The 72089-nt window shown below is 34.6% G+C and overlaps 4 protein-coding genes across 4 annotated transcripts; 3 read left to right on the top strand and 1 right to left on the bottom strand.

The window, feature by feature from the left end:
• Positions 1-19186: 19186 nt before the first annotated feature.
• LOC143560865 (putative inactive histone-lysine N-methyltransferase SUVR2) lies at positions 19187-27055 on the top strand. Its single transcript, XM_077049062.1, has 10 exons — positions 19187-19397; positions 19460-19492; positions 21363-21398; positions 21494-22025; positions 23188-24275; positions 24942-25207; positions 25269-25335; positions 25433-25483; positions 26600-26693; positions 26776-27055. Exons 1-10 carry the CDS (start codon positions 19215-19217, stop codon positions 26799-26801), a joined length of 2376 nt encoding a protein of 791 aa, XP_076905177.1. The 5' UTR covers positions 19187-19214; the 3' UTR covers positions 26802-27055.
• A 1325-nt stretch (positions 27056-28380) lies between these two features.
• Positions 28381-29078, bottom strand: LOC143560871 (uncharacterized). Its single transcript, XM_077049067.1, has 2 exons — positions 28973-29078; positions 28381-28877 (listed from the first exon to the last, which is right to left on the bottom strand). Exons 1-2 carry the CDS (start codon positions 29076-29078, stop codon positions 28381-28383), a joined length of 603 nt encoding a protein of 200 aa, XP_076905182.1.
• A 13032-nt stretch (positions 29079-42110) lies between these two features.
• Positions 42111-44605, top strand: LOC143560870 (protein PHOSPHATE STARVATION RESPONSE 1-like). The gene is made up of 7 exons (XM_077049066.1): positions 42111-42543; positions 42688-42886; positions 43063-43139; positions 43231-43273; positions 43376-43433; positions 44232-44301; positions 44375-44605. The coding sequence occupies exons 1-7, from the start codon at positions 42187-42189 to the stop codon at positions 44603-44605; spliced, it is 1035 nt and encodes a 344-aa protein (XP_076905181.1). The 5' UTR covers positions 42111-42186.
• A 1962-nt stretch (positions 44606-46567) lies between these two features.
• Positions 46568-53088, top strand: LOC143560864 (cellulose synthase A catalytic subunit 4 [UDP-forming]-like). Its single transcript, XM_077049061.1, has 11 exons — positions 46568-46806; positions 46889-47007; positions 47517-47586; positions 47682-47823; positions 47916-48528; positions 48686-48823; positions 49261-49386; positions 49494-49706; positions 50337-50840; positions 51411-51761; positions 52398-53088. The coding sequence occupies exons 1-11, from the start codon at positions 46593-46595 to the stop codon at positions 52977-52979; spliced, it is 3072 nt and encodes a 1023-aa protein (XP_076905176.1). The 5' UTR covers positions 46568-46592; the 3' UTR covers positions 52980-53088.
• Positions 53089-72089: the final 19001 nt, after the last annotated feature.

The following is a 72089-nucleotide window of genomic DNA, read 5'->3' as shown; positions in this document are numbered from 1 at the left end:
ATCAGCTGATTCTTAAATCTCATCACAAAACCTTTTAGTAGAGGTGGTAAATGGGTTGGGTTGGGTCGAACGAGTCATGGGTCAAAATGGATCTACTAAAAAAAGGTTGTTTTGGTTTGGGTCATAATAGGTTAGGGTCGGAACGAGTCAGAACGGTGTCTTTTTTTTTCTTTTTTTTTTTACGAGAATAGCAGCGGAAACATTTTAGTATTTTTAGATTTTTTGTTTTTTATTTATATTTTGAGTTATGATTTTTTATTATTTTTTTTGAATTTTTTTCTTAAGGGTTTCCTATTAAGAACAAAAATCCCTCAAAAAAATATTCAAAAATAATAAAAAAAAAAATCATAACTCAAATTATAAATCAAAAACAAAAAAAGTAAAAAAATTAAAATGTTTCTTCCGTTGTCCTCGTTCAATTAAAAAAAACTAAGAAATCGAACCGAAACCGAAAAGTTGACGGAAATGAAACAAAAAGCCAAAACCGAACCAAATAAATCGAAATCAAAAAATCGATAAAAACGAAACTAAAAAACTGAAACCGAACAAAAACGAAACTAAAAAAAGGAACACAAACGAAACAAAAAAACCAAAAACGAGTCCGGAATCGACCAAAAAGAAACCAGAACCCAACCCATCCTGTGTGAAAACTCGTGTTGGCTTGAATCCTGAACCGAACCCGTTCCAATCTCAAACTCGTTTCGTGCCTAAACCTATCTCGTGCCGAAACCCATTCTGATCCAAAACCTGCCACATTTCCTTAGCACATTAACCCACATCAACCCATTTCTTTGAATATGGTGACCCAATTTGACCCAAAAATTAAAAGATGAAATTTCAAATGACCCATTTAGTTAAAATCCATGACCCAAATCAACTCATTTAATTTTTAAAACAACCCATATTGACCCATTTGAAATGGTTTTGGTCAAGATTGCCACCCCTACCTTTTAGGCATTTCATCATCACTATCGATTGATTCCCGAATCACATTTCTAAACATGACCTTTTGACTTAAAGAACCCATTTCATGTTCATTTTCTTTTAAATCCTCATTATTATGCAAATCTTGATTAATGGATCCTTGAAACTGAATTTCAACCCTATTAGGCATTTCATCAAACACTTGGTGGGCAGATTCCACTTTTGTGATTTGAGACAAATATGGAGATTCAAGGACTTGTTCATTATCACTATAGATGTCAATTGAAGCCTCACAACTGGATTCAAGACTACTTGTTTGGTGTGAATCGAATATACTTACCTCGCAATTTGACGATTCTTCTTGAATTAACACATGAACTAAAATCCCATTTAAAAACCTTTCTTGATATCTAGCCAAAGAAAATGCTTGTTCCATGATGTGCTAAAAATAGTGTAATAATTATTAACTAAATTACGTTAATCTAGATACTAAGTAATACTCTAGACTCTCTAAAACTCGACTAAACTACTAACCGGCAAGTGAACCGATCGAATCTAGTAAAGCTAAGTAAGTCCGGATATCGAACCCACGAGACTCTTTAAACTACGTTTATTAGCTAATTAGACTCAACTACAGACACGACTTATTTATTTATATTTGTTTAAAGGGAGTTTTTTTTATTAAAAACTAATTTAACAAAACAAGTAATTTAAATGAAAACACAAGTTTGTTGATTAAATCAGATGATGATGAGGAAACTACCTAGGCTAGAATCCCCTAAATTTCAGTTGTTAATTAACCGGGAAAATATTTAGTTATTGACTGGGATCGTAAAATAGACACTTAAGAGAAAATCTGAACAGGACCCCTGACCCTTCTCAAGAAGACACCTATGGGTTTCTAATAAGTTTTAACGCACACCATTATTAAAAATCAAGTTTCCTTACGGTCACCTAATTAATTATGATTTAGTTCCTTTATACGAAATCCTACCTTACAACGCGGAAATCAAAGGCAATCTAATATATTTAATTGACTCAATAGACAATACTAAATAATCAAACCTAGATGGACTCCTTACGAAGAACTAAATATAACAAGATTAAATAACAAAGACTTATCAATAACCTATCACCTTACAGTTATTTAGGTTAGTAGCATACTTAGGTTTACTTGATTAAATATTATTATTCCTATGATCTTAATGCATATCACTCATAAAATAGTCAAAGACACAAAGTAGATGACCTAACAGCAACCTATCATAATGACAAACAATAATCAAGACAACTATGGAATAATAAAACTCAACAAACAACCCTAAGTATCCATATGCATCAATTTAATATAATTAAATCTTTTACTAAATCATAAAACCATAACGATAAATAAATCCCAAGTCCAAAATAAAACATCAACAATGGTTCATCACAAACCTAGGCAATGATAAAGGAAATCATGGTGAAAATAAATGTAAACGAAAGAAAATAGGTGATAAAACCCGTAGTCTTCGTTCTTGATCGAGGAGCACTTCACCGGCTGATTCCTTGCCTTCAAACCCGCCAAAATATGCAATCCTAAGCTCCAGGAAACTCCAAATTTGGCTCTGGTTCGCAGGGTATGCTTAGGGTTAATTTTAGGGGTCTTTATATAAGCATTCTGGGCCCAAAAACCTATTTTCGGTAGAAGTTTCTGGAATCTGATGCCCATAACACCGCGTGGCGAGGAAAGGGTGTTACGGCCGCGCAGCGCTCCAGCAAAAATAGGGGAGTCCGGTCTGACTGATCCGGTTCAATTCTGATGCGGTCCGGTTCATTTCCTTATCCTCCGACTCACCGGTTTGGCTTGTTTTAACTTGTTTTTCGCCCTCTTTCGCTACGATTAAGTCCCGAGACCTACAATATTCAAATAAGTTAGTAATATACAAATTATAATAAAAACCAAACAAAAACTAATAAAATATACACGGGAATTATATATAAGCATTATATCATTCCAACTTTAAACCATCGCCTATATTGTGAAACCTCATAAGACCATAACAAATTCTGGCTTAAGGCCATTAATGAAGAGATATGTTGCATAATCTTCATTAATTTCTTTAGAATTTTTTAGCTTATCAAACAAACTTTGAAATTCGCCACAATACTCATTAACAGTACCTTGTTGCCATATTAATATCATTTTTTCCAAAGAGATTTCCATGATTAACTTGTTGATGATGTGGTGAATCTTGATTGTTGTTGCCTCAAGTCTTGAATTTGACACCCAGGTATGAACAACTCTGATGTTATTGCTCTTGCCTTCGATTTTTTTCTTTATACTGAGCTCCTTTTGTTAATTGATCAAACATTGATCATTTCAGAAACTGAAATGAAATCATACGGAAATTGATTGCAGTTGAGATAAAATTGATCGAAACAATGATCAATTTCAGAGAATCCAAACGAATTTGGGGCAAACGGAGTGAATTAGGGTTCTAGATTAAGAGCTTCCGAGGACCGGAGAGCTCTAATACCACTTGTTACGTATCAAAATGGGTAAACGAGCTAAAGATGATGAAGAAGAAGAAGAAGAATCACAGAAGAAGGAGGAGTTAAACTCTCAAATCAATAGCTACCTTCATTCATTCACGACTCCTGTATATGTATACTAGCCTATTACAATTATAACCCTGAACTATTGAGTATTTACACTTTAGTCCTACTATTTACTACCCAACATTATGCCACCCTTGTAACGAGGATCTTCGGAGGTCAGTAACAATGCAAGTGTTAGTTTAGATGTAGCATGTGTTATAAATCCCACCAGTTTATTTAAATTCGCTAAACTGAAAACTTGTTAGGGTTTGACTTTAATGTTATCAGTCAGTTATTTTGTGAACGAAGAGCATAAATAGGGCAAGTAATGGATGTGAGGTTTTGTCATTCATTTTTCATTTTCGTTCCTTCTATAAGCAATACGTGAGAGTTAAATAAGAGAGAAATCATTCAAGGGTTCAATATTATTCTTTATCTACACTTCTTTGATGATTTTATTGAAGTTTTCGTTCTCATGTTTTCTCTTAATTATTTTATACTAGAAGGTGTGCCCGCGCATTGCGGCAGGGACACACCACGTATTACTCTGGTTTGGGGTGGAGATGCTATAGAAATTCGATGACACTGGTACGGTTCATGACTGCATCATAGTTCGCTATAGGTCAATGCAAGAGATTTTAGTTGAGGTTTAGTAAAAACAAGACAAATGAGACAAAGAGAGTGAGAAGTGTTTAAGGTCAACAGAAGACAATTTGCAAGACGTTATTCGTTTATGTCAATCATATTGCGAATACTGTAGAGTAATCTTTTAATTTCCTTATTTATTTATTTATTTTATAGTTTTATTTAAATTAAATTGTTCGAGTTAATAGCATTAGTGTGTCATAAGTGTGACATACTTAATCAAATAACAATAATAATAATATTTAAAATAGTTATATTAATAATACTAATACTATTGATTACAATGAAAACAATAATAGAAATATCATAAGTTGTAAATAATCAAAATACTATTAATAATAATTTTAACCAATAACAACAACATACACTTAACTAAGTTTTAATTACTAGCAAATATTATAAATAAATTCTAATGAAAACAACAACAGAAATCTAAATATTTATAAATATGAACTAAATTAATTAATATTCAAAATGATGCATTCCCTGATATTTATGTTATTCTGAAACTTTTTACCACTACTGATTATTTAACATGTTTTAACCATCAAAAGATCAGCAATTACAACCAATTCCACTATACTAAAGAAGTGAAAGTTGAAAAAAAAAGTAAACTATGATAGGTTGTTTATAAGATAAATATATCAACCAATGCTTAGAATTATAAGAAAATATAACGGTCTATTATGGTACTTTAAAAAACAACCCATTTCAACCAACAATATTGGCTATAACATGTTTTGACCCTGAGTTAAATTGATACCTTTTTAAGACGATCGCGTGTTGCAGCGGGGATATAATGGGAATTTGGTTTGTGGCACGTCGATCTGAGTTTTATTTAAAATGGCAAGAGATTAGATGACTAAAAAATCCTTGTATAGAGTCTACCTAGCGACGGGTAAACTTGGTTTTGAATAAAATTCATGTAAGATCATAGACATTTAGGGTCGCAACGGGGGTTGTTAGGGGCTTGGTTCGTTATGGTACGCTATTATTGTATATAAAATTGTGGTAGTAAGTAAAAAAATATATTGTGTTATACTTGGTTTAAAAAAGCGCGCCTGAGGAGAGCCGAGGCGAGAGGCGACCTAAGGCGAGGGCCTCTTCGCTTTAGGCTAGTCAAGGCTAGCAATGTTCAAAAGGCGAGCCTGAGGCGAGCTTTTTAGGCAAAAAACGACCTAAAGCGAAGGTGAAGCGCTCGCCTTTCATACGCAAATGGTTTTTAAGCATCTAAATGTTGTACAATATGCTTTTTTAGGTCATATGTGTAGGTAGTTTATATATTAAATCATATATAATGGTTAAATATAGCTACATCATGAGTCAAGATGCTAAATACCCATGATATATACATATATAAAAATTATATAAATGCGTTCGCCTCGAGTACGAAAAGTTCTCGCTTTTACGCCTGGCGCTTCACGCTTCTGTTTTAAACCCTGTCGCTTTTCTTCGCCTCTCGCTTTTTAAAACCAAGGTGTTATATATTAATTCTCAAGCTGAGGTCACAAGTTAAACGTAGAGTTGTGCAAAAAAACCAGAAAAATGCGAAAATTGAACTTGAAAAAACCGAACCACGTGGTAAATTCAGTTATCTAATCGATTTTTAATCGTATCCATATTGTGAATTCAGTTATGTTTGGTGACTGGTTCCAGAAATCTTTGTGCCCGGTTTAATTAAATAACCAAATTATAACCGGTTTAAGCGGAAAATGAACCAAATAAATCTATTCAAATGAAACAAAAAGTGTCGAATAAACCGATATCTTGTTTATAGAAGTCCTTAACTTGCTAACACTTTGTTCCTCATAAAGACATAGTCATCTAGTCTCGGGTATGTGGTGATGACCCTGACAAAAAAACTTAAAAATAATGAACTTACATATACATATAAAGTGAAAGCAAATAATATTTATATTACATTTGTTTCTCCATCCATGGCCTCATTACCGCAATTTGCCAACCTTTACCCGCTTACGCTCTTTAGGCTAAAGCTCCACATCATAATCATAGCAAATGAATACATTCAGTTATCAAGATAGCAATTTACCACCGCTATCCAAATTAAGTCGCTAAAAAAACAAAAAAAAAACATTACAATTAATTGCTAAAATTACGAACCATGAAATCATGTATACAATTGATACAATTTGGTAATTTGGAACGTGAATTTGATGCGAAATTTAATACCTTGATAATGAAGGTTGTAGAATAAAGCGATTAGAGGTCAAATGAAAGACAATTGGGAGGTGAAATAGGGGTTGCGACTTGAAAGGTGTAGGGATTGAAACGGAAGGTAGGCTTATAAAGTGACACTGGTGGTTCGCATTCATCTTGACATGTCTGAAGTACGGAATTGATTACTTGGACCGCCTTATAACATTACGTAACCGAAGTGAAATTGATAGTTGTCGGAGTAAGATCGGTAACATGCATTAGGTCTTTGCCAGAGCATTAATGTACACTTAATTTTACAGTGTCTTAAGGAGAGAGAATGGGGGAGTTGAAAAGATGCCTATATGCATTATAATGTAATGTAGATATAGATATAGATTACATGAATTGTGTTTTGTTGTGGTGAATTGACGCAATTAATAGTGCTTTGGGTAAGTATTATGATTTATACATGTTTGTATTTAAATTTGCTTTGTTTTGGTTGTTGAATTAAGTCTACAATTATTAACTAGCTTTTGAATCCGTGTACTACACGAGATTTGTTAAATGAAAAAAAATAAGGTTTGCTATTTGAAATACATGAATAAAATTAAAGATAAAAAATAAATGAATTATATTGTACAAACAATAAGAAGTCTGGAATCTCAATTTTATAATTTTGATAAAATCTTTGTATATACAACATTTGTTGTTTTATCACAAGTATTCAAATCATCATTCAATATAAAAAATTTTAGACCATTTCTGCTATTACGTTGAATAATGCAACATATAATGTTCATGAGAAAAAACTGGACATCGAAGGAACAAAACAACCTTAGAAAAAAATTGTTCTTTACTATTTTCTACTTGTTTTTCATATTTCTAATTGTTTTATCTTTAATCAATATTTTATGTCTAATTTTGAGACTATTTTATAACCCAATTGCCAAAATTGTTTTAACCCATGACCCATTGAAAGCTCATGTGAATGAAATGAAATATTAGAATATTAAAATGGTAAATTAACTAGGGTTAGGTTCAAATAAGAAGTTTGATTTTCCTAAGAAGGCTAAGAAGGAGGGTATTTTAGTCTAATACTTTAATATTAAAACCAACTTACTTTAATCTCAAAACCCACTTAAATTAATTTAAAACCCCCACTTACATAAAACCCAATTACATCTTCACTTATCTCTTACAACCTCCACCGCCCACCGCCACCACAACCGTCACCCATTGCCACCACTTCGTCGGAAAAGTCCGAAAAAACACAATGAAAAACACTATAAAAAACACAATGAAAAAAACACAATGGAAAAATACACTATGAAAAAAAACACAATGATAAAAACACAATAAAAAACACAATTGTATAACACAATGTAAATAACACAATGGAAAAAACACAATGAAAAAAAAAACACAATGAAAAATACTATTGTATAACACAATTTTGTAAAACACAATTCGGTAAAACATAATTTGTAGAAAACCCACTAATTTTTATTAATGTTTATATTACAATGTGTACTCATATAAAAGATAAAAAGACACTCATTATTATGGTGAATTTGTTTTTCAATAAAAACGTCGTAAAAAAAGTTATGGACGTTTTAAAATGATTAGGGAATTTGACATGTGTCTTGCATGTGGAGAGAGAAAGTCAACAAATGCGTTATTCCTTTTATGTCATTTACCTTGTGTTCACGCTTGATTTCCCCCTAAACTAATCTCAACCCTCCATATTCAAAATCAATGGACAAGATTACTTCTTATCTTTTCTAAAAAAATATACTTCCTATTATAACCTAACTCAAATTAACTATTAACTATTTTATAACCCAATTATCAAAATGATTTTCATTGATAGCATGAATTAAGGAGAATAGAGATTAGAAATTAAGATTTAATGTGGTTATGACACATCATCATAATTATTTATATTTATTAGTAGAGTAAGATAAGATTTTTGGCAATCTTGCAAGACACTATCAGCTTCAAGCAATACGCATAACTTTTTAGATATCCTTAAACCGCATAAGCCACTTAACAAGAGTAGCCAACAAAGGCACATGATTTTGTTCCTATTATATTCGGTTATTCATGTTTGATACTCGTGTATCCACAAAAATACCTTTTTATATATCCTATCATGTATCCATAAAAATACCTTTTTATATATCCTGTAACTAATGACGCATGATTTAAATTAATGCATCTAGCTTTTACACTTGTATAATATCGAAATAAAAAACTTACGTGTGTAACAATATCGTCATTGGAATCTTCATATTAAGTACATCTTTAAGATTGAATAAAAATTTGATGATTTTCGTATATTTATTTTTACCCAATCTCATTCTCTAAAATAGGGATGGGATTTAGAGCATTCTTAGTAGGTTCTTCAAATTATGTGAGGGAGTTCTTCATATTTTAGAGATGGTTAAAAATGATTGTGAGAGGAGGAGAGAAAAAATATTATTGTTCATGATTAAATTTGAAGAAACACACTGTTCGCCTCTATAATTTTATAATGTTTTTAAAGTGGTTGTGAGTGAAGGAGAGAGAAAAGATAATGATAAAAGTATAAAAATATATTATTTAATTGAAACTAAAAAAGAAAATATAGTATTTTTAGTGCAATTATAGAGATGAAGATTGAGAATGGATTGGGAATGCTTAAGTCCAGCAATTGTTGTTCACAAAATACATTTCCTTCTAACTTATTGATTTAACTAGGATACAGCCCATGTGATACACGGGTGGTTAAAAAAATACAACAAAAAAGTTAAACTGAATAATATGTATAATAATATACCTTATGAATTCATAAGATATAAATAATTTTTTAAAATACATAGATTAGTAAGAATAATTTGTATTTGTATTAGAAAATAAAAATGAAAGGTTGTGAATCTTTAACAATTAAGAAAAAGAGAAGGTTACCATCAATTCATTTTAGTTGAGTTGGTAAACCACAAACATGTTAAAAGCAAGGTGATGAGTTCAATTCCCACCAACAACATATTTTTCATTTTATCATTCATAAAGTGAAGAAAAACTTAAAGATCCAAGGACGCATTCCATGAATACCCTTGTAGACTCATCCAATCAATCAAATCCCACAACCCCTTTCCATAATCTTTGCAACACCCACATTTTCATCCAAACACTTGAAATCTGAATCACCAAGTAATTCTCATTAAATTTCCAATAGAAAAAACTTCAAAGTTGAAATCAATTTGATTTTATTTAGTATTAACATCATACATGTGTTTGAACTTGGGGCCGAATATGGTCATTATTTGCAATCATACGAATGGCTTATTATCCTGGTAGCTGATATTTCACCAACAGCTGCAAATATAATTAAAGGGAATGTAGATAATATAGTATAAAGATTGAAAACTTGAAATCATCTATAAAAGAGAAACACTCGCTTGCTTCATTAGACTGGTGAATGCATTATTTGGCAGACCAAATATAGCATTGCTGCCATGTAGGCAACGGTCTTAAGTAAATGTTGTTAACATTAATCTAAAGGGCAGAATAGTCATAAACAAAGACAAAGTCACAAGTGCAGCTGGAAATGTAATGCTTACCTGAACACAAAAATGAAACATTAGAAAAGCCTTTTTATGTGGTAATTTTTAACTTCCAACTTTAAAGATCCATTCCATACATATCCTAGTAAAATATCTTGTTATTGATAATATGATTTTTCAAGTGTCAAACTTTAATTAGATTTTGATATGGTAGATTTTAATTAGATTTTGATGTGGTAGATCAAAGCACAGACCTTTTAGAGACGACCTATATATATTAAATGCATGATAATAGCTTTTTTTACTTGTAGGATCACTAGAATATTCTTATTTGACATAAAAATGCAAACAAATAGTTATACTAAAATACTTTACCAAAATACAGTGCCTAGCCATAATCATAACACCTACTATGAAATTTATAAATATGCAATAATTTGTTAATTGCAGTAAAGATCTACAATAATTAAAACACATAAATAGTACAATATATGTCTTCTAATGCATCATAATCATCACATTTCATTATATGTATCTTCTAATGCATTAATCAATCAATAAATGAATCATACCCAGTAAAATCCCACTAATAGCAAAAATTTGCTATAATGGGATAGACAGGTTGCTTCATAAAACACTTTATTATATGTTCATTTACTAAAGACTGTTGCACAGGTCGAGAGCTAAAGAATGCAAATTTAAACATAAAAATCAAGTGTTAAGCAAGCGAGAGAAAATACAAATATAAAATGTCACCCGAAACATAAGTAATAAACCATAATAATAAATAAATAAACATTCAATCTGCCAGAGATATTGAAACATGTTTGAGAGAATGGATGATGAAAAACCTACTTATTACGGTCTAGATTTAGTGTCAAGAAATGCACCATGTTTGCAAGCAAGTTGTTCCATGCTTTCCTACTAAGGATATAATGAATGGTGAATTTCATAAGTCGAGTTGGAAAGCTTTGCACGATGTTATAGAGCTAGATGATACCAACCCATCCCCACCCAACTACCTTGATTTTTGGAAATTCTCATTCTGCATACGCTGCCATTAAGTTAGACACCTAAAAGATTATATATTTTTATTAGAAAAAATGCAAGGTATATACTATATATAAAAATATGCAAGCTACATATCATAGGAAAATAATGCCTAACTTTTTGAGGAAGTTCGGCTCAGCTCATTTACACTCTTGACCCAAGATTAGCAACCAATCACCAAATTAGGTATCTTAAGACCTAATAGTTCATTAATCTAACTTTGTCATCTTATTTGTGTCATTCAATTTTCAGTCTCTTAGGAGGTGTTTCGCAATACTGAAAATGATTATCAGATTATTGATTTTTTTTCAAGCTGCAATTAGCAATACAATTAGAATTATTTAGAGCCCTAGACCCGATTACCCAAACACCATTTCAGACCAAAGGCTTTCTATCTTTTTTATCTAAAGCATACCCCCTACTTTTCCAGAACACTTTCTTCTACCATTCTAGCAAATTTTCAGTCAAAGCAAACCGTCTATATTCATTCCAAATCAACATCGGATAAAACCTTAATCACACAACAATTCATCTGCAAATCAGATTAATCAATCAAATCAATAAACAATTACATAAATTTATGCATCAAGATCTAAACACAAAGCAAACCAAGATTAGATCCAACTAACTGTATCCATTTTGGACCAAGAAATTAAAAGTATGATGATCACAACTGTTGTCATTTTGAAGTTAGGGTTATACTAAAATGTTTGTAAATCAACCGAATCGCTAAACAGAAACAACGAAAAGTGTGTTATTGAAGAGTTTTACCTTTGAAAATGAGACCATTATATTAAAACGGGTTTTAAAAAATGATTGTGAGGGTAACAAGTGCCACAAAATGGTATCCTTTTATTATATAGGTAGATACACACACCCAGACACACATATAGCAGTTAATTAAATATTTCAAGAACTTCCCATAATATTTACTAATAACACAAGATTAGTATTCAAAATTTAAAACATTTCTTATCCAATACTTTCAACTATTTAAAAATAAGAATCACTACCTTCACTTTATACAACTTTAAATCTTCTAATATTTTGCTGATTCAGGATAGTCACTGTTATTTGATCATGGTTTTAAGATTAGTATGTCTTTGTCATTTTTTTTTGGAAAAAGGCCGAGGCCTTGGCGAACTTTTATTAATGACAAGAAAGAACAACACAAGGCATCTCATCTAGCCGGGACATATCCCCAAACCAGACAAGACCCTAAAAGAAACAAGCAATCCTAACAACATTGCTAGCCCGATATCTATACATGTATCTAAAATCGGGCTTAGCTCCTATATATTTTCTAAAAAATAAGCGATCAAAATACAAGTACACAATTCTATACAAAAAAAAAACCATCTTGGGCCTAAATTTCCTGTGATATGTATAAGCCCATCCATAAGTCCATAACAAAAGCCCACTAAAATTTCCAGCCCAGATCAACATCATTTTGTAGTTCAACATATCAATAAATTTCAAAGCCCAGATCAAAACACCACCATGCCCAAAACACTTTACTGATATTTACCACCATTCTGCACTAGTATAAAGCATCCAGGTTTGATCATTTCTTCCAACAAATCTTCATTTTATAATGCAGGTTAGTTCCAGCTTGGCTCCAGCATCGATTCAACATTTCTTTCCAACAATCAGTCCAAACCAACATAATTGTCCAGTCAACAATGAGCGACATTTTTATAGCAATCTCACAATTGCCCTTGATCAAATTTATGCACCCATTTTTGAATTGATACCGCTTTAACTCCCACATATAATCCAAAATAACCAAAAAGTGCTTAATATATCTATGACTTAACAACTTTAAACCTGCAGCACTTTTATTATTAAAATGCATCCTAACTAACAAATGTTTGCATATAACATTCACTGTACTTTCAAATCTAACTTGAAAAAACACCCCTTCATTATACACTGCTCAAGCTACAGACTTTGACCCATATTTTGACTTCCGTAACAGCAACCCCATTTGAACCTACCAAGCTGACCAGCTTGCCCTTGCATATTCGATTTCCAGAAATACGACAAATACCCTTGCACATGAACCAGCTTATGAACAACCTTCTCATGTCTACAGATTTGCCTCACAAAATGCTTTTGACCTAACAAATGCCTTATACACACATTACTTAATTCAATCAGCATGACTTGATCAAATTGTCCTTGCATAAAAATTCTCAAAATCTTCAAGACGTGTATTTGAAAATTCTTATTATCATTATAATAAATCCACCAATGCCCCTATCCATGTAATAATTTATGCCCACTTATATTCTGCTTATGATTTTGCCTCATCAGTTGACTTTGACATGATAATTGGCTTTTGTAGAAATGACCCAATTCAATCATCCTAAAAGGACCAAACTGTCCCTTTGAGTAGATTTTCCAGAATCGTTGTATAAAAATCATATTTCTAGGCCAAATAAATTACACTTGGGCCTCCTCTAAGCAATGTTGTAAAACTCCCGAGTAGGCGGCCGAGTACTCCCCGCCTAGATCGAGTACTCCCCGCCTCGGCCGAGTACTCCGTAGGTATTTTCCGAGTAATCTCCGACTACTCCCGAGTACTCGCAACTCCCCAGTCGACCGCCTAGGACCGCCTAACGACTTTTCAACCTTGCCTCTAAGATAGAATCAGTACAAAATAAGCTAGAGCAACACTTGCTTATAATCCCAAAGATCCTCACACTTTCAACCTTTCCTATTATTCCCCTAGGCTTCTTACCAGTATTCTCAAACACCCTGGTCTCATCCCTCCACCTCCTTATATCATCAACCCAGGTTCCCCCCTCCCAAGTCCAAATGGACCTCATCAATTCAACCGAATTGGTAGACTCAAAGTATATAAACCAATAAAAAGGCTTGAAAAAATTAAAACTTAACAAAGGGTTAATACTGATGCAGGGAATTAAAAAGATTAAAAATATATTTCTGGTGGAGAAAAATGTCCTAACAACATCAGTATACTCCTTCCTTATAACACCATGGCTAAGCCATACTCCAGGCTTTACAACACCTAAATCCCAAATTTTATAAGCTGAGTTAACATCAGCATTAAAGATAAAAGAGAATGTTAACAGAGTCGACTTAAAACTGGAAAATGAAGAAGAAATAAAAGTGTATAAGTAAGAGGACCCAAAAAGCCAGATGACTACCCAGAAGCATTTTCCAGTTCTCCTTATTCCAGCACTTTCCCATAAATTCCCACCCTCCCAAACCCAAATGGAATTCATCAATTCAAGTGAAGACTCAAAAATAGTAACACAATAAAAAGGCTTGAAAAAGAAACACAACTGTATAGGCTTCTTGCTAATGTACTGTTCTATAAAGATCAAAATATTTTCATTAGTGGAAGTTATAATCCTATTAACACCAGCAAGCATCCATCCAAGTCCACCATATTTAAGCCTATCTCTAGGCTGCAACAAACCTAAATCTCCTTCATATAAAGCACCTATACACACCAGTAAGCTCCCACAAATCATCACCATGGTTCAGCCTACCTCCAGGCATAATATCACCTATTCCCTTATTTACTATAGCAGAATCAATACCAACCTCATGCAAGAATGTTAATATTAATAGAATAGACTCCAAGTATAAAAGCAAATGGAAACTGAGATCAATAATAAGAGGAGGCCCTGCAGACTAGATTACTACCCTTCATTTCATTAGAGTACACCTTATTTTTGCAAAATTTCCCAAAATACCCTTGCCCCCCGATCCAACCTCACATAGCCCAAACCTCAACCTTCCCATACTTCCCATCCTAACCATCAGCCACCCAAACCTATCTTCTAAATCCCTTCTCCACTCTAATTTTAAGACCTAGTGAATTATGAAATTGTGAACCAAGGCACAATGTTTGTGTTCAGCCATATACTTCCCAAAAGACTCCTTTTTCCTTTTAATGTTCTCCCATAGATTAAAAAACAATAAATTGTACCTCATTGTTAACTTTTCAATTTGTTGACCTTTTTGACCGCTTCAAATCCCCATTCTTTGCTCAGCTTAGTTGAACTAGTTGTTTCTTTGATTGTCATGCCAGGTAGCTTAAGTCTGACTGTTTCTTTTATGATGTTACATAGATCAATATCATTCCTGCTTCTTCCTTCAAATAACCTCAAATTTCTTTCTTGCCAAATAAAATAAACTATGGCAGCCACCATAAGTCTTTGAATAATACTTTTAATAGACTTCCCCATGGGTAACTTTGAAAGAAGTTCCATCCCAGTGGCCAAATTTGGAGGAATAGTTTGCAATTAACCAATATTTCCTAGGTTTCCCCAAACTTTCTTTGAGTAAGAACACTCCAAGAATAAATGATTATGGCTATCCCTTTGCTGATTGCAGAAAACACAATACTTGTCTTGAGCAAGAACTTCCCAAGCATATAATCTATCTTGAGTAGGAAGTCTCCCCTTAGCAGCTTGCCATAAGAAAAAAGCATGCCTAGGGATGGCTTGACTAAACCAAATGACCCTAGTCCATGGTTTAAATGGAGCATCATTACTGAAACTTTCATAGGCTTCACTTGTAGTGAAAGGTAGAAGCTTTCCATCTTTGCATTTCCAAAGAATACTATCTTTCTTGTTATTAATGAGGAGAGGAGGGATACTATCATATAGACAAGGAAACTTGACTCTCCACACTTCTGGCCATGCCCACCCACCATTCAAGATAACCTCATTAACATTAGTCTTCAAGGTCAAGCCAGCATTTGAATAATTTTGTTGAAGTAATGAAAGAGCACAACGGACTTAAAGGATGCTAGTTATCATACCAAACAATAGTATCCTTGCCATTACCCAAAGAACTTATACAGTGAGGCCAGATCTTGTCTTTGTCATTTTCCATTCATTTGAAACGAAATTTTAATTTTTGATTTTATATGTTGCTTGATTATACAATTGTTAATTGTAAAATATAAAATCAATTAAAAATTTGTCAAACACAGAATACCAAAGAAAACAATCAAGATAAATAAAGTACAGTTAATTGGTTTTGGGGATAATCATGTTTTTTTGGATAAACATAAACAGACGATTTAAAATGACGTCATATTAATTGATTAAAAGGTATAATATTTCATATGGATGAATATACATATTTGTTAGTTTCATGGATATATTATCATTTATCTAAGGTTGATATGCACTTGAAGAATCTTATTTGTCATTCGAACAACCATACGTGGCTATATCAAGAGTTATAAGCATACCTATATGCTACTTTATCAAGAGTTACAAGCAGACACGGACTAAAGATTTTGATTTTTGATAAACAATGTGTACCGACCAATACAATCACAAATGCAGTGTACAAGGAATATTTTACTTATTTGTAACATATTTGTGTAATTTTAGTTATGTAATTTTTATAATTTTAATGTAAATTGTAATTGTATTTACAATATATGATTATTTTGTTGATTGTATTTTACTCAATGATTAAAGTTTAAAATTTTATCAATTACCCGTGTAATAAACGGGCCTCAAACTAATAACATAATTAAGGGTCATGTTAAGGGGGTGTTTGGGATTTGTTATTTTTGCCTCTTATAATTTATTGAAAAACTAGGATAATAACCCGTATTACACACGGGTGGAAAACATATTAACAAACAATATAAAATATTAGCAACATATTCAATCAACACAAATATTTGGCATTAGTATTTTAGCTTTGAATATTACAAAAGATGTTAAACCATGTCTATAACATAAAAAGAAAATATTTTATAAATAAACAATGCGGTGAATAAGAAATAATATAACATAAATGAACCATTAGACCTGAAAAAAATAAAAAACACATATTAGTAACAAATTTTGTAATATTAATTGAAAACTAAGCTTACAAATACATACCAAGTATAAACTTTATCACATTAAGTTTCCGAAAATCTCCTTGTAAACAACGTTTGTAGTTTTAGTTGTAAGCTGTGATTCTTTGTCGAGTATGACTAACTTAATACCGGCTTTACTCTTCACTCTTGACAAAGCTACATAAAATCTTGTAGCAGCCGATTATATTGTTAATATGCTTAATTATATAATAAAGTCCAAATTAAAAATCTTGTAGCAGCTAATTATATTGTTAATATGCGTTTGGTGAATTGAAAATTTTTAAATATCCAAATACATGAAACATCCCAATTATAGTTAATTATATAATATTTATAGTAAATATATAATTAATTGAATAACTTAAATTGCAGTCAAACAATATGTGCTTTAATAAGTTAAATAGACTAAACGATACGGAACGTCCAATATCATTTGGGCTTTAGGGTTTGTATGCTAAATTTGGGGACTTGATTAGTAGCTTGATATAAAATGGCTTTAAATTATATTTATAGACTAACAATTATAGACAGACAACTGGTTACGAATTATATTAATTTAGAACTTCGTAACTATTTTAAAATATGACGAAGCAATAAATAACTAACGATGCTGTTAATTTGTGATTAACGGTTTCAAATAATTTTGACACTTAAAAGTTACACAACAACAATATTAAGTTATATGAACAGAAAGCAGCTTATAAACGTTTCACTTAATTTAAACGATGATTATAATAATGAGTTTTCTTAAGACCTAAACGAATAATTTAGAATAAAGAAAAAAAATAAACAAATTTTTGAATTTTCAAACAAAACTGGATTTGTAAGTTTATCTAACATTTATTTAGTGATGATAATTGGTTTTATAATAACAATAAAGTGTTATAATAATAATAATAATAATAATGTGTTAAAAGTAAAAAAAAACTAACAAACTGCTTTTTAAGAGACTCGAACCTGAGTCTGGATCGGTTTGGAACTTTGTATGTAACCCGCAAACCAACTGGACTACAAGAAGATTTTTTTTCAAGGATTGGTTCTGATTAATTATAAACACAACTTAAGTTTTATCCCCAAATCTATATAAACCCTAGAACTATAAATCACAAATTGATCAAGTAAATACCTCTGTTAATATAAATTGACAGCGGCTTTGTACCTGCAGATAAAACCAAACATGAATCACAATTAAATTACCCATGTGTTTATTGGATTGAAGGAGATTAGCTTGGTCGGAGTACTGGAGTTAGAAGAGCTTGAGTTCGTCGCAGAACGAAAGCTTAGAAGAAATTGAGAGGATATGCGAGTGCGAAAGGATCACGAGATGGTTCTACGATTTTATACAGAGCTAAAAGCCACGTTACAATCAGTTTGGTCAACCCACATTTTCCGCTCCATTAATTGGAGGCTTGAAACACTGAATTGAATTTCAATCATAGTGGCGAAATGCTTGGTTTCAAGTTACGAGTCAAATGGTCTCATTAATTGGCGTTTTAAGTCTTAATTCGGTGTTAAATACTTGCCGGAAAAGCGCCTATATGTGGTCGGACTTCTTGGTTGAGATGACAACGTAACAGGAGGTTTACTCCAAGTTTATTAAATTTTGCACAAAAATCCTTCAACATTATTAGCATTTAAAGCTATTATTTACAAAATTGGTACTTTAACTTTCATAAAACTAAAATATAATAATAAAATATCAAACCTTTATAACTTTAATAAATTATATAAACTCGGAAATAAAAATCCAAAATGGGTCGGGCTTCGGTTTCAGAATTTGACGATGTCACATTAGGGTTGGGTGGATGATAACAAATGGCTTCAACTGGGTATCGTGTTATAGAAATAAAACGGGTCGTGTGGTTTTAAATTTTGTTTATTAAAATTTATTATGAATATGTTGAAATTAGATTTATAGAAAATTGATAACATGAAAGTCTATATGGACAAGCTGGACGATGGGACATGTGAACAAAATTGTGTTAATATTACTTAGATTAGATTAGATTAGATTAGATTAGATTAGAAAGTAACTTAACTTTGGGAGGTAAAAGTACGAATCCAAACACCCCTAAATGAGGGTTCCGTTGTTATGATCGGTGCCCTAATTCACCAACTCACTCTCACTTTCTATCTCTCTCTCTCAGACGCTACAACGGTAACAATTGCTTTTCAATATCATTTTCAGTCAATCGCTTTCTACATTGTTCAATCGCTATTTATCTTTTGGGGGTTTAGGGTTTTGTTTTTAAAATTAGGCCTTTTTGTTTCTAAATTTGTATTATTATTAACATCTTAACCATTAACAGACCGACCATTAATTGATCTTTTGCATGCTTTTTAAAGTTTGTGTAAGTGTCAAATATATCTGATTTTTACATTTGTGATTTTTATTTTTCAAAGTTTTCAGGTTTAATCTGAGGTTGGTGTAACGGAATCTGCAAATAATGGCTCCGAATCCACGAGTGGCGAAAGCTTTTCGTGCTATGAAGGATATCGGGATCCCTGAAGAGAAAACTAAACCAGTGTTGAAGAATCTTCTGAAAATCTATGAAAAAAACTGGGAGCTTATTGAAGAAGAAAACTATAGAGCACTTGCAGATGCTATTTTCGACAGCGAGGAGGCCGAGGTATTATTATTATTGTTTCTATTTGTTAAGCATCTATATTACTGATTGATATTATTTTTCAGGCATCAGAACAGCAGAAAAAGAGTGATGTAGAAGTAAGTATCCTCTTAGCTAAATGTTTTGATTGGGCTCTTTTGACTTACACCTGTAAATGAATTGAACACACACGTAAATGAGCGGATTTCTTTTCTAATGTTCTTTTTTTAAGAAAATGAGCGTGTTCGTGTTGGTTCGTTTGTTAATATTCTAGATGAATGGTTCACGAACATAAACGGACGTGAATGAGTACAAATGAACATAAAGGAACGCAGATGAACACTAATTAGAAGTAAAAGTGAATTTCCAAACCAAATTAAAATCTGAAATACTGTCATCTTTGCAATTGGACCCAACATTTTAAAACTAAAAAAAGATATCATCAAACTGATATCAAATTAATTTATTGCTTTTATAATATGATAAATCAAATTTATTCCAAGTTAACATGAGTAGCGAATAAATTTGAATGAAAATTAAAACAAACGTAAAGGAACGGGGGCATAAGTGAACAAATATAAACGAATGGAACATGTTCCTTCTTTTAAGTAAATGAACTAAATTGTGTTCACGTTTGCTCTTTTATTAAATAAAATGAACTTCCTGCCCAACGTTTGGTTCGTTTACTGGCCTAACTTGAATCCATTTGAGATAAAACACGAACTAATCGACCTATACGCAATTAAACGAGTCGGAATCACCACCTTTAGTTTGTGGCCTGCAAATGAACCGAAAAAGGCATGTTCATGTTCGTTCATTCGTTTAACTTTAACCAACAAATGTTTGAACACGAACAGTTAAAAGAACAGACTTTTCTTGTTCGTATTTGCGAGTCATTAAAAATGAATTGGTTCATGTTCATTTATGTCATTATAAACGAACGATTCATGAATGTAAATAAACGAACATAACTGAACACAAATAATTGGTCATAAATGAACATAATCGAGTGAACACCAATATGTTGAGCCAAAGAACTTAATAAAACTAGCATAGTTATCAAATAACTAATAAATAAGGATTCCCTGACAAATAGCCAAATTTACGTAAATCAATAACTGAGTACCTAAATAAAGGCATATTTACTTAATTTACTCTTAACATCATCCATAATTCTTGTTTCTGTATCATATTTATTTTATTTATTCTAGTTGAGATAGATTTATATAAATATCATTATTTTAAATGGTTTTAAATTTATGTATTTGTTAGATGTTTTAATTGCTAATCGTATTCATTTTAAGTATATTTAGGGAGTATTTTGTGTTATATTTATTTTATGTATTCTAATTAAGCTACATTTATATAAATATTATTATTTTTAAGGTTTTAATTATTTCTGTTTCTTATTTCTTCTGCATTTTCTGTTTCTTATTTCTTATCTAAGTTTAATATTTTGTTTAGCAAATGGCTTCTCAATCTCAGTTTGATGTTGGAACCTCACAATTCAACAGAAAAGATCTGATCTGGAAGTACATTTTTCTTATTTAGATGTTCTACTTTAGTTAAAATTTTGTTTTTTTAATGTGCGCTTTTTTTGCGCTTATCGTCTGGGTGCTAGACGCACCTTCATTGCTTTAGAGCGCTTCTCGCATTTGATAACCAGGAAAACTAGATTAAATTGTATTGGATGATATTTCATGTATATATAAAATTAGACCAAATTTTAATAGACCTAAAAGATTTATTTGCATTATACGAACAAACTTTAAAAAATGTAAAATAACGAATGTTCACGAACATATATGAACAAACGAGACATCTATTCATATTCTGTCATTTCGCAAACTGTTCGTGTTCGTGTTCATTCTTTTGTTAAATAACGAACTGTCTTTCAAACAGTTCACTAATGTCCGGTTCGTTTACAGTCCTACACATTTAGTTTGTGTTATGCACATCTAAAGTTGCTTTTTTTTTTCTTTCTCTCAGGCAGAAGAACAAAAAAAGATACTCGAGCAAGCTGAAGTATGTAATTTCATTAATTCACAACAGTAATAATCTCATAAACGTTAAATACTGTAATTACTTCTAATTTTTTACCACCATTCTTATATTAACAGAGACTGAAGGCAATTGAAGAAGAAACCCAAATCCCAGAAGAACCTGAACGCCCGTTAAAACGGTTACGGTTAAGACACCAAGACGGTCCATCTGGCAACACATCTAACTCCAACTCACATTTAACACCACTCAAAAAGCCCAAAATAGAAATTGATGATCTACCTTTTGCTATACCCCGTTCTCAATCACGGGCCCAAAATGCAACAACTGAGCCCGTTTCAGTTTCAGTTTCAGTTTCACCGCAACCTAACAAGGGGAAAGAGCCTGTTTTAACTGAACCAGATGGGGCGAATGTAAACGGGTCTGATTTGGGTTTACGGCCAAGGCGTGTGAGAGATAAAGGGAAGGAACCAATGTCGCCTCAAACTGGTTCTCGGGAGTTAAGGTCGGGTTCTGATAGGCCGTTGCATGGTGTGCGGTTTAAAGAGCCGAAGCCCAAACAAACAAGTCTTCCTTTAATAAAGCCCAAAGACGAGCCCGTTGCGGATGATCCACCCCCTCTTCCGCTACCTCTTTCGATTGCTGGACCTGGTACTTATCTTTTCTTTTTGTTGAGTTGTTAGTGGTAGCAAAATGGTTGGCAGGGGTATAAATGAGCCAAGCTGGCTCGGCTCGTGAGTTTTCTTCTAAAGCTCGAGCTTGACTCGTTTATATTTTTATTAATTAATGTATATACATATTTATTTATTTTTTATATATTTACAATTAAAAATTTTATTTTAGCATAGTATATATATTTTAGTTATTTTTATCATATATAATAATTATTATATACATATATATTAAAGGCAAATTATATAAATTGTTAAAGACTCATTTAGGCTTGTGAGCCAGCTCAAGCTTGATAAGTGAAGCTCGGGCTTGGGCTTGTTTATTAAACAAGCTTGTTTTAGGCTCGAGCTCGTTTAAGCTTGCGTTGATTGGAGCTTTTAGTGAGCTGGTCTTGACGAGCTCACAAGCGGCTTGGCTCATTTACTACACCCCTAGCCAAGCCCGAGCCTGAGCCTGGTCGGCTCAGCTTGTGGCTGGCTGAATAACTTGCTCCTTTAAATTAAACCCCGTTTTTTATTATATAGAATAATAGTAATAATGTATAATTATGTTATCTAAAAAAACAAAAATTATACCTATAATATGCCTCGATCTTTAAAGAAATTGAAATAAAACAAAAAAGAAATTATACATATAATATGCCTCGATCTTTAAAGAAAATTGAAATAAAAAAAAATAAAAAAAATTCATGTAATATTATAAGTTCTCTAGTTTATAAATTTTGTATAATATGCATGTTAAAAAAGCTACTCTATCTTTTATATGTCACTGTTTAAAAAAACTAAATATATTAAAAAAAATAATTATCTGGCTTGACAAGCCATGAGCTTTATATGAGCCGAGCTAGAGCTCGACTTTTCAGCTTGTTAAATAAACGAGCCGAGCTGGTTCATATAAGTTCAAGCTCGAGTCCATCCTGGTTCGGCTCATTTACAAATTAGTTTTTCAAGCGAACTTCGAGCGAGCGTGAGCGTTTTGAACAGCCCCAGGTCTAGTAACCTATGTTTTAGTACGTGTTGATTTCTTAATTTGTCTAAGTGATTATCAATTTCAAGAATTATATATAGTTTAGCATGTTCATATACATTTCACAGTTGTCAAAAGTACTTATGTAGGTATTTTTTTTCTTAAAACTTAACAGAGCCAACAACAAACGGAGATTCGTCAGCCGAAAACCCGTCAACAGAATCCAACAAAGATTCCATCACCAGTATTCTCCCTTCATCTACCGAAACTAATGGGCATGAACTTCCACTGGTTCCAGACGAACCAACATCAAAAATTGACATCGCATCCTCATCAAACGGGGAAATCAAGATTTCTTTATCCTGCAATCCGACCCAAAACCCTAATTTATCCGTCACAAACGTAGACACCTTATTAAAACGAATCGAAGATCGGGTTCTTAAATCATACACTACCCTAGACCCGAACTTTTCCGTTAAGAAACTCATGACGTTTATGTGTGATTCCCTTTTGGACACCGAACCTGAACCTGTTTCCACATCACCCACTGACCCGTTAACTGAGACTGCAACCCATACAGTCAATAACTGTCAACCCCTCACGGTCAACGGCTCGGTCGGTAATGAACCTGATGACGCGTGTGAAAACGGATTTCAGGATACCGAGCCACTGCCCACAGTCAACGGATCGGTCTGTAATGAAGTTGATGACACAACTGAAAACGAGCTTCAAGATACCGAACCGCAAAATCAGTTAACTAGCAGACGGTCTCTTCATGACATCAATGATATAGCTAAAGGACATGAACCGGTAATAATATCACTGAACAACGGAGTCAACACTGAGTGTCCTCCAGCATTTCACTACATTTCTGGAAACGCAGTCTTTCAAAACGCGTACGTTAACTTCTCACTTGCTCGAATCGGGGACGACAATAGTTGTTCCGCGTGCTTTGGTGATTGTTTGACATCAGAAACCGCGTGCGCGTGTGCACTGCAATCGGGTGGCGAGTTTGCATATACGAAAGACGGTCTCGTTAAACCGGACCTTATTGACGAGTGTATAAAAATGAACCGGGACCCGCAAAAACATTTGTTTTATTGTAAAGAATGTCCTCTGGAAAGATCTAAAAACATGGAAATTGTTGAGCCATGCAAAGGTCACTCGGTGAGGAGTTTTATTAAAGAGTGTTGGCTGAAATGCGGGTGTAATAAACAATGTGGTAATCGTGTCGTGCAACGCGGTATTCAACGGAAGTTGCAGGTAAAATATTATTTTTCAAGTTTGAAATTATAGTTGATCTTGTATCACTGCATTGATTAATCGGTTCTTGTTTCAGCAAAAAATTGAAAACCGAACCGAAACCAAATTAGCCGACATAATCGAATTGAAATGACTGAGCCATACAAAAAAACCGATGGTTCGGTTTTGGGTTTTCTGGAAACCGTTTTTTACGGTTAGGTTTTATATTTTCTGAAAACTAAATTTTACGGTTTGGTTTTGATTTTGTTTCCTGAAAACTGAAAAACCGAACCGAAAACCAATGGGCATAATCAAACTGAGATAACCGAACCATACAAAAAACCTGCTGTTTAGTTTTGTATTTTCTTAAAAGTTAAAACAAACGGGCTAAAATATTCAAACCCAAATATGTAACAATTAGTTAATCATTAACTAACAAAAACTTTTAAACCCAAATTCTTTATTTTAGGGTTATATTTTTTCCAGCCCATAAACTTTAAGCCTAAATGGAAAAACTGATACCAAACCCATCGTGAACTGATCACCGAAATTGAATGCTCGTTTTTTGGGTCGATTTCAGCCCGATTCGAACAATTCGTTATTAAATGGTTCAAAATGCTTATTGATAATTAAATGCTTTGATTTTTTGGCATAATATTTATCAATTTTTTGATGGTATTATTATAGGTATTCATGACACCTGGAGGAAAAGGGTGGGGCTTGCGTACCCTAGAGGACTTGCCTAAAGGTGCATTTGTTTGTGAATACGTGGGAGAAGTGCTAACAAACGCAGAATTATACGAACGCGTTTCAAAAAGTTCAAACAAAGATGAACACGCGTATCCAGTATTGCTTGATGCTGACTGGGCTGCAGAGAGTGAGTTAAAAGACGAAGAAGCTCTTTGTTTGGATGCCACTTATTATGGAAATGTGGCTCGGTTCATTAATCACAGGTAAATTAGTACGTTTATTTCCAGTTATCATCCAATTTATTTTATCGTATTCTTTTGGTAGGTGCTTTGACTCGACTTTGGTGGAGATTCCAGTGGAAGTGGAGAATCCTGATCATCACTATTATCATGTATGCAGCTTTAACACTTCTTAATGCTTGTTATTTATTATTTGTTTGTTAATTTTAATTGCAAGTTTTAATTTAATGTTTTTTTTATTTTGTTCAGCTTGCCTTTTTTACTACTAGAAAGGTGAAAGCTCTAGAGGAATTAACATGGGTGAGTTAAATGAGATTTTATGCATTGGTTAATTTTGTTTATCGTTTATTGGTTTTTTAATGTGTAAACTAGGATATATCCTATGTAATACACGGGTGGTTAACAAAATACAGCAAAAAAAGTTAAATTTAATAATATACACAATAACATACCTTAAGAATTCATAAGATATAAATAATGATAAATAAAATTTTATAATTCATAAATACTAAAAACCTCATTTAATACAACAATTAAAGTTACATTTGTAACTTTGTTAGTAACTCTATAAATGGTAATAGTATTAGTTGGCATCCTAGTTGGCTACTCTAGTTGAATGACATGTGGAATAATTGTTTTGCTTTAATAGTATAGGTAGAAGGTAGATAAGTTATTTTATTCAAAAGCTAGATATTTTGTGAAATATTTATATAAAGATAGAAGGTTTTTGGATACAAAAAATTAATGGAACGGGGTTTTCTTGTTCATGTTGGTTCGTTAAGAAAATGAGCGTGCTCGTGTTCATTAACAGTGCAATCGAACGGTTCACAAACATAAAAAGACTGAACATAGATAAGTTATTTTATTCAAAAGCTAGATATTTTGTGAAATATTTATATAAAGATAGAAGGTTTTTGGATACAAAAAATTAATGGAACGGGGTTTTCTTGTTCATGTTGGTTCGTTAAGAAAATGAGCGTGCTCGTGTTCATTAACAGTGCAATCGAACGGTTCACAAACATAAAAAGACTGAACATAGATGAACGAACATAACTGAGCAAAAACCACCTAAAAGTAAATGCGAGCACCAATCTGTTGGGTCTATAAAGTTAATAAAACTAGTAAATGAACAAACAAGTTGTTGGGTCTAAGCTGCAATGGACCTAAAACTTTAAATAAATGTATAGAACGAACATAAACGAATTTAACCAACAAGATGTGTTCATTTTCGTGTGTTTAATTTAACAAACAAACAATATTGTTTATGTTTGTTCGTTGAACATAAACAAACTTCCTGTGTGAGTTTAATTTAACAAACAAACAATATTGTTTATGTTTGTTCGTTGAACATAAACAAACTTCCTGTGTGAACGGTTTACGAAACAGTTCATTGAACATTCAGTGAAACCCGTGCAGGACTATGGTATTGATTTTGATGATGAACACCCTGTAAAGGCGTTTAGGTGCCGATGTGGCAGCAGGTTTTGCCGAAACACCAAACGCCCGTATAGTAAGTATTCTGAACATTCGTGTCAGTTTTTATTTTTTAAAAGTTTTGGGGTTAAAATAATTATTAATATGCTTTATTACAGGGTCTAGAAAAAGAAGGTACACATGAAATCAAGATGTGTTTTTAAGGTTAATAAGTTAACCAGCATGTGATGACTCTAATAGTGGGTCCGTTTAAAACCATGCCTGTTTTGTATTTATCTTAGGTTTGTAGTATGGTGACTTGTTATAAGACGGTTGGTTGAATTATGTTTGTAGGCTCGTAGTGTTTTGTGTAACAAAAAGATTGATAAACGAGTCGTGTAGTTGTAGCAGTGTTACTGCTTTTCGTTTAGAAATTTGGACTTCATCTTCTATGTGAAATTTGGTGAAAAGATGCTGAAAATATGGACTATAACTCATTAGAGGCTCTTTAGAATATGGACTTCATCTTCTTGTGGTTTAGATTTTGGGTGTTTCAGGCTGTCCAAAACAAAACTGTCGGTTCAAGTAAGTCTTTTTCTAGTTCAGAGCACCTTTGCGTCTGGTACGCTAAAGGTGGTTTTGATGCACTATGCCTAATGTGGGCGTCTGATTGCTTGCGTTTGGCGCCTTTAATCTGTATTTTATATTTAGTATGCTTATTTTAAGTTTGTAGTATGCTGACATGTTAAAGGACAGGCTGCTGAAGCTATGTTTGTAGGCTTGTCGTGTTTCGTGTGCCAAAAAAGATCGATAAACGAGTCATGAAGTTGTGGCAAGGTTACTGCATTTGTTTTAGGAGTTTGGATTTTATCTGCTATGTGAAAATGTAGGGGTTTAGAAGGTAATATGCACCAAAAGATGCTTAAAATCTGGGCTATAGTGTTCCTTAATAACACCACTCTATTTTCCGACTTCCATTATACTTGACTTCCACAGGTTAGACACCAACAATGGAGCTTTCATCTTCAAAATTTTATTGATTTCTGCTAGACGTGCACAATCGGGTTTTTTTTACTCGGAACTGGGTTTGTTGAAACTGAGTATTAAATGGAACTGGTTATTGTCAGGAAGCGGGTAGTAACTAGACCCGACCCGACCCGATAGAAGAAAATCAAAGCCTAGGGGAACCGGGTAGGGTTGGGACTGGTTTCAAGTTATACCCAAGAACCGGGTACACCTGGTATTTCCATTTTTGAATGTTTTGAACGTTGGAAACCGGTTCCAACGGGTATTTCCATTTTTTAATGTTTTTGAACGTTGGAAACCAGTTCCAATGGCTATATAACTGTTTTTGGACTATTGGAACCGGTTATTGAATATGTAATACATACACACATACTATAAACTAGGTTATAGCCCGTGTTACACGCGGTGAAAAATATATATACTTTGTATACATATTTATATATAATACAATACAAGTTCAACCGTCTTTATAAATTAGCCAGAAAAATAAAACTAACATTCCCAAAGACATTAAAAATGTATTTAATTAATATCATAACATGAAAACGCACAAACAACATACCAGTAAAGTTAATCGCAATAAGCTTCCGAAAACTTCTTTATATACCACATTTGTTTGGTTCGTATGACTACCTCGTTTATCTAATATCACATTTTAATGCTGGCTCTTGTCTCACTCTTGACAAAGCAACATAAAGCTGGCAGAGTGTAAAAATTGGCTCTTTTAAATACAACCCAACTCTTGCTAACGACTGTCCTTAACTTTTATTTATAGTCATTGTAAAACAAAGCGCAACAGGAAACCGTCTTCTCTTTAACTTGAAAGGAAGCTTTTTATTAGATGGAGCAAGAGTACTTCGACCAAGTAACGTATGATATCCAATATTAGTACCAGAAACAACCTTAGCTTTGATAATTCCTTTTCTCAAGCTAACAATCTGTAGGCGAGTTCCATTGCACAATCCTTTTTTCTGGTTAATATTCCGTAGCAACATAATCGGGACACTGACCTTAAGTACCAATCTATGGTTAGGCAAACCAGACATCTTTATACCATTCAGAAAATCAGGAGAGTACAACGTTGGATCAAAGTCTTCAAATACACTTTCAACCTCATCTACACTATCCGAACTTAGATATTCCATCTCTTCATCTGGGAAAAATCCTAACATACGGCCATTAATTTCTTTAATGACCTCGCTTAAAGGACCCAATACTGCACATTCTTGAAAGTAATTCACCTTATTGAACCGTTCTAAAATCGATGGATAAACAAAATTTATTAATCAGATATTGGATCCACTGACTGTTGAATTAAAAGATCATCTGGAATTTGTATAACTGCTTCACCGTCATTTGGGCCACCAAGATTGCCTTCACCAATATCCAATAACCAATCTGCAAACTCTTTGATATCACGAACAGATAACGATTGAGAACCAAGAGTGAGTCTCATGTTTTTTGTTAACTTCAAAACTTTACATTTAGACCATATGCATGAACTTATTGTAGCACTCACACAATCACTTCTTGTTCCATTATGTACAACTGGCAATATTTGTCTGAAATCACCACAAAAAACAACAATCTCGCCTCCAAACAATTCGTCCGTTGTATTTCCACGGTCCCTAAGCCCGACAAGAGGAGACACTCCTGTAAGATCCACACAAGCATGTTTCCCCCCTGCCCACCCAAACACAAGACAATAAGCTGGTCGTAACGTGGACCTCCCTTCGAGCGGACCTGTAAGAAAGTTAGCAGGGGCCTCCTTTTTAGCAGAAATCCTTGCCCGTTTAAGAACATCGCATAGAACATCCCTAACCAAATCATGTCTGTATTTAAAACCAATTAATTCTTTGCAATGCATCGCATGGTCTCCAAAGGGATCCAAACAGACCTTGCGGCAAACTGGGCAAGGCTCATCAGTCGGAAACATAGGGATCATTAGCCGGTACTTAAGGATAGCCTAGCACTCCAACCCTGACATGTGTTGGCCTAATCCTTCAATGGGGATGGCCATTAGAAAATCCTGAGCCCGAGGAGCTCGAAGGCATTCAAACAATGCTTTTTGACGAGAAGATAGATCAAACTTCCCTTCTAAGCTCTGGACGATTCCACTAAATAAGGCACTCGCCAAAGCATGTTGGGCTTTAGGGGGGGGGGGGGGCGTCCTTATTAGAGAACCCGCTAAGATCAAAATCGGGAAGTGAAGTATGTAAAAGATCCATCGCACACCCATAATCAGTGTCCAGCCCATCAATACCACATCCTCGAAGAATGTGGTCCTGCAAACTCCATGATTGTGCTCCCGAAGCCACAAAAGCATATGTAGATACATTCTTGGCCGAACATGTAACATCCGTAATTTGAGAATTATAAATAAAAGAGAATTTCAGTACTTATTGTGTATGTCGATATTTAATTTCGTTAAGTATAAAGAGATTGAGTGATAGGCCTATAACTTATGAATGGGCTTGAGAAATGGATACGGGCCCAAGGCCTATAGGGTGGGGTATATAAACCCCAACCTTGTCCACCAACTCCTCATTTTCCCATTTCTCTCTCTCTTTCCTCCTAACACACATACACACACGCGCGCGCACACACACACACACACTCAAGAACACAAACATTTATCTCTCAAACCCGGATCCAAATCCGAACCAAAGGAAGGACAAAGCTCATGTTCAACATCATCAAACACAACGAACACGTCCAGATCTACGGGTTGTTCAGATCTGAACTCGAACCCGCGACCTAAAGGTGAGGTTTGGCTTAAAGGTTAAGTTTTAAGGTCGGATTCGACATGCAACTTGATATATTAGTAGATCGGGCTGTAAGAAATAAGAAAAATATAAACTTGATGGGCCGAGTGTTAACGGTTTTGTTATAAGACAAAAAGGCGATGTTCGGATTATGAAAAACACGGGTATGCAAAGTTGGTACGGCCCAAAACCCATAAAAAGGGCAAAATCGCATCTTAAGGAAGGACCTCGAATGAAAATGGCTTTAAAATGGTAAAAAAAACGAAGAAGAGAAGATTCTGATCGCATGACACAAAATCGCATTGCATAGCCATGCGATGCGAATTCTTTCCACGAATCACATCGCGTAGCCATGCGAAGCGAATGGTTTACGTGCGAATGGTTTCCGGGTGAAGCGAATTCATTTCATGCGAATTGTTCCATGGGAATTCTTTCATGCGAATTGGTCCATGCGAATTCTTTCATGCGAATTGTTCAATGCGAATTCTTTCATGAGAATTCATTTCATGCGAATTGTTCCATGCGAATTCTTTCATGTGAATTGTTCCATGCAAATTATTTCATGCGAATTCTTTCATGCGAATTGTTCCATGCGAATTCTTTCATGCGAATTCCTTCATGCGAATTGTTTCAAATTGTTGTAAAACGTGACCCGATTCATTTTCTGATGCATTTTTGATAAAGGGTCTATAAATGAAAATAAAATTTTTCCAAGTTGACCTGGCAGCTCGACCCCAGCCAGGGGCTCTACCCCTTGGACCCTGCTAGGGGCTACCACCCCTAGACCCCGCTACCAGGGGTGCTACAAAAACAGATAACTGATGCTCGTAACTTGTTAAACAGTTAGCTATGCCTAGCTGAGAAGAGGTGTAATCATAAACTCCGAAAGAAACCGACTCGAGGTGAGTTCTAGCCCCATTTCTCTTTGAAATGTTTTTGGGGTTGTGTGCATACTTGTAAGACTAGTAATGTATATACATATATGATTAATGTGAATAATTAATGCAAGAATGAAAGAAAGTTGTAAGAATTTGTATGTGCCTAGTTTGTTAACTTAACATGATTGTAAGAGTTAAGAAAGCATGTAATGTAAGAGTCAGGGTGGCAGGCCCATAGTTACCGAATTCGTCGGAAGACCCGCGAATTGCGAATTGGTTCGCGATGAACCCAAACGAAATTCGCTATGTTCCGGTTCGCTTTGGTACGGCGTACCAAACAAACGAATTCGGTGTTCCAATTCGCTCCGGTACGCTATGCCAAATTCTGATAGCGGAGCTGCCATTTTTGCCGGAAAAGGAGGAAATTGGAAGCGACGGCGGCGTATCTGAAGTTAAGGACGTGGGTGGTTTACTGGTTTTTTTGTAGGTTTTAAAAAGTTTGGTTAATTTGACATTTAACCTCTTAAGCTTTCACCAGCTTACATTTAGTCCTTAAAGTTTCTAAATATTTACATAAGAACAATAAAAATAGTAAAATTAGTTTGTGTTTATTAACAACTAACTCCCTGTATTTTTACTAGTTTTCATTTGATTCTTAAACTTATAAGTTTATACATAAAAAGTATAAAATTAACATGATATATATACAGTTATATATAAATTATAAATAGCTATTTTTTGATTTGAGTATATCGAACCGAACTACATGGTACACCGTACCGGTTCGTACCGAAATGAGCCTACCCCCTCCGTACCGAATACGTTACCTTTATCGAATTGCGTACCCGAACCACGAATCAGTACCGAAGTGAACCGCGAATTAGGTAACTATGGGCAGGCCCTTCTAATACCTGGGCAAGAATATTAAGAGTCTAATGTAAGAGTCAGGGTGGCAGGCCCTTATAATACTTGGGCAAGAATAGAGTGGCCGACTCTATGATATCGGTGCAAGAGGTCGGGTGGCAGACCCTTATAATATCTATGCAAGATGTCGGGTGGCAGACCCTTACAATATCTGTGCCAGAGGTCGGGTGGCAGACCCTCATAATATCTGTGCAAGAATGTAAGAATAACCGTATGTGTAACATTTCGGATTTTTCAAACCCGTATTCGTTTACGAACGAAACATTTTTAGACCTTTATTATTATTAAAAATCAAGTGTTTATAAATAATTAAGTTTATAATGTTCACTTTAGGCCCCTTATACTTTATATGTTGTTCAAATCTTAAACTATGCATAAAAAGTTCGTTAAATGACCTAAATCCAAACTATAGGGACTAAAGTTGACAAATGATGATATTTTCCTCCTTTTGGCCGGAACACCATGTGGTGGGGTGGCCTAGGCCCACCACGCGGCACTATGGGCTACCTGCACAGCTCGTTTCGTTTATTATTGTTTCCTAGTTCGTTTTTGGCCCAAAATCGCTTATTTTAGGACATAATCGAGTGTTTTAAGACCCAATGTAAGGCCTCGTTCCCGGTAACCCTACTTTGGTGTTGGATTTACTCATAAACACAGTTCTAAAATCAGAGTTAATAAAAACGTTCGCGGAATAACTAAAATTTCATGCATTACATTACAAAACATCAAATCATGTCTTAACATACAAGTTGTCTTTTCATAAATATTAACATAAAATAGTTATGACACTTCTTCATGGATGCCAGTCTCTTTAGCTTGTGCCATGTGTCCCTCATCAAGCCAGCTGCCTCAACCTATTTGCCTGCGTGCATACTAAAAGTTAGCTACGCTGAGTGAGTTCTAGTTAATCAATTAACATACATTACATTCATACCATACTCATACGTGTCCAGAGATACGTATTCATACCTTATTTACTATCACTTCTTTCATACATACTTTACATACCTGCATACGTTCTTACATACTTTCTTTCATAAACTCTATGGTATACCATAAGCTATTCTATCTTAAACATCACAGATATTATAAGGGTTTGGTCCCTAACATCACAAATATTATAAGGGCCTGGTCCCTAACATCACAGATATTATAAGGGTCTGGTCCCTAACATCACAGATATTATGAGGGTCTGGTCCCTATCATCTCAGATATTATGAGGGTCTGGTCCCTAACATCACAGATATTATAAGGGTCTGGTCCCTTCTGTCTCGAATAACCATACCTTTATCATACGTGCATACCTTACATATCCTCTAGTTATAAATATATATATATACTCGTTCATACAATCATTATGTAACAATACATTCAATACACAATCATACACGTATCATACATTTACCAATTAAGTAAGTGTATTATGTACCACTTAGAAGTATGCACACAGCCCCGAAAACATAACAGATAAATGGGCTAGAACTCACCTGGAGTCGGTTTCTCTCGCCGTTAATGGTAATGCCCTCCCTTAATTGTGCACGGCTAACTGTACAATACATTACGCGTGTCAATTATCCATTACTACTACTTCCTACATCAAAGTTAATGAAACCCTCAACTAACGGGGGTCCGGGGGCAGCGCCCCTGGTAGCGGGGTCTAGGGGCGGCAGCCCCAAGCAGGGTCCAAGGGGCAGAGCCCCTGGTTGGGGAAAAATTTTATTTTCACTAATAGTCCTTTAACAAAAATGCATCAGAAAATGAATTTCATGAAATTTCGCATGGAAGAATTTCGCTTCGCATGACTTTTTCGCTTCGCATGAATTTTTCGCTTCGCATGGCTGTGCGATGCGAAATTATTTATTTCGCTTCGCATGGCTGTGCGATGCGAAATTCTTGCCTTTCGTCGTTTTTACCATGTTAAAGCCATTTTTCTCCTTGTTTCTTCATTAGGACCCGATTCTACTCTTTTTATGGGTTTTGGGTTGTACCAACTTTGTATACCCGTGTTTCTCATAGTCCAGACGTCACCTTTTTGTTCTATAATACACCCGTGAGGCTAAAACTCACCAAGTTCATGTATTTCTTACATTTCACAACCCGATCTATCATTATATCGGTTTGCATATCGATTCTAACCATAAAACTTAACCCTTTGGCCGAAGCTTACCTTTTTGCTCCGAGTTCGGTTCAGATCTGGACAAACCCGAAGATCTGGACGTTTCTTGATGTTTGAGATACTTGTACACCAAGGTCTTCCTTAGTTTTAGCCCGGACTTGGATTCGGGTTTTGAGAGAAAATGTGTGTGTTCTTGCGTGTGTGTGTGTGGTGAAAGGGAAGAAAGTGGTGAAAGGAAGGAGGGGTTGGGTTTATATATGGGGGGTTACGGGCCCCACAACCCACTCACAATTCCAATTCCAAATATTATTCAAACACTTAACACACAACTAATTTAACGACACACAGTTAATAACAAAACTTTCTGTTATTTATAATTCTCAGAAAAGCGAATGTTACACCCAAGAAGACTAATATAGCTTAGATACATGTCCATACTCATTAACCCTTGATCAAGAACGAAATTTACTGGTTATAATGTTGATTTGATCATTAAAGGCCTATATGGTTCTAAAACGAGTAAGTTACCATATTTAGTTCGATTTAGTGTATCATATATAAACATATCATTATTTCTCTACCACAAATCATCCCTAAACCTAATTCACAATTCCTAGCCGTCACCTACCTCCAACCTTCATCATCTTCTTCGGTTTTTGCATTATTGTTGAAGATACACTCATAAACGGTTGACTTTGCTTATGCACTGACCTTTGACTTCCGTTTCTCATCGATCCTTTCACTTTCCGGGTAAGTTGTAAACATAGGAAACATTCATATATATTCCCTAATCAATAAACTTCAATCAATTTCGGTGGTTGAAAGGTATTGACTGGTCAATTCGTTTAAAACTCGTTAAAGGGCAAAATAGTCAACAAGTGTGACTATCCGTTTTCTCATATTTCTGGTCGGATTCAACGTTCGGTCCAGAAGACTTTATTCTCATAACGCAATTTTAAGGCTACTGCCCAAAACCCGACTTCCGACTCGCTGTTCGGATTCTGGTCAGTACCAGCTCACTTAAATCTTAAAACAAACATAACTTGAATTCTAAACGTCCGTTTTGGATTGATTCCAGCGGCCACGAGTTCTTTTTTATTTATATTTTCATATCCTAAAATCTCATATTCTGAATTACATATATCGTTTGACGTGTAGTGGACGACTCGCTTATTCGTTAGCTCGCTTATTCGTATTTCTACTCGTTTGTCGTTAACCTAAGGTGAGTTTATCATTCCCCTATTTTACACGATTTTCATAAAAGTTTTGGGGATATATGCGTACGTATCCGTATTTCATACTATATATATATATATATATATTCAAACAAATGTATAGGTGTTATTGTGAGTGGTTTAATCAAACTTACGTGCTATTTGCTTACTTGTGTTACCATTCAATCAATCGTATGTTGGAATAACTTTTCAATCAATCATATAGCGGGTGTTCCTGCTGGTGACCAATGCCCGATTCGCTTGGCAACGGTCCACATACTTGATTACGGTTTGATTTCATTATTCGCACTTATCACATTATGCTTATTATATTGTTGTGTCAAACTGGTGATATTCTCACTCAACTTTATGTTGACAAAACTCCATTTTATACGCATATGCAGGTTACTTGTATGGAAGATTGAAGCTTGGACACGTAGACAAGACCTTAGGATATAATTAAGTTAAACTTTATTTGAACTCATATTTGTTTATTTGTATTGTTTTGTATATTTGGATAATGTGTGTAATATTTGTAAATAATTACTTAGATATCATCGCCTTTATATTATGATAGTATCTTCGAGCTGTGAGCAATCGGATCACGCCCTGACATTTCCGCCTTAGGTTGGGGTGTGACAGTATGTTTGTAAGAAAGTGTAAGAATAATGTAACATAGTACAAAGTAATACTTGTATGTAAATGAAAGAACGTGTAAGAATAAATTTATGTAAATGAAAGAATAAAATAATCTGAATGTAAGACGAAAGAAAATAAGAACATGACAAAAGTAAGAACAGTACCTACGGGTACAAATGTGTAAGAATAATCCCATAACTTGTTAAACTAGAACTCACTCAGCGTAGCTGACTTTTAGTATGCACGCAGGTGAGTAGGTTGAGGCAGGTTGCTTGAGACGGGACACATGGCATTGAAGAAGAGACTGGCATCGAAAGAAGAAAGAGTCATGTTATGTTTGCGTTTTATGTTGAGGTTATGTATTGTGTTTAAGACAAGATTTCATGTTTTGTAACGTGTGATGGTTAAAGTTTTAAGTATTCCGTGGAAGTTTTAATTAACTCTGATTGTAGAACTATGTTTATGAGTAAATCCAACGCCAAAGTAGGGCTCCCGGGAACGAGGCCTTACAGAACATAAACCCAACCCCCCCTCCAAACGGGTCGGAAGTGATGCCAAAAAAACCCCTAAAGAAAATAAAATAATCATAACTCAAAATTTAATAAAAAAACGAAGAAAGTAGAAACACAAAACTGTTTTCACCGTCTTCCTTGTTAAAAAAAAACAAGAAACAAAAAACAATATTGTGGGAAAAAGATCATCGTGTCTTTTCGTTTATCATTGTGTATCGTGTTTATTTTCGTCATTGATTATGTCTTTTTCCTTGGAATTGTGTATTTTTTTTCTTGATATTGGGTTATATTACTTAACATTGTGTTATATTTTGTTGAGCATTGTGTTCTATTTTACGATCTATTGTGTCTTTTTTAGTTATAATTGTGTCTTTTGTTCATTTTCTTTATTGTGTTTTTGATCTTGACATTGTGTCTTTCATTGGTTTTTTTTTTCCTTTTTTTTTGGAACCGGAATTACGGAGGAAACATTTGAGTTTTAAAATATTTTTCGTTTTTTATTTATATTTTGAGTTATGATTTTTTATTATTTTTTTTAAAATTTTTTAAAGGATTTTTTGTGTGACCACAAGTTCTTTTCACACTTCTCATTTTTGTCTTCATTTCCTTTGTATTTTAACATTTTCAAAATGAATAAAGTGCATGAATTACATTGTTTCTATTAAAAAGTATATAAAGTTAATTAATTCGAAATAAAAGTAATAACATTAAATGATCGTAAAGTAATAATAAAATAGAAAAATAAATAAAACAAATGATAATTACCATTTCATTTCTAAAACTTCAAATTAAAATTAAAAACGAAAAATACATACAATGCACCAAAATATATTTTGTTGAAATATAAGAAAAATAGAAAGTGGACTGTGGAGCATGCTACATCAAGAAGTTCATCTTTTCTTTAAATAACTGAAAAACGAGTACGTGGAATGCTACAAGAAGAAATTAGAATCGGGTTGTACAACACGAATTAGTTTCTCGATTTCCTTTGCCAAGCAATTTGCGTCGGTGTACACAACTTACCTGAGTTTTTTTTATAATAATTGCTAATCATACAACATACAAAACATCCTTGACTTTTGATTTCAACTTCAAAGAATGCGACAGCATAAACGTAAATAACCTATCAATTCACACGATGATATACTTATAAATATGAACCTAAACTATGCATAAAAGTTCCATAATTACGCATGAATATAAATAATTACGCATTAAGTAAAAATAATTATTTATGGTAAAAAATAATCACACATGAAGTAAAATAATTATGAATAAATTTAAATAATTACGCATAAGCATAATCACACAAGCTATAATCACGTCTTTCCTATACTATGGCATCATGTATTTTTGTGTTGTTTTTTAAATTGAAGGTATATTTTTATGAAATTATAAAATTAAATAATCAACTCGATAATGAGCTGTTGGTGAAGTGGTAAGGGAAAGACTTGGTGCCATGTGTCTTAGGTTCAATTCATGCCATCGGGTGATGATGGAAGACTAAACGAGTCGGTAACTTTCACTAGTGTTGGTATTCTTGTAGTAGAACCGGAAATAATAAAATAGAAACAATAAATGCTAGCGATGAACCGGGCTTGTGTTTGACACAATTCCCTTAAAAAGATTCGCGGTCTGTTCCCAGTGTACTCCGGTTCGAAGCAATAAATGCTAGCGATGAACCGGGCTTGTGTTTGACACAATTCCCTTATACATATTCGCGGTCTTGTTTTGGGTCCTATTAATAGCCGGTTCGGTGGTGTTACTACTACCTTGGCTAGGAACCCCATACTCACACGTATTTATATGATGGTTTATTTCCCGTCCATAATTCATATGGAGTTACATCTTTTTTCTTATTTGGGTATCATGTTTAAGACATAATTCACCGATAAGATTGCTCCCCCCCACATGTCTCGGCTTATACCAGAACTTATCATCATGGCATTCATCATTTCTTTCAAAGTACGGTTCCTGCGTTCCGCTATGCCATTTGATTGAGGAGAGTAAGGAGGCGTGAGTTCATGTATGATTCAATCTCTTTCACACAAATCAACAAAAGGTGAAACATATTCACCTTCTCGGTCACACCTTACTCTTTTGATTTTCCGATTTAGTTGATTCTCAACTTCGGCTTTAAACAAGATAAACTTATCAATAGCCTCATCCTTACTCTTAAGTAAGTACACATAGCAATAGCTTGTACTATCATCAACAAACATGATGAAGTACTTACTCCCTACACAAGTAGGAATTACTTTTAGATCACACACATAGGTGTGGATCATCTCGAGGGGTTCGATGAATTGTTCAATCTTTTTGAATGACGATCTTGTTTGTTTTGCTTCGACACAAGTTAACTTTGGTGACCATAATCGAGAGGTTATCAACCTCATGAACCATATTCACTTGTCGAGCATTTTCATTCTTTGGAAGCTTACACGCATTGGCCCTATGGCCTTGCTTTCCACAATTGTAACAAGTTCCTTAGAACTTTATTTTATTATTAATAATATTATTATTAATGCCTCTATTTATTTATTTTAAATTCTCCTTTTATGACAAAGGTTGGAGCCTTTCCCATTTTAAAGTCCAAGAACTTAGCCACCGCGAATTTTTTAGCACCGACATCTTCTGTTTTGTATTTGCGGTCCAAAGACTCCTATAATTCTTTGGTAGTCTTGGCCTTGCATTACACATTGTACAATGCATCCACCATCAATTCAAAACATAATTCCGGCACAAGAAATCCGAATGATTCCAAGCTTGAACCGTGCTCACTGAATGAGCATCCTTTCCCCCTTCATCAAAATGGGAAACGGTTTCAGTCAAGAACCTCGCTAGGTTCAACGTGGTTAGATAAAAGAACATCTTTTACTACCACTGTTTAAAAATCCACACCGGTGATTTTTTTCCGGTTTCTCAGCATGAGACGTAACGGCATTAGGTAGTGGAGCAACCAAACTGGTTGTGACAGCAACAACAGAAGCAACGATCATGGCTGTCTGAAACGAAAGTGATCATAGCTAGAATTCTATTCTGTCTGTTTGTCTGAAATGAAAGACACATGAACAATTAGTAATCTGTTTAAGTTTGTTGGTATTCTTGTATTAGAACCGGAAATAATAAAATAGAAACAATAAATGATAACGATGAATCGGGCTTGTGTTTGACACAATTCCCTTTAACAGATTCGCGGTCTGTTCCCAGGGTACTCCGGTTTGAAGCAGTAGCGGACTGCCGGACTTGATCACTTGTCTGAAACGAAACCGTAAGATGTTGCAGCAGAGAGGAAGAGAGAGTTGTGTGTTTTTCCATGTCTTTGGCTGAAGCATTTGAACTGGTTTTATAGCCAGAAAGTCATAACATAAATCAAACCTTATAATGATCACTAAAGTGTAATAAAACAGAATAATGATCATTAGTGAGACTTTTGAAACCGAAATTAATAATAATAATCATTAAGAGAATAATTATCATTAACTCGTTTGACCAACTTCAGTTACGAAATTAATAATAATAATCTCTAAGAGAATAATTATCAACCCAATTTTGCACCCCCTTGGGCATAGGTAGAAGTTATAGTAAAACACATAACAAATTTTCAAATGAGTAATGAAAATTGCATCTTATAAACTACTTCTCATTTTGTTCCACATTCGATATGGGACAAGGTTTTACAACTTTAACTTTTGAGACATTCATTCACACACACACTTCTATTTAATTTTCCAACAACTAGTTGGATCATTGAACTGAATAGGTGTTATCTCACTAAGTTGTGATGACTTCGGACAAGTGTTCACAAGCGTTGGTCTTAGGTAAGAATTTTTTTAAAATCAGAATACGAGTGTATCCAGATATGATCGATCTGATAAATGCAGAGTATCCCATTTTAAAAGACCCGTAGGCCATTGAAAGAAAACAAATACAAGTAATTGCACATATTATTAGCTCACGCGCTGCCGCATTCTACACCACATATGTTCCATATCATCCTCACGCGCCGCTGCATGCGAGTAGACGTTTTATATCAGCCAACTTGGTTACAAGCAAAAGCCAAATAAAACAAGTAAGAGGTTGTCATCCAATCTTTACCGTTCATTTCCGTGTCTTATCGAGATTCCAGTTATGTAACTAACACGACAAGCAAACAATCGACTCTATGTTCAACTAATCCATTAACATCCTGTTTTCAAATAAATCTCCACTGAAATTGGAGCTCCGGTTTTAATCTTTATCTAAGGTAACGTATTTAACTGCATTATATGATCATATGCAACTCTGCTTTGAAATCAAATTCTGAAAAAGGTTAAACTTAGTTTGGTTTCCAAGTGTAAATTATAGTAGAATATACGGTAATGTTTTGGTTAACAAGAGCATTCCCAATCCATTTCCTACCCAGTATCCATATATATCATATAATTACACTAAAAATATCATCTTTTCTCTCTCATTTTCAATTAAATAATACTTTTTTTATACTTTTATCATTACCTTTCTCTCTCATTCACTCACAACCACTTTCAAAAATATTAAAAAATTATAGAGATCAACAGTGTGTTTCTCCAAATTTAACCATGAACAGTAATATTTTCTTATCCTCCTCTCACAACCACTTTTTACCATCTTTACAAAAATAGAACCCACTGGGAATGCTCTTAGATCTATAAGTATACGGCTTGAGTAGGTGACCAATATAGAATTATTGTAACAAGTTTTTAAGTCAGATTTTTTTTTTAATAATAAAGGAAAGAGTAAAATGTTTTGAAGATTTGTTGAAATTTGAAACTATTCTGCTAGGTATTTAGTATGATTTGACACTTTGTTGGCTAATATAGGGCTTTATTTAGCATGTTTCATGGATTTAGAACTTTAGATAATAAATCTAACAAGGATATATAGAATCATAGAATCATAGAATCAGAACTATGTCATCAATCGGTCACTATCAAACTAGGAATTTATGCCTATTATCTTATGCTACCATAAATTATGCCTGTTAAAAATCAAATGTTCATTGCCTAGTTCAAGAACACACCTACATAAACTGTTGTAGTAATCGCTAGTCGCTAGTCGGGGAGGGTGGGGGCCAGGTTGGTTTGTAAATTATTCGAGCATAGCCGAGCTAGATCGGTTTGTAAATGAGCCTTAACCTTCTTTAAATAAACAAGATGGCTCGAGCTTTTAACAAGCCGAGATCGAGCTCAACATTTCAGCTCGTTAAAATAAGCCGGCCGAGTCGGCTCAGCTCGATTCGTAAACTAACTGATTTAGAGTCCTATCTGAATATACAAGCTAAGTTAAGTTTTGTAGTTAGTTGAGTTTGTTAGTAGGTAATTAGCCTCTAAGTATTGTATATTATAATCTCAATTTTTCATTGCATGTTTTCCTCTCAATCTTTCTTAGATTTAGGCTAGAAAGTTTACTATTCAGTGTTTAACATAAGTTAATATGCTATGATTTGTGTTATATTAAATCTTGTTTTGTTTGTGTTCTTGATCAAATGATACAGGATGTCTTCAGCTAATGGGACTGTTGGTCACATAGTCTCCTCATCTTCAGAGATGTCTTCAAATCTTCACATTTCTTCTGATGAAACATGTTCAGAACGAGCCCCATTTATTACTCAATCATCTGGTGTTCTTCGATCAACAGCTTTTCGTGACTATATTAAGGATAATAACAGTAGTGGTTGGTGCACATATTCGCTGTCAGATTTTAACGATTATCCCGAAAATGCCCCTATCGATGATGCCAGCAAGCCTAGTGATTGGCAAGATTGGGCTGATCAGTTAATCACTGATGATGGTGTCTGTCCAAATTGGAATGAGATTTTAGTTGACCCTGATGTTGCTGATCAACATCCAAAGGTCTCACTCAAATTATTATTATTATTATTATTATTATTATTATTATTATTATTATTATTATTATTATTATTATTATTATTATTATTCAAAAGCTATGCTACCAATTACTGTCTATTATATTTTTATACATTTTGTTTATTTTAGATGGAATATTATGTGGGAAAATCATCCAAAAGGACCAAAACCTCACTGTCACTGCAACTAAACACAACTGGAGAGGCTTGCACCTCGATGAAAACATCATCGTGTGGAAGCGGGCCGCAAAGCAAGCCACGTATGCGTTGGACACCGGAACTACATGAAACGTTTATGGATGCAGTCAACAGGCTCGGCGGATGTGAAAGTATATCTATATTCATATATATTTGTTTCTTTTATACAAGAGAGTGGAATTATATCTAAATGTTGTAATTAGACTAATTGTAGATAAACCTATAATAAGTCTGTGAGCTAATGTAACTAAACGCTAATAATAAACTAGCAATATTATAATTAACATCTTGTTAATTATAACCGCAGGAGCGACCCCGAAGGGAGTATTGAAGCTAATGAAGGTTGAGGGTTTAACCATCTATCATGTAAAAAGTCATCTACAGGTGTGTTTTCGGCATCGTTATGCTGATGTAAACTAGATTTTAAGGCATTCTCTTTTATTTTATGGAAAATAAGTTTAAATGTATTCTACAGAAATATCGGACGGCTAAATACAAGCCTGAGCCTTCATCAGAAGGTAAACAAAATACTTCTTCAAAACTTATTGTTCTATAGTTTTGTAATGTGCATCCTCAATGTGTGTCATTGAGTCATACAATTGATAGATCAGTTCTTGCAGGACGTTCAGAGAAAAAGCTGACCCCGATGCAAGATTTATCGCCATTAGATCTTAAAACGTAAGTTCGCTGTTTTCTTAATGGGAAAATCTCATAGAATAGTAATAAACTTTCAAAAGTGTTCAAATTAGATCACTGATGCATATTTTCTCCAAATCGGGTCACTAAATCTTCAAATCAAGTCTCGCCGATTTTTTGTGCGTCAAGAAAGAAATGGAGGATAAGATGTGGGGGTCGGAATTTGCAATATGTGTAGTAAAATTTAAAAAATTTAAAAAACGTTAATTATATTAAAATTTAAAAATAAAAAATAAATTCACGCCGACACTCAGTGTCAACTTCAAATAAAAGATAAAAAGATTTCCTATGTGAAACAAAAAAGAAAAAGACTAAACAAAAACATGTTAAAACCTTTAACTCAATCAAACATAAAAGTTGAGTGACTTAATTAGAACATTTTTTAAAGTTGAGTGACCTGATTAGAACACTTTTAAAAGTTACTCTCTCCGTCCCATTAAAAGTGTTATGGTTTGAAAAACACAAAGTTTAAGGTAGATTGAATGATTGACTTTTTTGTTTACCAAATGACAATAATGTCCTTGAAATTGGGTCCACCAATATTATTTATTAATGCTAGTTGTGTGTGTTTAAGGGTAAACTTGAAAATTTGCTAATAAATTTTGAAAGTAGACAAATAAAAAAGAAAATATGGACACTTTTAATGAGAGGACGGTAGTAGTTATTATTCTATGAAGTTGCCCATTTCTTAATATATACAATAATATCCACATGAAATTGTGGATTGCTTTCACTCATGTGCTATTATTTGTAATTAATTTAGTGGTTTTATTGTAACAGGAGTTCAGAGATAACTGAAGCACTAAGATTACAAGTGGAAGTTCAAAAAAAATTACATGAGCAACTTGAGGTATATTTGTTTTAGTCATTTGACTAACCGGTGGAAGTCAAACATTGTATTTATTTATCCATCTTCTGTGCAGATTCAGAGAAACTTACAAATGAGAATAGAAGAGCAAGGCAGATACCTCCAGATGATCTTTGAAAAGCAATGCAAGTCTGGCGTTGACCAGTTTCAACCCGAGTTGACCAATGAAATGTCAAGTTCTCTAAGCCAGCCCAAAACAGAGCCCGACCCGATTCAAGTCGGGCTAATATCAAAAGAGGAGCAGCAAGTAGAAGCTGACTGTTTGGAGTCGCAAGCGCTAAACTAAACGAGTCATCAAATTCAACTGAATCATCGTCTTAAAAAGTGTAGGGATATTGATTATTGTATATATATGCATGTGGAGTTTGCTTGGTTAGAAGTGTAAATATTTATTTGTTTAGGTAGCCTAAGTTGTACCGAATTAACATTTTTTATAACGATTATTGCGGTTGGGAACGGGTTAGATTATGTATAAAGTAGTTTCAAAATAGCTGGGTAAGCACATTCATAGATACATAATTTGAAATTGAAATACGTATGCTACTAGAGTTAATTACAACTTGGGCCTATTCTCACAACGGGCTGATGGAGCTTTCGGTAGGCTGGACTAGATTAGTTTAGAAAATTTTATTTTATTTAATCGTTTAGTTTGGTATTAATTAGTCGTCTTACACTAACAAACTTATATGATGTTTGTTTTTTTAGAAAATGTATATGCTGGCTCTTTTATCTGCGCTACATAGACATTGTCATATACGCCACGCTGATATTGTCATTTGTAGACTGTTTGTTTTCTTGAAAACGTTTCATTAAAAAACATCTGCCAAAGCTCTTCTTAATGCAGACTTGGCTCATCCGCGGTCTACAGATGGTTAAAACACCACACCCTACCAACACATACTGCTCACTACCACTCCCACCCATTGTTCGCCATGACCACCATCCACCACCCGCCCACCGTCCACCACCACCCACCGTTTGCCGTCCCCACCGTCCACCCACACCACCCACCACCACCCACCATCTGCCATCACCACCCACCGTCCGCCGCCACCACCGTCTACCATCCACCGTTCGCAACCACCATCGTCTACCACCACTAATGTCCACCACCCACCACCGCCTTCCACCACCACCACCATCGCCGTCTTCTACCACCACCACCCCCATCCGCCACCCACCGTCTGCCACCACCATCCAACACCACCACCACCCACTACCACAGTTTGTATACCACTACCAATTTATTTTAGCAATCTACAGACGTTAAAAAACAAACAGTCTTCTTCTTGGACTGCAGAGATTTGGTCCACCTCTTCTTCTGCAGATGTGGTACACAGATTACAGACATTTTACTTCTGAAAAAACAAATAGCACCTTAATTTCTCACGAGCATCGTAGACCAAATATGTAATGGGTGATAATATAGGTAGGTTATGTAATATGTCTCCTGTATAAGAACACCACCATGTAACCCTAATAATATTTAACAAATGACAATCTATCACATATCTTTGAATCAATTGAGATTAATCGATTTTGAGCGTTTAAACAAAAACAACCAGTTAACCGGTATTTATACCTCTAGATGATTTTACCCTCAAGATGGGTTAAGAATATTAAGAGCCCTTTAAAATTTAAGAACCCAAATAGTTTCACTATGTAAGAAAAATTAAACAAAAAAAAGGTTCTTTCCCGCTACTTGGGGACTAGCTGCATTTTGAGCTGAGCTGACTATAGGAGTTTAACCACGGATGCCAAAATTACAATTTACTGTTAAAAGAATTTTGACATTTTCGTGGTTGGTTCAATACTCATCAGAAAGCTAGAAGGTTGCTATCACTGGTAGAAGGTACTTGTTATTTGATCTTAGTTTTCTTGATGGTTCTTAATATCTTTTCGGTTGGTATGGCATTTTCAATTTCCATCCATTTTAGGTGGGATCCGGCAGTTGGTCAATTCATTTTCAAGGCAGATTGATTGAAATTTGAAAGCTGAAAAAAGATTATTATTATTATTATTATTATTATTATTATTATTATTATTATTATTATTATGTTACATCTTTTATTGAAATATGTCCAACAAACAATAGGAATCAAGACTTTTGATCCTTAGAATGTAAGACACCTTAATCAACAATTGTAACTTGTCTTCTAATCAAAACTTAGACACTCAACCATCAGTTGGTGAAGTTCCACCATACACACACACCCTTAAAAAACCCTCATTCTCCACTACCATAGCCTCATGCTCTTTCTTTCCCTTCCACCATGGCTGCTCTCTACACAGGCTCCCATGAAACCAACACGCAATCCAACATATGTCGGGTTTGTGGCGATGAGATTGGTCGGAAGGAGAATGGTGACCTGTTTGTTGCTTGCCTTGAATGCAAGTTTCCCGTGTGTCGGCCTTGTTATCTTTATGAACGAAGTGAAGGGAATCAGTGTTGTCCTCAATGCAATGTTCGTTATAAACGCCATAAAGGTAATGCTTGTTCGTTGGTTTTTATGTTTTTGTAGGGTATGTAACTTGGTTTATTTCAACGTGTGGAGCGTTTTGTGTATAGGTTGTCCACGAGTTATTGGGGATGGTGAAGAAAGTGACGATGGAGATGACTTTGAGGATGAGTTTCAGATAAAGAATCATCAAGAAACCCGAGATCAAAATCATGTGGATAATCCATCGGTAATTTATTAAATCAAATCTTAAACTATGTTACCATTTAACACGAACTTTGAAAAAAAAAAGTTACGACTAGCTTTAGTCCACTTTAAGCAAGGCTATAGCTGAGCCGAGCCAGTGTAGATTGAGCTCGGCTCGTTTATCTCAACTAAACAAATATTGTTTTCAAATTATGTATTTTACACATATTGATATATAACAAATAAAAATAAACATTTCAACATACTTATAATATAAAATTTGTAAGCCTCAAATTTTAATTTATACATGTTAAAAATTGAAGTATAATTTTTCTTTTTTTTATAAGGGGTTTTAACTTTAACCTTATTAAGCTTTTAAAAATTAAATTACATTGAAACAGAAGCAATTCCTCCGTTACGTTGGCTTATTATTGGTGTGATGTTTTTGTTTTGATTGTAATATATCGGTGGTTGTAATCCCGGATATGCAGGCTAGTTTAGTATCTTGCTACTCCGTTAAGTTAATAATAAATTTAGCGACTAATTTCACAGGAAAACGGGGACTCTCATCTTCAAAAACAGTCCAACGCCAACGGATTCGCTTTCTCCTACGCTGGAAGCGGTAAGCATAACATTTTTATTTATTTAACACACTCATTTGCCCGGTAATTGCATGTGTCTCATCCGTTTAACTTTTAACTTACGCACTGCATGCAGTTACCGGAAAGGATCTTGAAGGTGACCGAGACGACGAGTGGAAAGACCGCGTCGAAAAATGGAAAACCCGTCAAGAAAAGCGAGGCCTTGTCACAAAAGCCGACGGCGGCGCAAGCGACCCCGGCGATGAAGACGACTTTTTGTAACCAATTTCTACGTCAACTTTTTTTTTTATATATTATTTTAACGGCTAATTTGGATTGCTGACACTTTTATTGTTCGCTTTAACTGCAGGATGGCAGAAGCCCGCCAACCATTATGGCGAAAACTCCCGATCTCATCGAGCTTAATCAACCCATACCGCATCATCATCGTCCTCCGTCTCGTAATATTAATATTCTTCTTCCGGTTTCGCATCCTCACCCCAGCTACGGACGCATACCCATTATGGCTTGTCTCGGTTATCTGCGAAATCTGGTTCGCGTTATCCTGGATACTAGACCAGTTCCCAAAATGGTTCCCAATCAACCGCGAAACGTATCTGGACCGCCTCTCGTTGCGGTTCGAACGAGACGGTGAACCCAGCGGACTACTGCCGGTTGACTTCTTTGTGAGTTCGGTTGACCCGTTGAAGGAGCCGCCGATTATTACTGCCAACACGGTTTTGTCGATATTGTCCGTGGATTATCCGGTTGAGAAAGTGAGTTGTTATGTGTCGGATGATGGTGCGAGCATGCTGCTGTTTGATACGTTGTCGGAAACTGCAGAGTTTGCGAGAAGGTGGGTTCCGTTTGCGAAGAAGTACGGGATTGAGCCGCGGGCGCCGGAGTTTTATTTTTCGGAGAAGATTGATTATTTGAAGGATAAAGTGCAGCCTACGTTTGTTAAAGATCGTAGAGCCATGAAAGTAAGTGCATGCAAAACTGAAACCGAACTTGAGAAAATATAAAAAACTAAACCCTCAATTTTGGGTTGGTTCGGTTTGGGAATGCCAGTTATTTCAGTTACGAGTCGATTAATTTTCATATACACTGATAATTCTTTTCCTTTTTTTTTTCCGATAGAGAGAATACGAGGAGTTTAAGGTAAGAATCAACGCGTTGGTTGCTAAAGCAATGAAGAAGCCTGAAGAAGGTTGGGTCATGCAAGACGGGACGCCATGGCCCGGGAATGATAGTCGCGATCACCCGGGAATGATTCAGGTATTTTCTAATACTTGTGGTTCAAAAGTATTAGGTGAATTGTATACACATAAACACGACCCGTTTAACCTGAAAAATAGTACATTTTAACTTGTTATATATTAATACTTTAAAATTCTACAAAAATTTACATATTTTTGTTTTTTTATGAATTCTCTTTAAACTGCACCATAACAATTTAATTTTTTAAATTTTGGCATAAAAATGCCCTTGATTGTTTTAAGCCATTGTGTAAAACACATTTTAAAAAACTAGAAAAACAACCAAATGGATAAAACTAGTCAACTTGGGTTGACAGAAAAACAACCCGTTCAGCTAATCGTGTTCGTAGGTTCAACTGGAGCCCGTTTAGACTCAATCTAAACCCGTAAAATTCATGTTAGGTTTGTGTCGTGGCAGAAACTCACGCCCCTAACGTTATGTTCATTTATGCACAGGTTTATCTAGGAAGCGGAGGGGCACTTGATGTTGAAGGCAAGGAATTACCTAAACTTGTTTACGTTTCCAGAGAAAAACGACCCGGTTATAACCATCACAAGAAAGCCGGAGCCATGAACGCTCTTGTACGTTACACCTATCTTGACACATTGTAACCTTCTTTGATCTACCTCAAGAAAAGTAGCCGCGGTTATTTTTTATTTAAAGTATTTTTATTTGTTTTATGAATCAGATTCGAGTATCTGCAGTACTTACAAATGCGCCATTCATGCTCAATCTGGATTGTGATCACTACGTTAATAATAGCAAAGCTGTTAGAGAAGCCATGTGTTTCTTAATGGACCCACAATTGGGTAAAAAGCTCTGTTACGTCCAATTCCCGCAACGGTTCGACGGTATAGATCGTAACGATCGTTATGCTAATCGCAATGTTGTGTTCTTCGATGTAAGTTTTAATAACCCGTTATTAAATGTCGTTTATTCTAGGGGTGTAAATGAGCCGAGCCAAGCCTGAGCTTGGCTCGCTTAACTTATAAGAGCGCAAGGCTAGGTCGGTTTTTTCGAGTGCTATTTCTAAAGCTCGAGCTTGACTAGGCTCAACTCGTTGTTATTAATAAATCAGTTTATGCTCGTTTGGGCGTGCGAGCTAGTTCGAGCTCAATAAGTAAAGCTCATGTTTGTTTATTTAACAAACCTTTTTTAGGCTTGAGTTTGGGGTCGGCTTGTTTATTATTTATTACATAATTTATTTACATTTATTATTACTATTATTATTTATTATGTATTATCAAAATTTTATATAGAATATAAAATTATTATTTAATTACCTACCTAGGATACTAAATAAAACATATATAAATAATTAGCTGGTTTAGGTTTGCGAACTGGCTCGAGCTCGGTAACCGAAGTCCGGGCTCGTTTATTAAACAAACTTATTTTTAGGCTCGAGCTCGTTTATGCTAGGCTCAGTTCAAGCTTTTAGCGAGTCAGATCGATTAGTTCACGAGCTGTTTGTCTCGTTTACACCCCTAGTTAATTCCGGTTAGATAACATAGCGGTTTTCCAATATCTACAGATTAACATGAGAGGACTTGATGGAATCCAAGGCCCGGTGTATGTTGGAACCGGATGCGTGTTTAACCGACAAGCATTATACGGGTACGATCCCCCGGTGTCGGAAAAGAGACCAAAGATGTCATGTGATTGCTGGCCTTCATGGTGCTGCTGCTGTTGTGGTGGGTCAAGGAAAAAGTCAAAGTCAAAGAAGAAAGGGTTAAAAGCTCTACTTGGGTTGGGAAAATTTGGAGGGAAAAAGAAGTACTCAAAGAAGACAATGGGGCCCGCTTATGATCTCGAGGGGATCGAAGAGGGGCTCGAGGGTTATGACGAGTTGGAGAAGTCGTCGTTAATGTCGCAAAAGAATTTTGAGAAACGGTTTGGGCAATCTCCGGTTTTTATAACGACAACTTTGATGGAAAATGGGGGGATTCCTGAAGGGACTAATAGTAATAGTTTGATTAAAGAGGCGATTCATGTTATTAGTTGTGGATATGAAGAGAAAACCGAATGGGGCAAAGAGGTAAACATATAGCGTTTTTTTAGAAACATGGAGAACAATAACAGGTCGGTTGGGTAATTGGTTGAAACAAGTATAGTTTATCGGGTTGGGTTTAGGGCTGTAAAACGAACCAAGCCGAGCCATATTGAGATCAGGCTTGGCTTGTTTAAATTAATGAGCTGAAATGTTGAACTTAAGCTCGAGCCCGGCTTGTAAAATACTCGAGCCAACTCGTTTTGTAGTTTTTTTATATAGTTTAATATTTTTGCATATATAGGTATGTGTAAAAATAAATAAATAGAATTTTTAAGATTCACATAATGCATAATTTATAAACAAAAGAATTATAATTTAGAGTAAATTATAGTTTTCGTCCACGTGGTTTGTCAAAAATAACTATTTCAATCCAGTGGTTTAAAAACTGCTTTTTCTATCCGATAGTAAGTTGCTTTTGGATTAAGTTGTATTATTCTTTTCGGTTATAATTCTTATATATTAAAATTTCGGCTTTAATTCAAACGAGCCAACGAGCCGAGCTTACTTAAATCATACCATCTATTTAATTGACGTTTTTACCCTTTTCGTCAACAGATCGGGTGGATTTACGGATCAGTTACAGAAGATATCTTGACCGGATTCAAGATGCATTGCAGAGGATGGAAGTCGGTTTACTGCATGCCTAAAAGGCCCGCGTTTAAGGGGTCTGCACCGATTAATTTGTCTGACAGGTTGCACCAGGTGCTCAGGTGGGCTCTTGGTTCGGTTGAGATTTTCATGAGCCGCCATTGCCCGCTCTGGTATGCGTGGGCCGGGAAGCTCAAAACACTCCAGAGGCTCGCTTACATTAACACGATTGTTTACCCGTTTACTTCGATACCGTTGCTTGCTTATTGTACTCTTCCTGCTGTTTGCCTTCTTACTGGAAAATTTATCATCCCAACGGTAAAGTTTCCAACTTTGCCACTTTTACCCTTGTAGTTAGTTAAGAAAGGAGGGTATTTTCGTCTTTATAACATATAAATATCAGAAAACTACTCTTTTACTCTTTGAACTAGTTTCTCTAGCGACTGAATGAATTAAATTTACTACTTTGACGCTCTTGTTAGTTTAGGCTGGGGGTATTTTCGTCTTTTAACATCAAACTATCATTTGGGTTGAACAAAAGATTCAGTCTTTCACAACTGTTCTAAAAAAACATTTAAGTATATATGTTTACTATTTTAACCCTCGTGGCGGTTCAAAACCAAGGGTATATTCGTCTTTTAGCACCTGATTAGCATAACTTACTCTTTTAACCCTTGTAGCCAGTTAAAAACCGAGGGTATATTCGTCGTTTAAATTCACCATTCAACCTTCTACCCTAGCTCAATCCCAAGGGCATTTTACATGTTACTCACTTAACTAACTTCAACCCAAGGACCTTTTACATTTTTTTTTATTGCCAATATTAAAATATATAATGTTAGTTTGGTTAGATTACATCGAAATAGAAGTCAAGCGGGCAACAAGCTGTGCCGCTACCCTTAACCTAAGATTACATTGTTACTCACTTAACTAAGTTTTCCATGTACTCAACAGCTTAACAACCTTGCAAGCATGTGGTTCCTTGCCCTCTTCATCTCAATCATCATGACCGCGGTCCTCGAACTGAGGTGGAGCCACGTCAGCATCCAAGATCTTTGGAGAAACGAACAGTTTTGGGTGATCGGTGGCGTCTCGGCCCACCTTTTTGCAGTGTTTCAAGGCCTTCTAAAAGTCCTAGGTGGCGTTGACACCAACTTCACGGTCACATCAAAGGCAGCCGACGATGCAGAGTTTGGTGAACTCTACTTGTTCAAATGGACGACGCTTCTAATCCCGCCAACAACCTTAATTATCATGAACATGGTTGGTGTTGTGGCGGGAGTATCAGGCGCGATCAACAACGGGTATGGCTCGTGGGGCCCGCTTTTTGGGAAACTGTTTTTTGCATTCTGGGTGATTGTTCATTTGTACCCTTTCTTGAAGGGTTTGATGGGGAGGCAAAACCGGACCCCGACTATTGTGGTTCTGTGGTCCATTCTTTTGGCTTCAATCTTTTCGTTGGTTTGGGTTCGGATTGACCCGTTCTTGCCGAAGCAAACGGGCCCGATTCTTAAACAATGTGGGGTGGAGTGCTAAGAGGGTTGGTTGTTGGAAGTTTGATTTTGAATTTTTGAAGTGTTTTGGGTACAAGTTCATCATGTATATTTGAATTTGGCTATACTTGTATATTTGAATATAAAGTTGTTACGTTATTGGAAACCTGATAGTTTGTTTCTTGATTATTAAAGGAAGTCATGTGTTGCTCCATATTCAGATCCGTCTTCGAAAATTTAAATATCTTGGCCGAGCTAAAATAAAAAGGCCCGTTGTAGGTTCTCTGTTTATTCGATTTTTATATCTTTTTAAATTTAGTTTGGGTCCATGAACTTAAATGGATTATGGATAAAAAATAAATTTTAAGTCCAATAATTATAAGATAATTAAGATGCAATCCTATTTTATATATAAAAATAGTTTAAAATATATATATATATAAATATAGATATATAGATATTTTGACCCCCGAAAATTGCGGGCCTTGGCCGAATGTCCGGGTTGCACTACCCACAAGCTGGCCATGTCCATATTAATCATGTCAATTAAGATATATATTATATATTAAAGAAAGAAGATTGGATTTAATTAATTTCATCTTTTTTGCGGTTTACCTATAATAATTTACCAAATTGAATAAATTCAATATAAAATACAAAAGTTTATATTCTAAAATTGATTTGAACTGTTGTCTTTAGCATATACTTTAATTGGTCTTAATGTAATATCTTTGTCTTGTGCCTTCATCACATTTGGTCTTCGACTAAGGGGGTGTTTGGGATTCCTTATTTTACCTTCTTATAACTTTTCATTAAGTTAATAAGTTACAAAAGTGTAACTTATGGAACTTTTTCTCTCACAATATAAGCAATCTTAAGCACCTTATTACTTTTTAAAAAGTTAATAAGTTATAAGTTGGTGAAAATAAGCAATCCAAAACACCCCCTAAGCTTCTTGACTAAAACAATATGCAAACAAAATGTTGACGGTTCTTAAAACATATTTTGGGTCTCTACTAAGAGTCCGTTAGTCTTTCAGGGTATAACAACCAAAACAGTATGTACTGCTCTGGAAGTTCACGCACCCGATGTTACACCGAATAAACTTGTAGTGTTTGAACTTTTGGAACAAATAAGAATTATAAAGGTAGAATCAAATAGAGAGTACTCATCCTATATGATTCCTAATAAATAGGTCTTCAAATGTTTCTCTCCTCTTTTTTTCTTTCCCAAGAATTATTCTCTGCACTATATAATGAGGCACAAAAGAACTCTTATCAAGAGTCATGGATGGATGAAAAGTCTCTTTTTTAATTATGGGACAACAAAATTTAAAATATGAGTAAGCCATAATATGAAAGCATTCTTTTAAAAATAATAAAACAACACAGGGGGTTCGAGTGACCCGAACGACGCTACAAATGGTTAACATGACAATTCCATTTATATATAGGATGTACCAACGGCGTATTCATCATGATCTTGTTCTGTTATATGTCATTTGTACCGTTATCCTATAGTTACTCGACTTGGAGTTGTTTACACACCAATGTCCCCGCTATGACTTTCATGCGAGGGTTTCGGTAATTACGTGTGCACTCATAATTACTTATTCTGTCGCATGGTCCGTATTGTTCGTTATTATTCAAAGTTTTAACCTGATTTTCAAAAGAATTACGATACTTATTTTCATTTGCTATAACAAGGGTCTTTATTTTAGTTTTAATACCCAACAACTTGTTACATCTTTTAAACGTTCTATCTCGATATATGTTAATTCTAAGAATTTCAATATTTGAGCTTGTTCAATTGTTTCGGTGTTGCACTAATTATCTCGATATTTGACTTCAAGAGTTTCTTTATTTTTCAATGGCCGTTAAGTTTTGTTCCTTCTTTATTTCAAAAAAAAAAATCTTAATTTTCAAAAGATTTTTCTTACACATATATGTATGATTTTAACCCACCTAATGGAACGAACCATGCGGACGATGAAATAAGTAATTATGAGGGCATGCGTCATTACCAAAACCCTCGCATTGAAGTCATAGAGGGAACGTTGGTGTGTAAACAACTCCAAGTCGAGTAACTATAGTACAACGACACAAATAACATATAATAGGACAAGATCGTGGTGGATACGCCGCTGATACATCATATATATAAATGGACTTATCATATTACCCATTTGTAGCATTGTCCGGGTCACTCAAACTCCGTGTTGTTTTTTTTAAAGAATGCTTTCATATTATGATTTACTCTTGTTTTAAATTTTGTTGTTTCCAATTTCGGGACGAAATTTTCAAAAGTTGTGGATACTGTAATATTTGCAATTTTTCAAAACCCGAAAACCCGGCCCATTTTAAAATTTTCTTTTATTATTATTATTATTATTATTATTATTATTATTATTATTATTATTATTATTCGGATCCTCGTTGTTAATATAAACGTCGGATTAATATGCTCAAAATCAAAACGTTTAAAGTATTGATTATGTACAATTTCTTCCCCCACACTTACGGTGCATTCTTGAGTTTTTTATTTAAGGATTTGGAAAAGAAAAAATAGGAAAATCTTTACTGTTTCATTCTTGAGCTTTTTTATTAAAAGAAAAGAAAGAGAATGAAAAGAAAAATTAGACATTTTTTTCTCCAAAACTTTCCTGCAAAATATGGCCGGATTGTGAAGGAAAGTTTATATATTACTAATTTATCCATCTTTTCTATACTATCTAACTCAAGAATGAGGGCATAATTATAAAGTAATAATTTTTTTTCATATCTTTTCCTTCCTATCTAACTCAAAAATGTAATTAACACTTTCTTTTCTTTTCTTTTATTTTAACTCGAGAATGTATTTTAAGTATATAATTTCTTTTCTTTTCTTCCCTATCCATTCTTATCATTTCTTTTCCTTATATTTTAAACCCGAGAATGCAATGTTAAGCTTATGCTACCATTGATCAAACAACTATACACCAAGGATTAGATTGTAAAAATCATTCAAACTTTCCTTCCTTCCCTACTTCCTGTTGACAACAAACACGCCCCCCCCCCCCCCCTTCCATTTTTTCTTCGAATTTGACCTGTAAAATAAGTGATTAATTGATTCTTATTCAACACGCAAATTATCTGTATGGTAGGTTCGAGTAATTGACAGCAAACAAAATCGATTTTGATTTGACTCTATGGCGCGGACTAAACCAACCTCAAAACCCTATAAAATATTGACCAAAATGCAATTAAAATGACCCACGCCTTCCTCTCCTCAACTTTATACTAAGCCCTCTCTCAGCTTTTTCAAACTAAGTCATTCTGATCAAGTTTTGAATTCGTGTTCATTCCGGAACCTTAACATCTCGATCTCATTCAATCGAAGTTCGAATCATGTAATTTAGACATGGGTTATGATCGGTTTTTTATGAGTATCAAAAGCCCTCTGTCAATTTTATGTGACAGGGCAAATAATCTTCAATTGTGATTTTATTTGATTAGGATTTATAAGAGGTTTGTGATTGTTTGCAAAAAGTGTTTTTAAGTATTTTATTTTCGTAATAAAAATGTGTTAAGTCACCAGCCTAGTTGGCTGGTGCGCCTTTTGTTAACATTGAGAAACCAGCCTGGGGTGCGAGTTCGAATCTCCCAGGCCTGGTTTTTGATATATATATATATATTTCTTTTGATTTTAATAAGCAATTATTTAAACTATAATATATATTGAAACTAGTATCTTTTTCAATCGTTTAACGGACCAAACAACACTAATCTCTCAAAATAAATTTCGTTTAAACTTTTCCAATATATATATATATATAAACACACACATACACACATTATTTTATATATATAAATATATATTTCTTGATTTAACCTAATTTAATTTGTATATAAACTAAAATTGTTTTACTCTTCTAAACGAATCAATCACCGCTAAACTTTCAAAACAAGTTTTCAAAAATAAATATATGTTTAAATAATATTAAATTAGAATCTTATTATTTTTTATGTAAAAAACTTGTATTAATATTTAAATCATTTATACGTTTTTTTAACTTTTATAAAATTTACATAAAACATAGTTATAAATCCCAAATCCGTTATAAACTCTTGTTATCGAGTCTTGTTCGTTTTTATGATTAGTTATTTTTTAGTTGTACTGTTATAACTAGGACTTATCGTTTAGACTCCTCGTGGAACTAACTAGTCCGTCTTAACGGTTTCCGCCTTCACGTTACCGTCCACATTATCTAAGGTGAGTGATCACATCCCCTTTTTCCTATTTTTGTTTTCGGGGCATTATGCGTATTTGAAACCACTAATATTATATTATTTCCCTCAAATACAATTTCATTAACAGCATGGTTGTGATGTTGCTCGATTAATTGTTGATTGCTATATGATTTATGTGTTTATTGCCTTTTTGGTTGGTTGGTATTCTCATCCTCATCCTCATAGTATGATCATACACCGTCCGAGTAGACATGTTCGAATCTAGTGGCATGTTCAAAAAAACACACTTTTGGTTGCGAACTTATCCGAGTAAACATATTCGAATCTAGTGGCACGTTGAAAAGACACATCTATTTGTTTATATTAATTGATGTTATTCACTAACGCAAAGAATTTTCTTATTTCTCATTATTATTATTATTATTATTATTATTATTATTATTATTATTATTATTATTATATCTATACATTACCGTGATTACTCGTTCAATATGCGTTGTTGAAAAATTATATTTACGCATATTGCAGGTTGTTATTTCAGATGATTTGAAGTGAAGCCTTTAGATTGGACATTAGGATAATTAATAAAGATAGATCAATTGTTGTATTTCTTTCAATTTGAATTCCTTGTGTACTTTAGTTATGAATGAATAAATTTAGATATTGACGCTTTATAATGTTTAGAGTCTTGAGCTATGATACAAATATTGTTGCGCCCTGGCATGTTCCGTCGTAGGTTGGGGTGTGACATATTGGTATTAGAGCCAAGTTTTCGGGTTGATTTAGTCCGCCTCATAGAGTCAATCAAAATTGATTTCGTTTGCTGTCAATTACTCAATCCTACCATACAGATCATTTGTGTGTTGAATAAGAATCAATTAGTCACTAATTTTACGGGTCAAATTCGAAGCAGAAATGGAAGGGGGCGGGTATGTTGTCGATGGGAAGTGGGGAAGGGAAAGAAGGAAAGTTTGAATGCTTTTTGCAATCTAGTCCTTGGTGTATAGTTGTTTGATCAATGGTAACATAAACTTAAGTGTGGGGATTAAATTGTGCATAATCAATACCTTATAATGCTTTTTGAAATCTGACGCTTACATTAACGACGAGGATCCGAATAATATTAATAATAAGAAGAAGAAGAAATGCAAATTATCTGGGTTTTTGGGTTTTAAAAAATTGCGAATGTTACAATATTCACAATATGTTTACGATCCTTCACGTTCCACACTCTTTAGATTCGAACCTTAATGGTGCATGGAGATGTTCAAAGTACGTCCATTTCATTAAGCACTGTGATGTTTTGATTCTCCATTGACCTGCTAAAAGATGAAACGATTACTATAAGAATTAATGGTATTTCATATTGAATAACTAATCATTAAATGCTTGAAAATTTGGCTGAAGAACGTACGTACTTTCACATAGTAGCTTCTGACATCGATAGAAATGATGGAATTGATGAAGAATATGTTCTGATCGTGTGATCTTATATAGTGATGTAATTAGCAGTTTATTTTTGTTATACTTGGTAAACATAGAAATTATTTGAAACATAATTTAATTTTAAGACTAATAAACAAAAATTAAGGAAAAATAAGAGTCAACCATTTCAATTTTAGTAGTAATATGCATAAGTTAAGGACTTAAGACAAAAACGTATTTTTATTTTATCAACCATTATTTGTTTTACAATTATTATGTTAATTTGATTTATAAGTATAACAATTTAGTTATTTTGTTTATACATAAAAATGATAATTTATTATAGAATACAGACTGATTCAAGATTTCAACACACACACACATATATATACCCATCCTCTCTCTCTCTCTATATATATATATTAGAATCATTTATAAGTTACATTTAGGTGTTTCCAAATATAAGAAGATAATTAAATAATAATATAAAGTCTCAAGTTAAGAATTAATCAGAATTCAACTTTATTAATTAAAAAATTATTGAATAATTAATGTTATTAGCAGCGTCAACACTCAAATGTTTGATTAGTGTTACCCAAATAAGGATTACCAATTAAAAAAAAAGTAAACATAAACTATATATAACAACTAATTTTAATAACACATTAACATTACATTAACATCTAGTAATATTTCAAGAAAACAACCGTCACTATTTGTCAGACTGTTTGATGATATTGTCATGCGCAAAAGTTAATAAAACTCGACTAAGTTGAAGTGGATCTAAGAATTATACAGGAATACAAAAAACGAATGAACTTAAACACATGTATACTAACGAACATGAATGAATGTTCACGAACATAAAATGTGTGTTCATGTTCGTTCGTTAACAAAATGAACAAAAGGTTTTTTTCATGTCCGTTCTTTTATTAAATGAAAAAATCATCAAACAAATACTCAAAAGTAGTAATTATGTCTAAATACCATTACACCAAGATCATAAATATGAAATCCTACAAGCAAATTATCTCAGTTATGTTAATACAAATAGTGAAAGCAAATCATACCATAATGATTAATGAGCTTCCTTGCATCTTCCTCCATATGAATCCTAGAAACAACCCACGCCAAAAAGGAAAAAAAGATATCTGTAACTTAGAAGAAGATGAAGAATCAATCGCCAAATGTGAATTATAATCTAAAATCAATCAACAACCAATTAGGGAATCCAAACAGGAATCAATTCCAATTAGAAGTAAAACGGTTAACAGAACGGATACGCGGTTAAGAAACGAAAATTGAACTATACAACGATAAAGAAGGATAATGTCCAATTATACCTGAAATTTTATCAATTTGATGTCGTTTAGAGGGAATGGAAACGGACGAATCTTAAAGAAGCTCATGGAGAGTGAAGGTGATTATGTTGGAGGCTTAGGGCTTCATGAGGAATGAACGTTGACAATATAGGTTTTGTTATTTGGATCGGGTCATGGGTTATACAAAATAGAAATGGGTCCATGTGTTATGTATAATATTTTGTGAATTTAGAATTTAATTTAAATATTAATAAGATGGATAAAATATACAAGGCAATTATTTATGTGGCATCATATGTGGATAACCTAGATAAATGTCATGTGAACATATGATTTTACTTTAATATATTAGTAAGATTACCTCATTCAAAACAAATAATAATAATAATAATAATAATAAAGAGGAATTGAAAATGACATCGTATAATTTTAACAAATTATCTATCTAGTTAATAGTTATTCTGTAATGCATAGTAATAATAAATTTCATTAAATACTTGGTGCTAAGCAAAACAATTAAAGGTCTACTGTAAAACTTTTCCCCTTCATCTCCTACCAAGAAAGTAATCTTAACTAGATCAATGCAAAGAAAACAAACCCATATCTAATTAGAGGTCGAGTATGATAAATGAGAGAATTGTTAGCCGGCGTAAAAGTAGCAGACGTGGAGTAGCCAGGTGTGATTTTTTCTTGAACGGCCAACCAAACCTTATTATGCAAACATACTATCGTTACAAGCAAGACACTAATAACAGACATCATCTGCCACAAACCACCAGCCCCACCACACGAATACAACAAAAAATTATAACCCCGTAATTTCTCCCAAGTTAGGCCCGCGTTTTTCCCTCAATTCTTGACCCACAAAAAGCTTAAGGCCTTTATCTCTCCAACCACTCTGCTAAGATTGATTGATTTTCCTTCAAAAACGAACTCATTCCGTGCACGCCAAAGACACCGTATTGTAGTCAAGAAAACTGCGTTAAAAGCTTTTGCTTTCCGTTATGGTAAATGGGAGAACCGATGCAGCTCTAACAAATATTTAACTGGAAAAGCAAAAAATGGAAGATACCTTGCACCATAAAGAGATAATACTCAACCGTTTTGAGCAAATTGACACGAGATCGTCAAGTGCTCCGCCAACTCCACCTCTTCTTCGAAAATCGGGCACACCACCGACGTCAACAAAACACCTCTTTTAGCTAACTCAAACAAAAATGGTATACGTTCTATTTCTACCCACGCCAAACATGAATACCAACTTTTTTGAGGACCCAATTATTCCATTCCGTCACATAATTTCCCCCGAATTTCTATGATCTTTGAGCCTAACTTCAAGCTTTTCACCACGAACCCATTTCCTTCATCCAATCCCCACACAACCCGGTCCGTGCCTACCCGTAAACCAACCTACTGGCAAATCAACAAGAGGTTTCTGAGTTCTCCCACTTCTTCAAACCCCACCCACCACATATTTCACCTTCATACATCAGTGAATGATCGGACACAAAACATCCCTTCCTAGACTCAAGTGCAAACAACAAAGGAACATATTACCCCTCAAAATATCAAACCAAAATAGAGTATTTCCCCATCTTTCACTTCTTTGTTAATCAATTTTGACAAGTCAAACCCATTAGCTAGAAGTTCCCTGTTAATGTTTATAATGTGTTTCCAAGGACTTGGAATCGAAAATTTAGCCGGAATAAACGACCGTGGCCTGTCTAAGCGATGGATAGCCCATATAATTTTCCTCCAAAATTGATTCTTTTCATTTTTAAACCTCCACCGCCACTTCGCAAGTAAGGCAAGATTTATATCTTTTAAACTTCATTCTTGAGTTTTTTATTTAAGGGTTTAGAAAAGAAAAGATAAGAAATTTTTTCTTTTTTCATTCTTAAGTTTTTTCATTAAAAGAAAAGAAAGAGAATTGAAAAAAAAGTTAGGCTTTTTACCTCCAAAACTTTCCAGCCAAATATGGAATGATTCTGAAGGAAAGTTTATAGTCATGTACAATATTACTAATTTACCCTATTTTTTCCCTCCTATCTAACTCAATAATGAGGACATAATTGTAAAGTTACAATTTTTTTTCCTATCTTTTCATTTCTATCTAACTCAAGAATGTAATTAACTCTTTATTTTCTATTCTTTTATTTTAACTCGAAAATGTATTTTAAATATATAATTTCTTTTCCTTTCTTCTCCTATCCTACCTTATCATTTCTTTTCCTTGTATTTTAAACCCGAGAATGCAGTGTAAGTGACCAGAGCCCTAGACCCCCTTACATACCGGAGCTACGACTCGATTCCAAGCCACCCAGTTAATTTTTTAAAAGACATGCTATTTTTTTTACCTAAAAAATATAGAATTCTCTAATAAATAGAAAATGTGGGTAAAGTGGATTCTTGATAAATAGGTCCAAAATCTTAATATTTTGGCAAAGAGGTTTCTTTGGTCATGTCACGCACGATTTCTTTCATTGGTTGTTATTTTTTTCCACCGGACCCCAATAATATCCGAGGTATGTAAAGCACCGGACCCTAATAATATTTGGGGTATGTAGGGAACGGACCCTAATAATATTCAAGGAAGTAGGGTGAAATGTTCTTTAAAATGCAGAGGTAGTATGTATGAATTGAATGAGTTAAAACATGAAAGTATGAAAGCATGAAACAATGAACAAATGTATGTATGTATGTAAGTAAGTAAGCACGAAGGAAAGATGAACAGGATACGTATGTAATATTTATCTCTGGATACGTGTTAGTAAGTATATGAATTTAATGTATGATTGCCTGATTAACTTAGACTCACTCAGCGTAGCTGACTTTTAATATACACGCAGGCAAATAGGTTGAAGCAACTAGCTTGAGGGAGACACATTGCATTGAACTAAAGAAGCTGGCATCTTGAGAAGAATTCTACGGTGTTATTTTATGACGTTATGTTATGACAATTTGAATGTTTAAGACATGGATTTATGTTTTATAATATATTGGTTGAAGTTTAAGTATTTCGCGAAAGTTTAATTAACTCTAATATTTAGAACTGTGTTTATGAGTAAATCCGACCCCAAAGTAGGGCACCTAGGACCGGGGCCTTACACATAGCAATGGATAGTTCATGAAATTGATCTTGCAATTCTCAGAGTTGTTGTTCAGCGGACCTATTCTCGTGTGCCATGGTTGCTAAAAAAAGTGGTAGGAAATTTCGGGTAACGCTTGTGAATTTGGAATTGGATTTTAAAGAAGAATCAAGAGCGTTTCAGCTCTAATACCAGATATTGTATATCAGAGTACGAACGAGTAGCGGTTTAGGATTCAATCGAAGCGGATATGCAATGATTGAACGGGATACAGAAAATCACCACCCGAGTCAAACCGACAGGGCCGGTCTAACATTTTTGGAGGCCCTAAGCGAATTAAAAAATCGTCGGCACTTTAAAAAACTTTATGTTGTAAACCCTTCTACTTTACCCGAGCTTGGGATCGACAACAATAACAAGAAATAGCAATGATAAATTAGTTTAATGCAAAAGCATAATAACAAGCGTAATGCATTATGTATTATCATTATCAATTAAGTGAATAGCAAACGTAAAGATAATAGCAAGTAAATTACCTAATTTATATTGTGTGATAGTTAAGAGAAATAAATGGAAACTGAAATGAGCTAAATACCTAATATCCTAACAATGATAAATAGCAATTTAGCAATGTATGAAGTCTTGTTTGAAGGTGGGCCGTGGGCTTTATTTTATTGTTGCAGTACCATTTTCGGTTTTTTACACATTTAAGATGAAGATTATTTCTTTCGGTCCAAATCTAGTACATATATAACATTGGTTAAAAAATTGGGGGACCTATTTTTTTTGTGGCCTTAAGCCCTTGCCTAACCTTCTAAGCCTATACAGGCCTGCAAACCGAAGAGCAATCTAATACGAGTTTAGGTTCCAAAAAACACCACTCAAGCTTGCTACACTTGAATTAGCAATGGATAACAATCGGTTATTCACAAAGAGAAAAAATAGATGCCAAATTTTTATCATAAACACACCACCTTCGTTGAAACAAATGTTCGCTACATATAGGAAAACAAAATACATCATGAACCCACGTCCTAGATTCTAGATAAAACTGGAAAGTAACATACTAGTAAGGAAAGAAAAACTAGATAAAGCTTAAAATAAAGTTGCAGTAAACGAATACTAGAAAATTTAATAACAAACTAATGGTGGTGGTGAATGTGGGTTACTTCAACATGCATGGGTTTAACCTTCATCAATATGGGGCTCCAAATCCAGTGTGAACGATGTGGCTCCTGACCCATTTCTTAGCATCAACCGAATGTCTATCGATCCTGGTTCTTGAGAAGAGACTTCAACGGCTACCATATTAATTGTTGTTCGGGAGTCATTACTATTGGAATCTTAAGTTATTTTTTAGTATGAAAGAACATAGGAACTCTGGGAACTTTTTTTTATCTTTCATTGATAAACACAAATGCCTGATAAAATTACTTAAATAGAAAATAATCCTAAAACTTCTCTAACTAACTAACGTAAACAAGAGTAAGCATCTATCCTGATTGTAAGGCCTCGAGCCCGGTAGCCTTACATTCGGTGTTGGATCTACTCATAAACGTAGTTTGCTACAACGGAAGTCTATACACATCGCAGCGGAAATTTAAAACTTTCATAAAATACTTCTAACTATAACTAGATCTTCAATATGGATAGCATCGCAAGCATACCAAGCCGGCCACGCCATCAATAATACCTGCACGCATACTAAAAGTCAGCTACACGCTAAGTGAGTTCTAAAGTTTATTTACTTTTCATAACATACGATCTATAAATACATCACATCTTTCATACTTTTATACATAGCATAACGTTTATATTTCTTTATTTACTTTCTCTATGTCCGTTTGTCAATCATTTTATAACTATATTCAAATACGCTTGCTCATAACCGAGCCTCCTATTCTTGCCCATAAACAACCCATCTTTCCTTGCTTATAACCGAGCCTCCTGTTCTTGCTCATAACCAAGCCTCATATTCTTGCTCATAGTCGAGCCTCCTATTCTTGCTCATAACCGAGCCGTCTATTCTTACTCATAACCGAGTCATTTAAAGTTAGAGGGATTTGCCATCCTAACTTATTGTGCATGCATGAGGCCCGGAGGCTCTACGCATGAACATGTACCCATTCTTCTATACATAGCATTCATACACATTTACATTAATATACACATTCTACATATGTATTAGTAGGGCATCCTCCTTAACTCTTTCAATTCTATCAGCTATCATTCAAGTATATATTAAAGAATATATAAACATGTTCTGACAAGATATAAATCATTAATTAAAATCACGTATATCTATTCTTTCATATACGAGTATATGCATACAGCCCCAAAAACGTTTAAAGGGAAAAGGGGGCTAGAACTCACCTGGGTCCTGTTTCCTTCGGAATTGATTGTAACACTTTTCCTTTGCTAGGCACGGCTAACTGTTTAACATATAAAGGTGCTAAGTATTAATTTTTTTTTCTATCTGAATCTTACTACATCAGTTAGAAACTAAGCTAACTTCGTTGAGGGTGCTACTATTTCAGTCGCATCGTGTGGGAAAACAAATCGCATTGTATGGCAAAACCATTCGCGTCGCATGGTAAACCAATCACATGTAAACCATTCGCATGGAAACCATTCGCGTGGAATCCAGTCGCATGCAAACAATTCTCATGGAAACCATTCTCATAAAAACAATTCTCATGGAAACAATTCTCATGGACACCATTCTCATGAAACAATTCTAATGAAAACCATTCTCATGAAAACCATTCTCATGAAACCAATTCTCATGGAAACCATTTTCATGAAAACCATTCTCATGGAAACCATTTTAAAGCCATATTCCTCTTAGGTCCTTCCTTAAGACCCGATTTTACTTTCCTCTCAAATTTTGTGCAAAAACCGACTTCGTTTACCCGTCCTTTTAACGAACCGAAAGCTACTCGTTTTACCCAAACCGAACCAACTAACCCATTTACAAACAAGTTCATTACTTTATCACTAATCGTGGCCCGATCTATCATCCTACCAAGTTTCATGCAAATCCGTTCACGAAAAGTAAGCCTTTTTAATAAAAACGCACATTTGAGGTTTATGTTCAAAATCACTCGAATAACCCGAAACCATATCAAACGAACTCGGAATTAAATGATTCAAGTGGCCACGCGACCAGGTCGCAGAGCTCTACCAGCACCGCCTGTTTCCGCTGCCGGTATCTGCCGCCACCTTCTCCGGAAAACCCAAACAGTTGCCGGAAAACTTTATTTTTCACTGTTACATTTTTGCTGATAAAATCTGGACTTCCCGACTCTGATCGAAGATCTGATCGGTGGGAATCTTCATTTATATGTCATGAACACTCAGTTAAAATTTGAGACCGATCCGACAGTTAGATCTTCAAAAATCGTCGGATCTTTGCAGGTAGCTCTCACAAAAACGAGATTTTGGTAAGAAGGGAGGCTAGAGGTGAAGATTGTTATAAAATGGGATCGTGGCTATATTTATAAGAAGGGGGTAGGGTTTCATGTTTAAATTTTCATCTAATGACACTAAACCCCCTTGCACTTTTGATAATTACATTTATCTTTATGATTTATTTAAACTCAATTCTTCTAATTACCTTATGAAAGTTGGGATGTTACAAGTCTACCCACCTTATAAGAGATTTCGTCCTCGAAACCTGCTTAGTCCTTATAAATGGAATACTTCCTGTATTCACATACTTTCCTGAGCCGTCTTAGCTTCCTGGCTTATCGGTTTATCCTTTGTCTCACAATCATCAAGTGATGCTCATGAGTTTTAGCAGTCTTTGGTAGCTTGTCCATAAAGTCCTCAATGATATATTTCCTTATCCAAACTTAGCAAGTCCGTCTTCATTTCCTTAAGCATGATTTATTTCTTTTCCTTCATAAAGAAACAGTGCACTTACTATCACGACACTTGGCACCGACTGATCCTTCTGTCCAATCACAACCTTTAGCAAATATACTGATTTGCAATACGTTCAAAAACGTATTAGTTCCATACGAGGAAACCCTTCCAGTTTCTCTTTAAGGATTAGTTTTGAAATCTCTTTGTCTATTAATTAAGATAGAACACCTCTTGCAATCATCGAGCTCAACTGTTATGCAACTTGACGAAGTACTCCTTAAATCGCCATTCAATTCCTCTCCAATGTTTAGCTCTGCACCAACACGTAGGGTTCATGAGTTATAGCTGTCTAATGTAGCTTGATCATGAAGTCCATGCTGATACATCTTCCTTTTCATGACTAATCAACTCTCTTCTTGTCCTATGAATCCCTTGTTGTTTGCTACTGCCTATCAGGTTGCCTGGCATATCATAACTATTTATCTTAACCAACTTCCTTTCCAGGCATGTCTTGACCTTTATATGGACATTTATAATACTATTCTATCGTTACCCTTCTATACAACTTCTCGCTCATGATCTTATGATTATCAGTCACACACTAATCATTCGATTTAAGACTCAATTCAGATAAAGATAAGTCTAAACCATCTTTACGTCTTCCTTACATGCCTTTCCATCTTTTGTTCTTAGTTTATTGCTAGTGGTCTCTACATAAAAGTCTCAGGTACAGAACTATACTCTTCATAGTGTCCTCATTTCACATTCGTTATACCACGTAGCCTCATCCTTTCATGCCTTCTTCATTTAGGATACCTTGACAGTCACCCGTACTCCCCGATCATCTCTACTTTATCAACATTCGCTTCATCATTCACGATCCCATCAAGTTCCCTTATGGAACTAACTATCGCAATCATACTACATGCTTTAGCTCATTTCATTTGACGAATCTCCGTTTGTTTCATGTTTCTTCCATTTGGATTCCTAATCTGGGTAGCCTTTAATGCTTCAGTGAGCTATGTTGGCATTGAAATGCGAAATGGTTGAGAAACTCCCTTAGTGTATTTGACTACAAGCTCCAAATGTGATCCTTCTTCATTACTTTCTGCAGTTGTAATCCTACTGCTTTCGTATATTGTCGCGTCACACATTTCTTCAAAAGGTGTCTGGTTGGCGTGTACCCTACCACAGCATCCAGTACGGCCTCCTCGTGCTCGTCTCTTTGCAACATTCATCATATCTTTTCTCTAAGGAAACACAAACGTTATCACTCCATGAACTATTTAGCACATAATTTGTAAGGTAAGTAGTTAATGACAGTGACTAAGTGTAATTAACTCTTTACATTACTCCTCAGGTCCTTCATACTTCCCTTTAGGATTTCACTTGTGCTAGTTTCTACTACTCAATCGTGCAAGCATACAATTAACCTACATTCTTATCCCTAGCAATTAATCTAGCACTCACAACAATTTATTTCATACTATTCATTCTAACTCATGAACTTAGTCATGTACCATAACACATACTTTCTTTCATACTGTAGCATACATTCTAAATTTCAAATCATTTATATTCTTCTCTACTTGTGAACTTTCTTGAGTGGCATACGACTATCCATATTGTCTTTCTTTTTCGATCCCATTTTCTGTTTGAGTCTAAGCATGCAAGGATGCTTAAATCTCTCAAACTTTTGCTCTGATACCAACTTGTAAGGCCCCGAGCCTGGTAGCCTTACATTCGGTGTTGGATTTACTCATTAACGTAGTTTGATACAACGGAAGTCTATCCACATCGCAGCGGAAATTTAGAACTTTCATAAACTACTTCTAACTCAAACTAGATCTTCAATATGGATAGCCTCGCACGCATACCAAGCCGGCCACACCATCAATAATACCTGCACGCATACTAAAAGTCAGCTACACGCTAAGTGAGTTCTAACGTTTATTTACTTTTCATAACATAGATCTATAAATACATCACATCTTTCATACTTTTATACATAGCATAACGTTTATATTTCTTTATTTACTTTCTCTATGTCCGTCTGTCAATCATTTTATAACTATATTCATATACGCTTGCTCATAACCGAGCCTCCTATTCTTGCCCATAACCAACCCATCTTTCCTTGCTCATAACTGAGCCTCCTCTTCTTGCTCATAGCCGAGCCTCCTATTCTTGCTCATAGTCGAGCCGTCTATTCTTGCTCATAACCGAGCCATTTAAAGTTAGAGGGATTTTCCATCCTAACTTATTGTGCATGCATGAGGCCCGAAGGCTCTACGCATGAACATGTATCCATTCTTCTATACATAGCATTCATACACATTTACATTCGTGTACACATTCTACACAAGTATTAGTAGGGCGTGCTCCTTAACTCTTTCTATTCTATCAGCTATCATTCAAGTATATATTAAAGAATATATAAACATGTTCCTACAAGATATGCATCATTAACATAAAATCACTTATATCTATTCTTTCACATACGAGTATGCATACAACCCCAAAAACGTTTAAAGGGAAAAGGGGGCTAGAACTCACCTGGGTCATGTTTCCTTCGGAATTGATTGTAACACCTTTCCTTTGTTGGGCACGGCTAACTGTTTAACATGTATAGGTGTTAATTATTAATTTTTTTTCTATCTGAATCTTACTACATCAGTTAGAAACTAAGCTAACTTTGCTAAGGGTGCTACAATTTCAGTCGCATCGCATGGGAAAACAAATCGCATCGCATGGCAAAACCATTCGCGTCGCATGGAAACCATTCGCATGGAATCCAATCGCATGCAAACAATTCTCATGGAAACCATTCTCATGAAAACCATTCTCATGGAAACCATTCTCATAAAAACCATTCTCATGAAAACCATTCTAAAGCCAGATTCCTCTGAGGTCCTTCCTTAAGACCCGATTATGCTTTCCTCTCAAATTTCGTGCAAAACTCGATTTCGTTTACATGTCCTTTTAACCAACCGAAAGCTACTCGTTTTACCCGAACCGAACCAACTAACCCAATTACTAACAAGTTCATTACTTTATCACTAATCGTGGCCCTGATCTATCATCCTACCAAGTTTCATGCAAATCCGTACACGAAAAATAAGCTTTTTTAATAAAAACGCACCTTTGAGGTTTATGTTCGAAATCACTCGAATAACCCGAAACCATATCAAACGAACTCGGAATTGAGTGATTCAAGCAGCCACGCGACCAGGTCGCCGAGCTCTACCAGCGCCACCTGCTGCCTTCGCCGGAATCTGCCGCCAATGTCGCCGGAAAACCCAAACAGTTGTCGGAAAACTTTATTTTTCACTGTTACGTTTTTTCTGATAAAAACTGGACTTCCCGACCTCTGATCGAAGATCTGATCGGTGGGAATCTTCATTTATATGTCATGAACACTCAGTTAAAATTTGAGACCAACATCAAAATCTAGCCTTTTAATCTTAAAACGTATCTCAAAACGAAGTGGTTTGGATTGGTTCTTGAACAACACTTGAATCTCGATATGCTTCTTGTTGGTGATTGAACCCAAATGAGCTTGGTCTTAGTTCAGATCTGAATTCAAAATAGGAGGAATGTTTATGTGTATGGAGGCAAATATGGAATGAAGGGTAGGGATGGCAACGGGGCGGTTTCGGGGCGGGGAATGCCAATCCCATACCCGCCCCGGTTTATAAAACTCATTACCAAAACCGTCTAAAAACCCGCGGGGACTAAACGGGGAATCCCCATCGGGGATTCGGGGAAAACCGCGGGTATTCGGGGAACCCGTCTAGCATAAATGGTTTTTAAACGGGCTAAATTCCCCGTGGGGATCCCCATTTAACCGTCGGGTTCACCGTTTAAAACCCGATTGTAAGAAAATGATACAAAATTACAATACAATATTAATACACAAAAAGTTCAATATCCAAACACATTACACATACAAAAGACATTATTAATACATAAAAATGTTTATTTCTCCCATCACAACGGAAATTAACTTCATGATTGATCCTTCTTACACGTCCATACCGCACCCATTCAACCATTCAAACACTTGTCACGCCGGATTGCTATGATAATCAAACATTAACATATTAATTGGAAACTATATAAGAATCAATGTTAAACCATATTAAAATGTAAACGATAAACCATATATATATGTATTACCTCAATACCATCGTCACAATCATATTCAATAGTTTGGCAATATGCCTCGGATTCTTCTGAACAAGTTGCTATATTCATATCACAAAAGTCAAAAGTTTATATAGTAGCTAAGTTAAAAATAAAAAATAAAATGTTTGTTTACCTTTGATTTCATTCAACAACCAACTTTGGGCGCACATTAACGCTTCCAATGTTTTTGGATGAAGACGGCTACGGCTACAATGGATTGGGAAAGTAGGAAAAAGGTTTTAATTTTTAAACGGGTATATTGGGAAAATAAATAATAAATAATATATTATATATAAATATAAAAATTATATTTAATTAAACGGGTTTTAAACGGGTATACGGGGCGGGTATACGGGGCGGGTACAGGCTATACCATACCCGCCCCGAACCCGATTAACTTAAACGGGGAAAACCCGAACCCGGACCCGTCCCCGATTAAGTGTCCCCGAACCCGCCCCGTTCGGGGCGGGTTTCGGTTTTCCCCATCGGGTTTGGGTTTTTTTGCCATCCCTAATGAAGGGTTTAGGGTTTTAGGGTGGTTTAGCGAGTTTAAATACTACAAGCCTATAGACATTGAGCCCATATGGCACCCAAGTCCATCTTTACTCTAAGCCCACTTCTCATTTATTATTATTATTTTATTTAACTGTAAATAAATAATAACACACAATTAAATAATAAAAGATTTTTTTTTGTTTATTATTTCCTAAAGTTGGATGTTACATCAATGGGCAGTTGCACAAAGAATACTTTTTGGACGAAAATTATATAACTAATCAAACCTTAGAGACGATTTTAACATTTTACCCATAGGAGTTTTTGGTTTTAGTAATATTGGCTTTAAAAAATAATAATAAATAAAATAAATCTCAAGAGCCAGGTCTCGAGAGTCGAGGGACCATCCAAAATCTCTTTAATAGTTCCCAACATTGACTTTTCTAAACAAAAAGTTCTGCTTCATGTATAGGAGTGTATTTTCGTTGATTGTTTTTATAGGCTTTTGTTTGACCCAAATATATTTAACCTTTTCTTT

The sequence above is a fragment of the Bidens hawaiensis genome, unplaced genomic scaffold, assembly GCF_021521415.1.
Source record: "Bidens hawaiensis isolate Kalapana, Puna unplaced genomic scaffold, B.hawaiensis_p1.1 tig00020461_1, whole genome shotgun sequence".
Lineage (NCBI taxonomy): Eukaryota > Viridiplantae > Streptophyta > Magnoliopsida > Asterales > Asteraceae > Bidens > Bidens hawaiensis.
Note: the sequence above shows the minus strand (reverse complement) of the source record. Positions and strands in the feature narration are given on the sequence as shown.

Excerpts from the sequence above, each read along its gene's own strand:
- LOC143560865 (XM_077049062.1), top strand. The coding sequence starts at position 19,215 with ATGGCTCCGAATCCACGAGTGGCGAAAGCTTTTCGTGCTATGAAGGAT. Across the intron at positions 19,493-21,362 it reads AGAAAAAGAGTGATGTAGAA|GCAGAAGAACAAAAAAAGAT; the intron begins GTAAGTATCCTC and ends TCTTTCTCTCAG. Across the intron at positions 25,208-25,268 it reads GCTCGGTTCATTAATCACAG|GTGCTTTGACTCGACTTTGG; the intron begins GTAAATTAGTAC and ends TTCTTTTGGTAG.
- LOC143560870 (XM_077049066.1), top strand. The coding sequence starts at position 42,187 with ATGTCTTCAGCTAATGGGACTGTTGGTCACATAGTCTCCTCATCTTCA. Across the intron at positions 42,887-43,062 it reads CAGGCTCGGCGGATGTGAAA|GAGCGACCCCGAAGGGAGTA; the intron begins GTATATCTATAT and ends TTATAACCGCAG. Across the intron at positions 43,434-44,231 it reads TCGCCATTAGATCTTAAAAC|GAGTTCAGAGATAACTGAAG; the intron begins GTAAGTTCGCTG and ends TTATTGTAACAG.
- LOC143560864 (XM_077049061.1), top strand. The coding sequence starts at position 46,593 with ATGGCTGCTCTCTACACAGGCTCCCATGAAACCAACACGCAATCCAAC. Across the intron at positions 47,587-47,681 it reads TTTCTCCTACGCTGGAAGCG|TTACCGGAAAGGATCTTGAA; the intron begins GTAAGCATAACA and ends CACTGCATGCAG. Across the intron at positions 50,841-51,410 it reads AAACCGAATGGGGCAAAGAG|ATCGGGTGGATTTACGGATC; the intron begins GTAAACATATAG and ends TTTCGTCAACAG.
- LOC143560871 (XM_077049067.1), bottom strand. The coding sequence starts at position 29,078 with ATGAGACTCACTCTTGGTTCTCAATCGTTATCTGTTCGTGATATCAAA. Across the intron at positions 28,878-28,972 it reads TCTTGGTGGCCCAAATGACG|AACGGTTCAATAAGGTGAAT; the intron begins GTGAAGCAGTTA and ends CATCGATTTTAG.